Source organism: Ictidomys tridecemlineatus, unplaced genomic scaffold, assembly GCF_052094955.1.
Source record: "Ictidomys tridecemlineatus isolate mIctTri1 unplaced genomic scaffold, mIctTri1.hap1 Scaffold_95, whole genome shotgun sequence".
Classification (NCBI taxonomy): Eukaryota; Metazoa; Chordata; class Mammalia; order Rodentia; family Sciuridae; genus Ictidomys; species Ictidomys tridecemlineatus.
Genome location: NW_027526166.1, coordinates 9,926 through 82,014, shown reverse-complemented (window position 1 = coordinate 82,014; position 72,089 = coordinate 9,926). Strand labels below are relative to the sequence as shown.

At 38.6% G+C, this 72,089-nt stretch overlaps 1 long non-coding RNA gene across 1 annotated transcript; it reads right to left on the bottom strand.

Annotated features, from left to right (window-relative positions):
* Positions 1-25,710: 25,710 nt before the first annotated feature.
* Positions 25,711-40,738, bottom strand: LOC144374910 (uncharacterized). Its single transcript, XR_013434154.1, has 4 exons — positions 40,666-40,738; positions 30,197-30,260; positions 29,823-29,929; positions 25,711-25,722 (listed from the first exon to the last, which is right to left on the bottom strand). It is a non-coding gene; the product is annotated as an uncharacterized LOC144374910 (long non-coding RNA).
* Between the last annotated feature and the right edge of the window lie 31,351 nt (positions 40,739-72,089).

The following is a 72,089-nucleotide window of genomic DNA, read 5'->3' as shown; positions in this document are numbered from 1 at the left end:
ATGATCATTTTTTTTTCTTTCAGTTTTTGGAAATCAAGAAGAGAAACCTCTGACCTTTTTCTCTTTTGTGGCCCAAATTGCACAGAGAACAGGCAGAATTAATAAAAGGCACTGTTCCACTGGCAATAGTACTTTTGTGAGTTTCTAAATAATGAATGCTTAATAGCCAGGTAGCCCAGAGGAGGGTCCTGGATGAAGAGGCATAAATAACAAAGCGTCTCAATGGCAATGTGGCCGAGCACCCTCCTGCCCTTCTTTTCTCCTTCATCTGTTGTGGGATTCGGGAGGAAAGACAGCTTGTGCCTTCAGGGCAGGGGGAATGTGAGCGCAGCGACCTTTATGAGTGCTCTGATTTTAATGAAGCTCCAGGTTGGAACTGCGGTAGGCACCAGTCAGGAAATTCTCAGCCCTGGCTCTTGCTGCGGGAAAGCAGCTGGCTCCTGATTACTTGTGGGTGGTTAGTTACCCGACTGCTTTTTTACCATTTATCCAGTTGGGCAAGAAACCAGGGGAGAGTGGACTATAAGTAAATTGTCCTCTGCCTCTGCCTCCCATATATTGGTGAGATTCAAGCCCAGGAGAGAAAGATTGATGTTTGAATTTGCCCAGGATTGTTAAAGAGAAATAAAAAAGCAAATTTTGTGTATTAATTTCTGGCATCTTAATTGTGACGGTTTCATCTTCTGCTGACTGGTGTAGACAAATGAGGTGGCCAAGTGTGATGTCCATTTTCACATGAGGTTTGAGGTAGTCTGAAGATACACCTTGGCGTGTGCCTATGGATTGTGAAAACTTGGGTCATGTTCTGCATATTCACATCATCCATGCCATTGATGTCTAAGTTATAATGCTCTCTGCCTTTACAGGATTCTTTTTCCTGATCTTTTTCTCTTTTCATTCCTTTTTTGCTACCCTTTACAAATGAACAGTGTCTCCTCTACATTTAGACTGTCATGGGGGGAAGGGAAAGGAGGGGCTCACTGCTGAGGAGGACAAGCCCGTATTTGGAGCAGTTCATATTTGTTGACTTTTCATAAAACAGTCGTCCCTGAACCTCACGTTATTGGCCATAACTAAACATGAGTCATGATAAATGTGTCTGAGCAAAGTTAGAATTTGTTGTCTGTGGTGAAAATATGAGGGCAAAATCAAACTCCCATCTTGTTCCCCTTACCAAAGCCAGTAAAAATAGTTTCTCATTGTGGTCTCTGAGATTAAAAGAAAAGACAGCTCTCAGTGGTTTATTACACTAGGTTCTGAAGGCTCACAGACATCCAACAGTTAACACCTAGTTGGATTGTGATGGGTTAAGTTTAAGTGAATCAGGCCCAGAAGGATTGGATTTCCTTTCCAATACACATACGTTTTAAATGAAGGGGGGAAGGTGCATGGGGCACAATACATTTATTTGCCAAACCCCAAACATTCAAAAAATAATTCAAGATGTCTCAGTAAATCCAGCCAGCTGCCCCATCTTCCCTCTCTCTGGAAATAATTGTCCTCATATGCATTCTGATAGGTGCATGGAGAGTGGTGGCTGATCCTCTGGTGTCCAAGTTTTAGATCTTCTAGTCTATGGTACATATTACTCTGAATTCCCAGATGGTCTGTTGATAGGATTTTAGTAGCTTTTCCCCAAAGTATGATGCAAAGATTTCTCAATCCACCCAACCTCGCCCAGTGTCTGCTGAAATACACACGAGGTGAAGATTTTTATGGAAAATGTATGTCTACCAGGAATGTATGTCTCAAATATTTAGGTCAAAAGAATTTATATTTTCTCCAGTTTCCATGTGGTAACATATTAATGACTATTTGTTGAATTTGGGTGAGACCAAAAAATGGTGGAAACATGGATTAATTTTTTTTCTGGAATCTAAGTAAGTTAGAATATGGAGGCTAAAAACAGAGGAAGAGAGGAGAACAAGAATGTTAAATCAGGAAGTTGCAGGAGGGGGTAGGAAGAAATGGGAGCAATGGGCTATAGAGTTAGAGGGAAGATATAATCCTAAGAAAATTTGACTGAGTCCACACATCTTGTGGACCACCAAATGTGAGCAAATGGTTGCACTAACCTCATTTATTTTGGCCAATTTAGGTGGTGAAAAGTAAGGGTGGGAATGTATTGTTCCGTTTGTCTTAGGGTATACATGGTGTATTACAAAACCATGCTGATCACATATGAATCTGCTATGGTCATTCTCTACCCCCCTCGCCACCCACAGTGTGGACAGGTTTTAGGTATGGAGAGGAGATGGAGTGAAGATTAGAGAAGATATAATTCTGATATACTATATAGTTCTGACATCTTTCAAGATATAGTTCTGCTACTGAGTAGATTGAGGAGTCATTGCTGGAATTAGAGAAGGAGATAAGGGGAGACTGGCATAAATGGTGTCTTAAAGAACAACAAAACCACAGATGTAGTTTGGAGTTGTATGCATATTGGTGCTCATTTAAAAACTGCTGTTGACCAAATTATAGTGTTATATTGTGTGCTTGTACATAAATGAAACGACAGATCCCATCATTGTGTACAACCACAACGTATCAATAAAAAATGTGGGGGAAAAAACCTGCTATCATTTTAATATTATAAATAGGTGAAGCTGTCCTATATCTCTAGTTCACTTTCTAAGAAAAAGAGTGTCCATAGACACCCTTTCTATGATTTGTGTAGTGCTGATAAAACCACAGAAAGTGAATTTTTATTTGACATAGTATTTGTACATATTTATGGGGTACAGTAAAATAATTTGATACATGCATATAATAGTCAATGATCAAACTAGAATAATTAACATTTTTGTCTTCTCAGACATTTATCATTTCTATGTGTTGGGAAACTTCAGACTCTTATTTTATAGTTACTTTGAAGTATATCATAAATTATGATGGACTACAGCTACCCTATTGAGTCTCTAAACACAAAACAGTTCCCCCTGTCTGTATTTTCAGGAATCATTTTTCTATGCTTTTTCTCACCTTCTCCTCCTCTTTATAATCCTAATGACCACTCCTCTACCCTGTCCTTCTATGAGGTCAACTTGATTAACTTTCACAATGATTGATAACATGTGGCACTCGTCTTTGTGTGCCTGGCTTATTTCATGTAACATAATGTCTTCCATCCATGTTGCTGCAGATAACAGGATTTCATCTCTTTTTATGACTGAATAATATTCCTTTGTGTATGTATGCATCACATTTATTCATTCATCTGCTTATAGACACCTTAGGTAATATCATATCAGGTATTACAATAACTAAGAGAGTGCAGGCCTCTCTTGGATACAACAATTGCATTTCCCTTGGATATGCACCCAGGGATGGCATTGCTAGATCATGTGATAGCTCTAATTTTAATTTTTTGAGAGAGTTCCATACTATTTTCCATAATAATTGTATTCATTGTAGACAATCTAGTTTATTCTCTAGGCTCTAGACAAGATAGTATTTGAACTACTGTGAATATTTGCTTCTGTTTAACATACACACACACACACACACACACACACACACACGCACATACACATACACCTTCCTGATATTCCCCATCGTACATAATGTTAGATGGCCCTTCTAAGTTCTACTTCAGAATTGCTTCACTTACTGGTGTTTGTACATCTGGTCAACTCTGCCTTTGTTTAGATGGATTACCGAATGTTGCAGGAGAATTGAGAAGTCCTAGTCCAATCTCTTTGTTGTGTAGAAGATGAGGCTGCGACTGAGTTTCAGAGAGATTTAGAATTCCGGGGTCCTAATCCCAGTTCAACCTCCAACAATTTTCCTTGGATAGAATAATAAAAAGCTGTTGTACAGAATCAGAGAGTCCTAGGAAGTTAGATCAGAGCACCATTTGGGATTCCTCAGGGGCAAGAAGCCTTTCTCAATCAAAACATGAAAAAAATAAAGCCCCAGACAGTGATGTGACTATTTTCTCAAGTCTCCCAAGGGTATCAGCTGTGTAGTACCATTCTAGATGCACAGAAATTACTCATTCACATACAGTAGACATTTTAGGTATCGTGACTCACTCTCTAGAACAGGGGTTTTTAAACTTTTCGCGTGCATATTTCCAGCTTTGTGGCCACCTGGTCTCTGTTGCAACTACCACTCCACTTTGTGTATGTATGCATACACAGGGAAGCAGCCACCCCCAGAAGTACGATGAGGGGGTCAGGGGAGAGTCTGTCCACATTGCAAATAGCCATTTTTGACTTTTCAATCTTCGTGTTTAACCAGAAGTACACCAGCAGCTCCGCAAAGGTAGGAACTGTGTCCTGGTTTGCTCCCCCTTGTCATGCCCAAGACCCTGGAGAGTGTTAGGCATGCATCCATCCATTCATTCAGCTCCTGATTTTCTCATTCATTTGCCTAACAAATATTGTATAGCCTTCCCTGGACAGACTTTTGCTGGGCGTTGGGAATCCACTGGTTGGTAAAAAACTGACAAAGGCCCTGCCCTTGTGGAACTGAATATATGTAAGGTAAGAGAAGAGATTTTAAGAATTAAAGAAATGTGAAAGTATAATGTGGTAGATGCTGCTAAGTAGCAGGAGAGGGAACCATCATAGACACAGGAACAGGAGTTGTGGATTTGTTAAAAGATCTCAGGGAAGATTCACTAAGGAAATGATGATTCTACAGAGCCTAGAAAGAGAAGAGAGTAGGGGTAATGGGAAACAGCGTTCCCAGCAAAGGGGGCAGCATGTGCAAAGGTCATGTGGCATAAGAAAACATGAAATAAGTCAGTGTAGCTAAAGCATTGAGAGGACATGAAATAAAGAACCAGATGAAGTTGGAAAAATGGGATGGGGACAAAATGGTTAAAACCTTGTAGAACCAGGTTAATATTTTGCATTGATCCTAAGAGTCTTGGGAATCAGAATAGGGAGATATAATAATTCAGACTGACATCAATGTTAGATCTCCAATTGGAGAGAAGATGGAGTGAGGGTTAGCCAGGGTATATGGCACAGGAAGAGACAGAACAGGACAGGACAGCCGGAAGGGGCCAGAAAGTTTTGGTAAATTGTACTCATGGCCTGCTTCTTTCCTCTCAGAGTTTCCAGTTGGTTGGATAAATAGGACAAAAAAAAACACTTAAAAATAATAATAATACAACTCAAACTAAGGAGCTGAGCATGACCACCGACTGAAGGGCCCAGAGGACATGAGTAAATCAGGAGCCCCCCCTGGGGTCCCAGGTTGCCTGAGAGCACTTTGCAAGCACCACGCTGACAAACCCACTTGGGCAGCTGCAGGTGACCAGGTACCCGGGTACCTGGCCTCGTGGTGGAATGCATCTTCAGGACCCCACACAGCTCCAGAGTGCATAAGAGCATTGCACATGCCCTGTACACACCTGGGCCTGGGCTTGACGACCTCTCAGTATTGGTGTTATGGAGAAAAGTGGGATAGGATGAGGCAGGAGCTCAGCCTAGGCAGGGAGAAAGGGAGACACATGTGCAAGAGGCTGTGTGGCACTGTGGAGAGACAATCAGGAGGCCTTGGAGATCTTTCATCTTGTCTTTGTCTCCTATTTTGCTGACTGATCTAAGATGTGTTGCTAAACTTCTTTCAGCTTCAGCTTACCCATTTATTAAAATGGGGGGGAATAATAACAATGTGTGTGTGTGTGTGTGTGTGTGTGTAAGAGACAGAGGGAGAGAATCAAATGAGAAATGCACTTGAAAGTGTGTGTATTTTGGACAGTAAAGCAGTAATATATATTGAATTTTTCAGAGGCCCTCCCACAGAGCACTACTGAATAGCACTCAGTGGAGTTCTAAAGCTATATATGTTTTTGAAAGTCCTGGGGTGATTCTGATATGTTGCCAGTCTTGGAAATTATACATCTAAGTCTCCAGAAAAGAAATGAATTTGAAAGTTTTGGCGAGAAGCTGGAGAAAGGTGGTTGGGGACTGTCCTGAGGGTTTAGAGATGAAAGTAATGAGGGGCAGGTTTCCAATCACCTCTATCCTTTCCCTCCTGCGGATGCTCAAGGGGCACCTTCAGGCTAAAGTTCCCACCATTTAATGCTTATTAATTGGAATCCTGGTTTCTGATCTCTCTTTCCCCACATATCCCTTTGCTGCAGATCTCGCTCTCTGGGAAACAGACTTCAGTGGCAAGAGCAAGTTTCCCTTGGAGGGAGCTCAAGAGCAACATCTAGGGGGATGGAGGGATGCAGTGCAGGGCAGGAGAAAGTGAACCACAGAGCAGTTACCACCAAAGCCTCAGCCAACCCCAGCTGGAGATGTGTGCGGTCCTGAGGATGCGCTCCACCTCAAGGCCAGGGGACCAGGCACTGGGGGCCGTGATGGGACCTCAGGTGAAGAATTCTGGAAATCACCTGGGTCCTCTCAGGAAGCAGCACTCAGCAGCTGGGGAGACTGGTCCTGAAAGTGGTGATCAGACTGCTGACTGCTGTCCTTTTCCGATTGACTAACTCACCTGCACTTCCCCCTCCAACCTGGATAAGCAAAGCCTTCAGGCCTCTCTCAGTAGTATCTCTCCATCCTTCGAGGTGCATGTCATGGGCAATTTAAAATGTTTGCTGTCTACTTCTTCCTCTTTTCTTCTGCTGATAATATACGTTTCCTCATCAGTTATCCTGTCTGTTTAAGTTCCCCTGGAATGAATTACAGTAGATGGGGTAGAGAGGGAAAATGGGAGGGGAGGGGAAGGGGGATAGTAGGGGATAGGGAAGGTAGCAGAATACAACAGTCACTAATATGGCAGTACGTAAAAATGTGGATGTGTAACCGATGTGATTCTGCAATCTTTGTAATGTTTTGAAAAACCAATAAAAAAAATGTTAAGCCATGAAAAAAAAAAAAGTTCCCCTGGAGCAGGCTGGAGCCCTTCAGTGGACAGATGTACAGGCATTTTCTGTTCTGCTGGTTTGGACTGGATGCTGCTGCTTCCCTAACTTGGGGGGTCTGCCTTGGGAACTTGTGGGCTCACCATACATGCCTGGATCGTGTGGTGTTGGAAGCCACTCTGGCTTCTCCAGGAAGCTGCCATTTACCATGCTCTTCCTTCTTGGTTCACATATTCACTTGTTCCCTAGAGCACTCTGGAAGGTTCTGAACTTTGAATGGTTATAAACGACTTCCTTAGAAAGAAACATGGGGGGGGGCGGGATAAAAGTGAGATCTGACCAATGGATTGGGGATAGGTTGGTTGCCATATCCCCTCTTTCTGGTCTTAAATGTGTTTCTTCCAGTACAAATGAGGCTCAAGAGTGGAAGATTGCCATTGGCTTTTGAAAAGGAGATGAACAGAAAGACAGAAAGACGAGCAGCAAGTGAGTGCTCTTGAAGAAGTATGTCTGTTCCCTGTTATTTCAGAAAAGCCCTCAAGGAAGCAATATGAAAATGAATTCTACTAGGTCTTTACCAGGGTGGCTATAAAGTCAATCATCTAGTAAGACACTTTTTAAAGAAAAATGGACACTATTAATAATTATGCTGGATGATAGACATAAACTGATCATCCCTGTCCCATATAAATAGGAGTTCTCTCACCTCTGATCCACGTCTAGCACTCACCTGATGATTTTGAGGGGTGTCTCTTATGGTCAACATAAAGAATTAACACCAGGAATTCACCCTTTGCTACCAAAACTTCAAAGCTTGGATCTAGGTATTCAACATTTACATTCCTCCAGTGTGAGGTAAAGGCAGGATCCTTCTTGGTTCTGGCACAGAATCCTAAGTACTCATGTAAGTAAAGCTGGTGTAAGTATCTGGAGGAGAGATGGCAAACTCACTTTGCCTTTAGTGGTCAGGCCTCCTTACCCATGTCGATCAACACAGTCTTTATTAGTAAGTGGAGGCAGGAGGAGAAGATCAGTTCACGGGCTGCATTTGGTTGGGTTCTGCCTGTGCTCAGCAGACCCAAGTCTTACTGAAGGATGTGTCCAATTTCTGCTCCAAGGTCATGCCTGAAGAAGAGAAGTTGAGCATGGCTAGCATCTCATGACTTCTCCCTAATTTGCTTCATTCTAATCTGTTCTCAGAATATTAAAAAATAATAATAAGGGAGTATCCAGAGGCCAAGAATCTCACATCCTGCTTCCACCAGCCTCCCTAATCCCTGCTTTTCTGCTAGAACTGGCTCAGAAACTGCTGGACTCAACACCCCCCAGTAACCAGGGCCAGGGATGACCCAAACAATCTGGGACAGGCTTTTGGAAGCAAGAAAGAGACTGATCTTCGAAAACAGAATGCACTTAGAGCAATTCTTGGAAGGTCAAAGGAGGTTGAAGCTGCAGTCAGCATCATTTTATCCCTGGTGGAATTAATGACCTTTCTCACTGATGATTCTCTCATGATGGATGTGAACATCTGTCTCATAGTGGGGAAAAATATTGAAAAAACATCTAAAGTAAAAATTTGAACTAGAAGCAAATGATCATCAGTAGTACACTATTTTGTGTGTGTGTGTGTGGTTAATGCCATGTGTTCATCAATTAATTAATTATCCAAGTGTCAATTTTTAAGTCCCAACATGTATTCCTGCTTTCCTAGAGTTTCTAGTTGGGTGAGGTGGGGTATAAAAGGGGTATGCAGAAAATTAAATGGAAAAATACATAAAGTAAGATGTATGCTTTATTGAAGTACAAAATATTATGGGGGTCACCTAATCATGGACTCCCAACCTCAGTCAAGAAGTCAAGGGAAGTTTCTCAGAGAAAGTGATATACAAACTGATACTGATAGGATCAATCCTTGAGAAACTGAACTTGGAAAAGGAGAATGCTCATGGCTTGGGGGCAAGAATATGTCTCATTTGATGAACCATAAACTATGAAATAAAGCAATGTCCCATCTCAGGGGCAGGAGAAAGGGAAGAGTTGGCTGGGGATGGGGACGCTTCCATGTCCTCTTTCCTTTCTTATAACATAGACTATTTGACTGAAAAGGGAATTTTTAGTCATCTTTCCTCCTAGAAATGAGGAAACCCAAGAACAGAGGAGGAAGTTGACCGGTTAAAACTTACACTTTTTCAAATGGGGAGAATGTGCCAAGTTGAATTCTGTTACTTGCTCTATGACCAGTTTTCTTGTCATGGTCTGGCTATTTTGTTGTTGTTAGAATACCTGAAATTATAAAATCATTAGAAGTAGCATTCTTTGACTAGAGGTTTGTTAAAAACGAGGGACATGAGCTTATTGGAAATGAGGCTGAAAGATCTAATGCCTTTTATCTGCCACCTTTTGATTTTTTCCATAGGATTTTTGGCTCAGCGAGTAATTTGAAGGCCTTTAGGTTCTAAGTAAATACATCTTTTGCTGTTTTCATGACTATTAGCACTAGCACTGTGGCCAAGCTACTCCATGCTCAAAACAGAGGAAGTGTGTGTGTGTGTGTGTGTGTGTGTGAGAGAGAGAGAGAGAGAGAGAGAGAGAGAGAGAGAGAGAGAGAGAAATAAGGAGGAGGAGGAGGGGAAGGGAGGGGAAAAAGGAGAAGAAGAAAGGGAAGAGAGGAAAAGGAAGTAGAAGGAGGAGGATGGAGGAGGAGAGAAAGGAGGAGAGTTGTGCGATGAGGAGGGGAGAGGACAGGAGAAGAGGACTGTGTTTCTACTATTTGAATAAAGCCCAGGAAAGACCTTGTTGAGGAAGGTAGAGCTCAACCACTATTGCGACCTATTAGACTGTAGGGCTAGGTAAAGGAAATTGTGGTGTTTTAAACTTTCACTGATTAGTTTCGCACACTGTGCTTTATAAATAAACTCTGATAAATAAACTTTATAAATAAACTCTCCCTTTGTCACATGCACAAAAACTTCCATCAGAGAATGGTGCCTTCCCTTCTCTTGATCTGAATTCAGTTCCACATGCCTCCTAATCTGGCTCGGTGACTGCAGTCTTCAGTCTGTTTTTCTGCGAACCACTCTATCCAAAATCAGGTTGGCACACCTGTGAGCATTTGGCCTCGAACCATATCCAGACCAGTGCCCTATAGGTGACATTCAGAGTGCCCGGCCCATCCTAAGTCCCTCTTCCTCTGTAAGGTGGGGTTGATCTTCCTGGCTGCTCATCTGCTTCCTCAAATGTGCAAAAGTCACCAGAGGGCTAGGGATGTGGCTCAAGCGGTAGCGAGCTCGCCTGGCGTGCGTGCGGCCCGGGTTCGATCCTCAGCACCACATACCAACAAAGATGTTGTGTCCACCGAGAACTAAAAAATAAATATATATATATAAAAAAGTCACCAGAGCCAACTGCTGCCCAAGATGGGAAGTGTTAATATTAATAATGATAAAACCTACCGAAACGTCTGGAAAGAGAAGCCCCTGCTCATGATGTGATGTTTTCTAAGCAAATGGGGAGGGAAAAAAGGGAGGAGAAAGAGAAGAGACACCAAGAACAATATCCGACTCGGTGCTGCCAGCCCATTCCAGGTCCTGGGAAACAGGACGCTGTATCCAGGCTGGCTTCTGGGAAAGAAAGTGGATCCATGTGTTTGCCTGGAGATACAGTAAGGAAGCATGTGCTTGCCATTGCAGTGCTGAGACCCATGCTGGATCAACAGGGCTTCCTGAGCAGCTGTGTTATCTGGTGAATGGGGAGCTAATTAAGGTGGAAAGTCTCTCATTGAGAATCTGGTGACTTCATGTGGAAACCATAACTTAAGGTCAATGAACCAAGGACTCTTGGAGATGAGATTCACAAGCTGAATTGGAGGCTCCTTCCACAGGTCTGCAGGTTGAACCTCTGCTGTGTAAAAGTGGCTTCAGATTTCACACATGGCCAGGAAATGATCAGACCAGAGAAGAAAAAAAGAAAACACCCACCGTAATGTGTACCATGCAAAACTCCAAAATGCCTGTGGTCTCACAGGAAGTGCCAGAAACTGCCCGACAAAGACCCTCCCTTAAAAGATGCATTCATCTTACTCAGATGGTAATCTTAATTTCAGTTGGGTCAGCTGATCTGATAAAGGTTATCTTTTCCCTCCAAACAGGAGTGAAGTTACCTTCTCTTTGTTAGGTGACTATTTTCAATATTCAGACCTAAAACAGGAAAGATAGTTTCTACACCTTCAATAATCCACTGTGGGCTTTCCTAATCCTTACTACCATGTAATTGTTTCATTAAATTGTTTGGAAAAAATAAACAAAAGGAGAGAACACATTAACAAGTTGCTACTTGTAATTCAAGGGTGTGAAGTTAAAGAATGACATCTGTTTCCTCACCATCAGGACAAACTTGGCCACTCACCTGCTCTGTGGGCAAGTCAGGTAACATCTTAGTTTCCCTGTATATAAGGATAAAACTGACTCTACCACTTTAAGAACCAAATGTAAATAATGTAAAAATGATTTGAAAAGTATAAAATGTGCTTGCAAATGGTAAGCTAGAGTTAAGATTTAAGGAGGGCAAAGACTGGCTCAGTGTTGATTGAAAATTAAATTAAAATATCTACTTTTTAGACATTTAAAAAATAATAAAGGAATCTCCTGCAATTATTTCTTGACTAGGAAAGAAAATGTACTGTACTCACATTCCATTTTGCAGACTCTTTGAAAATTGCAAAAAGAAGTTAAATTTCAGTTGTGCGATAAACATCTTGACTCTGTCTGGAAGGGGAAATGTCTTTTTCCATTAAGCAATCCCAATTTCAAGGGCTTCATCTGAGCCATAAACCATCATTCTCTACTTGGAAGGCAGAGGAGCAAATTCTGACACAGGATGGAAATTCAAGAGGTTGGCAACTCACAAAGATTCTTTATTTTCAAAAACTATGGTGAGAGTTGGATTGGCAAATGACAATCATGTGCGTATGTGTGTGTATTTGTGTGTTTTTCCATTTCAGTATAAAGTAAATAATATGGATATGAAAGCAGTAAGTGATTTTTAGATTTCTAACATAGTTCAAGAAAAGCATGGCTGATTTTGGAGGAGGAAACACCACAGAAAATTTAAAGGAAAATAAAATGAGAATTTTTTAGTGTTGGTTTAGTTACTGGCATTAAAGACTGTAGATTTTGTTGGCTGTCTTTCCAGAATTTCCCCCCTTTCCTTCTTCCTAAGAGAACCCCACTGTGGATAGGGAATTATACCATTCTCCACAAAGCCATCTGTTTCACATCACAAGCATGGTGATCCCAGGGTCTTGCCAGCAACTGCTTTGGAGTGGGCATGTGCCCCTACTTTTGGCAAGACGCAGATATATAAAGGAAGTTTTCTGGGAGGTTTGTGGAAATAATTCCTTCACTTGCTTCAAGATGCAGCCTCTATTTCTGTGGGGAGGTGTCATGGCTGAAATGAGGCAGCCTTCTTGTGACCTTGAGAGGTGTTACCCTAAGGATGGCAGATCAGAAAACTGAAAAGACTCTTCTGGATAAAAGTAAAGAGGCCCTAATGTTATTATGGAGTGGTTGAAGAGCCAATTCTGAAATTGCCATCCTTCTCAGTTCCTTTTTGGTTGATACATAAATGTCCCAGAAGCTGACTTGATTTGTATTGGGGACTTCCCTAGGTGGCAGCCAGTGCCATCCTTACTGATTCGTTATCCATTTATGGTTGACACTGGTGCTGACAATCAAGCATTGAAAGGACATGAGTGAATGTGAGACAGATGGGCTGAATTGGTGTCACTTAAATAAACAATAACAAATCAGATGAACGAATTGTCAAAGATCTTAAAGGCATTGTCTGCCCTGGGCATCATACTAAGTGCTTTGAGTTAAAGACCCAATTTCTCTTGCCAAGGAGCCTAAGATCTAGTATGTTCACAATTTCAAGTATATGACATTGCATTCTCACAAGCAATAAAGTCTACGTATACTTCTCTAAGTCAGAACTTTTCCCACTGAAGAATCTCTGCCTCTTTATGTGACAAATTGCTTATTTGCAATGATATACTTGCTTGCATATCTTTATTTCTCTTAACCCATTTAAGGTAAAAAAATGGGTGTGTTAGAGTTCTACTTCTGGGCTCAATTAAGACCTGCTAAGTAGATTTTTGTTTTCCATAAAACACCTGATGTTAGGCATCCTACCACCAAATGTAGTGGATATAAAACTTGAAAAGACAATTCCTGTCTTCAAATGGCCTACAATTGAAGAGTAAAGAAAGTTACCATCTAAGTGAATTCATACCATATCAACATCATGACTGGGAAACCTGTATGGAGCCGATGGTGAGCCAATCATTGATGTTCTCAGACAAGGATCTTGGAGTGACATGGAATTTGAGCTGCACCTTGAAAAGCATCTAGGTCATCAATGAGCAGGAAGGTGAACGAGGTGAAAGTACCTCCCAAGGGGAGAAGAGTATCACCTCAGGGTGACAGAAGGGCCCTGAAATCTTGTTCACACTGATGGGCTGATCACGTGTCCAACATCTCAGAACAGGGAGGAGACGGCTGAAGTATTTGGATGACTGTACCATTTTGCATTTGATTATTAAAGGGAAAAACATTCAAAATTGCAGCTGCTTAAGAGAAAAGAAAACAGCAATGTGTGTTGAATGTGAGTTTTTATTAATTAATAGTATTGTTTCCAAAAATGCAAAGACATGCCTACGTCACATTTCTCTCCAAAAGTACAGGATATCTTTCTGTTCAAAAGTGATCCTAACATTCCGTATTGGTTTTCTATTGCTACCATAACAAATGACCACACATTTTTTGGTTTGAAACAACAGAAAATTATTTTTTCTTGCAGTTTGGAGTTCAGAAGTCCAGCACAGGTCTCGCTGGACTCATTGTTTGCTGGAAACTCTATGGATGGAGAATCTATTTCCTGCTCTTTCTGGTTGCTGTTGGAATTCTCTTCTTTGGGTTTAAAGAACCAGGGTCCTTGTTTTCTCATTGGCTATAAATGGAGACCCCTTCTCAGCTTTTAGAGACCATCACGCCCCTGAGGTCACAGCCCCCTTCCTCCATCCTCAAGGCAGCAGGATAAACTGGGTCCTCTTCCAATCACATTTCTCTCTCTCTCTGTCACCAGGAAAGGGCTTTTGCTTTTAAGGACCCATGTGATTATATTGTGCCTATCTATAATCTGGAATAATCACCCCCTCTCAAGGTCTTAAGGCAATGTTTCTACAGGTTCCATAGTTTGGGAGATGGACATCTTTGGGGGAGGTGATATTCTGCCTCCTGCCCACTTTCTTCTCATCTGAACTGTTCTGCTCAGTGCTGAGTGTCACTGTCTTAGCTGGACATTGATAAATCGGGGCAGATCCCTGTCAAAGTGACCACAGTGGTTCAAAAATTCAAAACTGCATCACTCCTTTAGTAAGAGCTAAGTAGAAACTGAAAGTATTTCTCCTGGATATTTGGGAATAAGGAGAAGCATAAGACCTGTTTCAAATCATCTGAAAGCCTGTCATACAAAATGGATTTATTCTGTGCAGCACAGATTGCAGTGCAGAATGAATAAAAAATAAGGGCAGTGGGGTGGGTTTTAGCTTCATATAGAAACATAATCCTTGGTCCCAAAAGTGGCCCCAATGGACCGTGTCTCTTGATATGCATGTCCTCATGCAGCCCCCTCCCACATTGAACTTGGATTGGCTTATGACTTGCTTTATCCAGTGAGACACAACTGAGGTAATGACATAAAACTTCCAAGTCCAGCCACCGAGAAGCCCCAACAGCTTCCATATTGACACTGTGTTAGAAGTCCATCACTGCTGCTGTGGAAAGTTGCAGAACAAGGCCAGCAGGGCCATCCAGTTGAGCCCACTGCAAATCACCAGCTCCCAGCATCAAGAGCTAAATGAATCGTTCTTATTGGGGAGATTTGTGATGTAGCAAAAGCTAACTGATGTGCCTGCTCAGCTGATTTGTGTATTTGAACACATATCCAGGCACATTCGGAGTTTCTCATCATACAAACTGGAGTTTGTTTTCCCTTACTTTTGACTGAAAAAAAAATTGGCTTTTGCAAATCATTTCAACTTCCTGCCAGCATTGTGCTTGATTTAAATGTGTTATTTATAGTCACATGTGTACGGATATTTCCTTTTCCTAACCTGATGATTTCCTTGATAACTCATATGTGTAGAACACTCTTAGTCATTTTACTGTCATAATCTGTCTACCTTTTAAAAATTAAAGTGTATTTATACTGAACTATAGGTCAGTAATTAAAAACAGATGTGTTACAGAGTAGGCCTGAAACAAGTAAAAATACAGAAGATAATGAAGGAGAAGAAAAACGTCCCAAGGTTTTGATGGACATCATGTAGTGGTGAAGGACACAGCACTGAACTTGACAGCAGAGATAGACGCACTACCCCAGTGAGTACAGAAAGTTGGAATGAACACTGGCTATCAGACTAAGCAAACACAGACTTACCCATATTTGTATTTTCTGTGGCAATTCACCGAGCCTAGCCTGAACTTTCTCTAAATAAACTGCTTGAAACTATAAGCAACAACACTTAAAAAAAGGTGCAATCTTGCATTAAAGATTTCAAAGTTTTTGACATCTAAAAAGGGAAAAGACATACAGACAAAATAATGTCAATGATGATTTTTGACATAGTACTTATATACTAGGCCTCGTGTGGAGTGCTTTACACATGTCACATCTTTTAAAGCTGATAACAATCCTGTATGTTAGATACTATGTTTTCCTTATTTTACAGATGGGTAAATCACCACTGAAGCAACTTTTTATTGTTATTTTTAATCGACAAATAATATTGTATGTAATTATGGTATATATATACAACATGATGTTTTGATGCATGTGTACACTGTAGTATGATAAACTAAGTTTTTATATCCATCACCTCACATCTTTATTATTTTTTATGGTGAGACTCCTTGTCTAATTAAACTTTTTGAGGGGCTTTCTAAAGACGAGTCTCAGAATCAATTTGCCCAGAAAAGCTTAAAACAATAAGAAAAATATGGTGGCATTCTGCACTGTGAATTGTCAAAAACTACATGAGAGGGGGAAGAACCATCTAAGTTTTTCAAAAGTGCCATTATCAAATGACACTATTAAATATTTTTAAAAGACATGTTGAAAGAACAGTGCGAGGGAACAGGTCTTAGCCTGCATGTTTGATGAATGCATGGATTCTAGTTATTTCACTATTACATCGAGTTCTCCTATCTTGTTTATTTATAATGAACATATGTGTTAACAAGTGAAAAGAAATATGTGTGGGAAAGTGTGGAGAAAACTATAACAAGAAGGAGTCAATTCTTAGTCTTTAAGCACACGGTCATTTAGTCTTCAAAAACATCCCCTAAGATCTCAGATGGGTGCTGTGCCAGGTATACTTCATGTAGTCAAGGATTGTTCCAGATGCAGTCAAACCCTCTATTTGAGTTTTTCATTACAGGCATCCTGCATAATATGTGCTATAATTTTTACTAAGACATGAAATTAGCTCTGAGAGGTAAGTGCCATGTGAAGTTTTTGCAGGTACAAAGAGATGGAATAAGCCTTCTAGTTCACATCTTCCTGACTTTGCAAATGTCACTGTGTTTTTCTACCTGAAAGCTAATAGGAGGTTCCACTGGTCATGAAAGGAAAACAAAAGTGGGTATCATGTTACTCTCAGAACTCCATAACCTTGATGGACCTTGAACCATGAACAGTTGATGCTCTGTAGCTTCTAAGAACAGGCATAGATTCAGGCAGCATCATGTTGCTGCTCTGCACTAGTTTCATGAGCATCAGAATGAGGTGTTGCAGAAACAACTAGGACTTCAGATATAAAGGAGTAGGTTTGATGAGAGAGAAAACCTTTTCCAAATAGCTTAGTCAATTTATATTGCCACCAGCAAAAGACAATCTTATGGAAAGATACATGCAAAATATCCTCACTCAGAGACAGTCAAAATTATATTTTATGTGCTTCAACAATTCTTTTTTATTCTGTTTTTCAATAAGTCACCTGAGATCATTGGATCTCATCAGCTCATGAGACACAACTCTCATCTTTGACTAAGATTTTAGTCAAGAGTCCTGCAATATCTCACAGGTGTCCACAATCTTGTCTGTCAGGTACTGTGAACAAAAGGAGCTCAATATATTATCTGCTTCCAGCCCCTTATAGATGTCTAATGTCCATGAAGATGATGGTAATCATGGTTGCTACTGTTGCCTACCAGTGGAGATGAGGTGATCAAGCCAAGTATAGTTTTACTGACATTCCCCAAACCATCATCTTTAAAAATTTCTGATCAAGGTTCAGTTCCCTAAAGTAGAAACGTGATCTTTCTTCAGTTTTGGCTGACTGATCTCTCTGTAGGATGCAGGCCCAATGACTTGGAGGTCAGTCAAAGGGAGAAAAAGACAATATGGTGCCTTACCCATGGCCCTGTGTAGCGACAAAATAAACCATGTGGGTTAGGCCCACAGCCCCAGAATGATTTGTTCTGCAGTGATTATGAACTATCTCATCTTCTGTCTCTTTCTTCCTCCTCCTTTTTTCTTTGCTTCCTTCCTTTCTTTTTTCCTTTTTAAAACAAAGAGTCTTCTTATGATGCCCAGGCTATCTCTGAACTGCTGCCTTCAAGCAATGCACCTGTCTCAGCCCCCCAATAGCTGGGACTACAGGTGTGTACCACTGTGCCCTGCTGAGTTTCTGTCTCTCATGCTCTTAGTTTCACCTTAAATACTAAGATCCTAACTGCTTAGAGTGTATAGTATAGACTAGCAGCTCCAACATGATTCTGGAGCTTGTTGGAAATTCCGACCTCACAGGAGACCTTTGAATCAGAATCTATAGGCGCTTCCTATGCACCTTAAAATTTCACAAATGCTATCTTGGACCCTTTTTTTTCCAAGTCTTTTCCCTGCAGCTTTGGGGGAAAGGATGTATTTAAAAATTGGACTCCAGACAAACTCTCTTTCCATTTATTTCCACCTATAAACTATCTATTCATCCTAGTTCAATTAATGCACCTATATTTAAGTTGATTGATGTATCATTTTCTTTGCAAGCAGCAGAGGAAAACAGCTCTGGAGACACCCTGCAACTCTGAATGAGCCATGTGGCCTTAGACAAAGGTATTTATTTAATCTCTTCAAGCTTCATTTTTAGAAGGGACAGAAGCAGAGATAATATGAAAACTTGGGCACTGAAATTTTCTCATTCTTCTGATTCAAAGACAAAACTCTAATAATGGGCTTTAATCATTTCATAAATGAAAGTACCACTTGAGTGAGGGCCCAGCTAGCAATCAAGGAATCCTTGATGGACACCAGACCCCCGCTACCCTTTGGATGTTTAATCCTCTGCCGACTGTATCAACAGCGAAATGTCCTCAGGCATTGGTAAGCCCCTACAGAAGACCCCAAGTAAGAAAACTAGAAGTGCCACCTCAAAGAGCTGGACATGATGTCTCTCTCTGTCTCTTTTACTTACTATTTTGATTGTCTCATCACTGGGACATGGAATAGAAAGTGCTGCCTCCTTCAGAAGACATTGGTTTTATAACTGGAGATTCTGGATCCTCAAAGCTTGCTTCAGGATCTCATTTTGCCCTTCTGGATACCACACACTCCTAGTGGAAGGAAGCAGGAGTGAGGAGGAGGTGAGGTTCCAGGGAATCACAGGCCTAAGCTTAGGACACTAGGACAGCCAGTCCTGCTTCCCACAGGTTGAACTTCGGTGTCATGTTATGTTTTCCATCCTTTATCTTCGTAGGTTTTTAATAGACTGAGCATCTGAAACTTAACATTTATATTTAATCAGCTAATGCTTCCAACTCTTCCTGGAGGCTGAGAATGGCCATTAACATTGATTTAGTGGATGCTAAACATATTGCAATAAAAGGGGAAAATGGTTTGACAGTAAGTTTAAGCAAAGCAGGAGAGAAGCACGTATGCACACAGGTACTTCTGCTCACGTGTGTGCATGTCACACAGGAAGCACACATGCACACACACACAGACCTGTCTGCCAACAGATAGCCCTGACTTTGGGAGGTAGTATTTACTGCTACTCCCATGATTCTCCTCTCTTTGCCTCCAGAGGCTCCCTCCCTCTTTCACTAACCTTCCTGCAGGTGTTACTGTAGGAACTCAGAACAAGTGCAAATAACTCCAGAGATAATGAATTTTCTAGGAAAATTCATGGGAGTTCAGGCCTCCTTCTGTGATGGTTCATTTGGGTCTCTATAATAAAGAAAAATGTTTAATAAAGCCACAATTAGGATTAGATGACTCTCAAATGCAGAAAGGGATGCTAGATAGCATATTTTGAGCAGTTATTCTGTGTTTTCATGTTCTAGCTCCTTTAGTCACAACCACCTTCAGAGGAGGATGCTGTTATCCTTATTTTATGATTAAAGTGGGGCTCAGTCTTTTATATACAGCAAAATAAATTCAAATGAAAGGTTTGACATGAAGAGCCTCAGGCCATCTCCTCATTATAGATATTACTTTATGAGCACATCCAAACACAGAGTCTCTGATTCCAAAGAAGCATTTATAGATTAGTCTTTACGGACCGCATTTGAAAGGGAACTTGAGGGAGTTCTCTTTGGCATCCAAGAGAAGATCATATCAATGAAGGCTGTGCCTCTTTCCCTTCTCAAAGGGATTTTAGTATGCCTTTTGGAATGACACAATATTCTTTCATACACGTAAATACCAGAAAGGAGTCAAATGCGTATCACCCAACTTGGCAGTTTGTTCTTTCTGCTATTAATTAACAGATGTGTCTTTTTATGTCATGTAATAAAGAATCTGGGGACAGGACCCAGATCTCTACTACCTATGTTAGGATTCATCCTATATTCTAGTTTCATAAGGATGAACCAAGTTGATGAAAACAAAGGAAAAAAAATACTTAGGCCATAAATACAAGTTTTATTGTTGAGGGATAGTAAGGAAATCACAATCCTTTACCCATTGACTGTGGAAGCTGTGTGATAAGTTAGGGAAGGGAACAGCCGCAAATGTGCTGTAATGGAAGGAAGGAAGGGAGTGAGAAAGAGAGAAAGAGGAAGGGAGGGAGAGAGAGGGGAAGGGAGGGAGGTAAAGAAAGAGAGAGTGATGAAAGGAAGGAAGGATCGTGAATATATGAGGAAAGAAGAGTGAAAACCTTGGATGTGAGTCCCATAGTCCCGGCACACAGTGGTCACTTCCCCTCTTAAGGACCCAGTGTTCACATGAAAGAAAAGGCCACCATGGGGGCAGGGGTGAGCTATAAGATCTTCTCCTGCTCTAAAATCTTGTGTTCTATAGCTGTGCAACAAGAGGCAGTTAAAAACTGGGCTCTTTTCCCAGAAGAGCCTTTGGGTATTTGGCTCATTAAAGAGATTAGCTGTCCATTTGTAGGGATGTCTCTCCAATGAGGTAGGGACAGAATGACCCAAGAGTTTTAGTTTTGATTCAATTTATGAAGCGCACATCCAATTTCCTGGCAAGTTTAGTCAAACACATCTCCTATGTTTCAGCAATCCAGGCATTAGACCAGGACAGAAAAAATTCCTCTTACTAATGTGTGACAAATCCGTATGGAGAAAAACACTGTTTCTTCTCTCCCATATGGCACAGCTGAGGATAGTTGGCTGTTCTGGCCTTGAAATGGTTCCACGGACCAGGTGGGTGGTTTATTTCACAGGCTGGTGAAAATTCAGTGTGTCTCTTTCGTGAAGATGGGAACGGGTGAGAATTCTTCTGTTATAGCCTGGGGCTGTCAGCAAAGTCTAAGACACAGTTCATTGGTTTTTCTGCCAGGATGAAAGGGAAGGGAACCAACTACCTTCAGGAGGAAGGAAGGGCAATTTCAAACCCACTTAGGTCCTGCTTCAGAACTTCCCTTGAAGCCCAAGATCTTTGAAGTTTTGGTCTTGTAAGGATAGAGCAGATTTTTCCATGGAAAACCCTTAAACCACTTCACATTCCCATCTCAATGCAGAGAAGGACAAGGCCTTTGGTGGACAGGCAAGGCAAGGGGAAGTAGTTTCTTAAACCCTCTTCAAACTATAGTTTCAAAGGATCGAGACTCAGTGGCTTCTAATTTGAAATGAGTCTTAGTCCTTTTTAAGACATAGTGGATTATCTGTGTCCCCCTCTAAGGGTTAATGGTACAGGTTGACAAGCACAGAGACTATTGCACTGATTAAATAAAAAAAAATCCCAAATGAATAGAAGCAACAAAATCCCAACTCATCTACACCTCTGAAATCATCCCACCTCTTTAAGAAGTGGGGAATTACAAAGAAAGAAAGATAATTCATCTCCTCTGCTCTCAGTTTAAGTTGATGTAAACTATAGAAGGATAATGATTTTCATTATACTTGGAGCATCAAAATGAAACTCTTATTTTTTAGTCATCATCTTCTCAAATTGTTTCCAACTCTTCTTTTTCTTCTTTGCAGTGCTATGAGTGAGATACACTTTTAATACATATGTACTTTATTGATCTACTCATCACAAGGTCTTAAGACCACAATTAAGCAAATAGGCATAAAATTTTCCAGTGTGAAATTTGATGTCATATGCAATTAGGCACAAATATAAGAGGTTTGCTACAATCAAAAAGTAGCTAAGCGATGGAATTTCAGGTTTGAAAGAAAATGCCAAAGGTCTTATTGCAATTTAGAAAATCAGAAACTGGTAAGTTATAAAGATGGGCTTGGATGAACACATACATATACACACACACACATTTCGTTCCCTAGAAATGGCAGCGGTAGACATAAAGTTGTGCATGCATTGGAAAGGCTCCGTGTTGGACATTAGAGAGGATTTTCTAACTATGGGTAACTATTTAATAGACCAAATGAATAGAAGCAACATAATCCTTTGACTAAAGGTAGCTATATTCTTTCTTGGATGTATTTGTGGACTCCGATAAAAAAGAAATTTGCATTTTTAGAATTTATAAAGATCATTTAGTCCAACGAAAGAATCCCTTCTAACGTTTCTATATAAAAAATTAACACATCCTTGCTTGACCATCAAAGAACTGGAAGTTCATCTCCAGTCATATTCCAATGTCAAATAATTACAATGATTATTCAAAATTCCCTTATCATACTAAACTAACATCTATAAAATTAATTTGTGCTTCATTGGAGCAGTGTCAGATACCTAATTTGTTCACGTGATCAACTTTTGAAATTTTGAGTTTGCTTATTATATCATCATATTTCTTTTGCTTTCAAATTAAATATATCAAATTATTTGAAACCATGTCATGGTAGAAATTGTAGAAGGAGTGTGTAAGTCTAAGAGTGAGTGGACAAACTGGAAACTCCACCAAATTGGTGAAGAGGTTTCAATCAACATTTATTTGTCACATACCATATATTCACAGTTTGCTAAGTTCTGAAGTTCCCTATTATACTACAACCTTGAACTAAACTCCACATTCCAAAGAATTATCCTTTGCTCAGAGAAGGAGGGATCTACCATCAGTTATTGTGCTTTGTGGGGCAGGATAGTATTACTAATGGAAAGAAAGAAGAAGACATGAGTAAACTCACAATAGCCTTCATAAGAAGGCTGATGATTCCATAAATAGCCCCAATTCTACAAAGGAGATCAAGATTCTTAGTTTGGAGGCCACAAGAGGGCACTAGACTACTATATGGACCTAGCTCAACTTGGCACAAAGCAGGGGTCAGTACTGGCAATAATACACTGATTGCGATAATATCAAAGATAGAACCATGATAGTTGTAAATTGAGCCAATGCATTAAAAGGAAGATTTCTAAGTGAAGAATTAACATATCCAATTACATAGTGTAATATGAGAACAAGTCAACTACATTCATAAAATTCGAAGACTAACAAGGATAAGAAAGAAATCACTACACACAATCCAGTGTAAACTGTGCTATTCCAGCTAGATCATCTGCTCTCAGATCTAGAGCAAAGATCAGAAGAAATGTTCTTCCACATGGAACTGCTATGTAAATAAGAAATAGCTAACACTTGTGAGTATTTGTGTTGTGCCACATACTATCCTACTCCTCTCATCTAATCCTCACAACAATAGTTTAGTTCTATTTTTCAGAGGTGAAAAGTGAGGCATAGAAAAACAAATTATCCATAATCACACAGCAGTTTGGCTACAGAGTCCATGCTTTTAACCATCATGTCTCATTTTAATATTTTTATTTTAATTGTCCCTAAAGCCTTAAAAGGAACTGCAGGAGAACCTCCCCATCTCAAGCTTCTGCAAAGTTCCTTTTGCCATGTAAACATAACAGTCACAGGTTCCCAGGATTAGAATATAGACATTTTTGTGAGGCCACTATTTGTGCCTCATACTTTTAAATATGGAAAACTCTAAATTGCTACAGCTGTCCAAACCAAGTTTTCAATAACATCCCAGGGATGTTATTGAGCTGTCACTAAGAACTCCCAAGTAAGGGATTGATTAAAAAATACTAACATTTGAACTTTGTACACTGAGCAGTGCACATTCACAGGAATGGACAGAGACTGAGTAGCCCAGATAGCAATATGATAGGTCTTTAACACTCATATAGCAGTGAGCAGCAGGACTGTGTTCATTTGGTTAATTCCACTTTCAGTTTTTACTGCAAGACAAAGGAAGCCGTTGGTAGCTGGTGAGCCCCAAGTTGTACTGAACACAGAAAGCACGTCTTTTTCTGACTTATCTGCCCCCAACCACCTCTTATGCACCAACCAGAGTAAGCATGCTCTCACTGGTGTCAAAAAGAGTTGGATGGAATTACTGAATTCAGTGTGATTTTCTGTGAGAGGAAGATTCTAAGCCTAAACCTAAAGACAACTCTGATAAAATAATGACAATGATTTGGAAGGTTTGGAACCATTTTACCACACTACTGTAATAGGGGATACCAAAAAGTCCATCTTGTTGATGGAAACTGTTTATTAACAGGTGGTACTTGGGTAAAAACTCAAGTTGCTCTATTTCATTGTGCTTCATCTGTGGAAAACAATTTATGAAGGTAGCTATGGATCCCCCAAATGGCTGTTTGTTAAACATAGACAAGTTTGCTTAAGAATGTTTTAAAAACTGTGTAAAAACATCTGACCTAGCCAAGAATGTTACAGCCACTGCCACTGTGGAGAGGAAAGGGAATTGTGCAAGTAAGGCCTCTGCCTCTGCTGGGCACCCAACAGCACTGACACAGACCGAGCAATGAAACACCACTGTACCTGCAACAGGTACAGAAAAACAATGGGAGAACATCTGAAGCCCCTCACCTCCCCCCCCGCCCATAACTTCTTTGTCCAAGAGGGTGCTGAGAAAAATGAAGGTCTAAGTATCAAGTAGGATGGCCTCACATTCAATAGTCTCTGTGTAGCCATAGAGATCATGGAGAATCAGACAATGAAAGGACCACCAACCCGAGGATGAGTCTGGAGTGACATGGATATGAAGGTCAGTGGGATCCTTAAGGCCCTGTCCTCACATGCAGAAGAGGAAGTCATTCTTTTCTTTCAACTTTTTATTTTTGCTTTTTAAAAATTTCTATTGTTTATATCTCATATCATACCATAAGGACAATTTCTAGTCCAAAATTGGAAATGGCATGACAGTCTTTGTTCCAAAATAGTACATTATTGTCTAGGTAAGAACATTAAAAGAGGAAAATTACCAAAGATTATATTTTTTTAAAACACTGATTTGAATTTGCTTTTTACATGATATTGTACAAATGTTTGTCACAGGCATTTACTTCAATAAGAGGTGAGTCAGTCTTCATTTTGCCTTGGTGCTTGGTGAATTAAATGTCATGAATAAGGAGTACAAAATTTGTTGTCCATACTTTTAGGACAGAGATGGACCTGATATCTAAAATGTAAACTAAGCATTATCATATGTGTGTGATTCTATATTTATGTCTTCTTTGTTTTAGATTTATCATACTTGCAATTAAATTCAGATGTTTGATACTACCAATTCAAAGTCTGTCACACACATTTTTTAAGTGCACATTTCTTTGTAATTTTAAAATCCAATAAAAAGGATATATATAAAATAATATTTTCTATTATTTTGGGATAATTTTAACATAATTTAAAATAATGGTATTGTCAAATCATTATTTGGTCATAACATTTTGTAAATGGCACAAAACATGAAATGGGTCTTAAAAATCTAGCAAGAGAATAATTTTGCAATTTGTACTGCACATCTGCAATTTGTACACGCATACAAATTGTGTGAAAATATGAAAACACATGCACAATTTCTTTTGGTTGGTAACTGATTAGTAGTTGAGGAACTGCTCCAACCTTTCAAGATAAAGAGTAAAATCATAAGAAGTTTATTCACTTTGAAATTATATTAAAAGTTTGATAAAAATCTTAGGGGTCATTAGCATTCAAACAATAATATTTCTAGGTCCGTCAAAAATTATACTTTATTAAAGTTGTTTGTATATAGGTTATATGAGTATATTCTTGTTTTTATTTTCTTTATTGACTGGTACTAGAAATATGTATTTTTCTGTGTTCAGAAATATGTGATTTGGATAATGGCTGAATTCTTAAGTGTCACCATCATATCTGGAAAAAAATAATAAATACTCTCACAAAACCTAAGATGAATCAGTGGGTATATGCTTCATACACAGATGCCATTTAGCATGCAAGGAAGAGTTACTACAGGTGTTGGGTTAAAAATTTGAGTGGCCAGAGGACTTTCAAAAAAAAGCAGGCCTGGGGCTGGGGATGTGGCTCAAGCGCTAGCGCGCTCGCCTGGCATGCCTGCGGCCCGGGTTCGATCCTCAGCACCACATACAAACAAAGATGTTGTGTCCGCCAATAACTGAAAAATAAATATTAAAATTCTCTCTCTCTCCTCTCTCACTCTCTCTTTTAAAAAAAAGAAAGAAAAAGCAGGCCAGATGTTGCTAAGAGCCTTGATGAAGAGCCTACTCAATAGACATTTCCTATGAACCAATTTCTGCAAAGCTCTGGAGAAAACCTTTTGACTTCAAGTGACAAGATTCATGGATTAAAAAACAAAACAAACAAAACAAAACAAACTGAGCCAGATATAGTGCTGCATGCCTGTAATCCCAACAACTTGGCAAGTTAAGGCAAGAGAGGCCAGCGTGGGCAACTTAGCAAAACCCTGTTTCAAAATAAAAAAATAAATCAAAGAGCTGGGGATGTAGCTAGGTGGTAGAGCATCCCTGACTTCAATCCCCAGTACTACAAACAAACATGTAGAAACAAATTATAAAAAAGAAATCTTTCAAAACTGCTTGAGAGTAATAGAATATTAACAAGCCTTAAAACTATTGAAAAACAGCTAGGAGAACTACCAGATAACATTGAATGGTATTTTTCTTTCCTTTCAATATAAGTACATGACTGGATGAGGGACTCTGGCTCTGACTGTTTGGCTCAGTCTGAGAATTTGAGACTTTGAGAGAAAGGATGTGCTCGGAGAGCCAGAGTCTATCTGCACACTTTGGTGGTATTTACTGTTTAACCCTAAATATATTCTGAAATTCTGTGAAATAAGGATGCCCTAATATTCATGGAACAGCAATGAATATTTTGTTGCAGTTTTCAACTTCCTATATGCATGGGTAAGAAAAAACCTGCACTTTAGCTGAAAATGAAATACATATTTGCTTAATCTCAATTTCAACTCAGAATTGAATATTTATGCAAGAAAGAAACAAGTACAGGTTTGATATTAAAGAAGTAAGATTCACTCTTCATTTTGAGTTTCAAAAAAACATTTTTGTACATATCTAAGACTATATAAAAGATGAATAACCAATACAAATCTAGAATAATGTTGAGATTGCTAGGCTTATGATTAGGTCACTCAGAAACGTTTTTTTAAATTTTGTCTAAAATTGTGACATGGCTATTTGTGCATGTGGTACTATGAAATGAATGTAGGGCTTCACACAGGTGAGGCAAGCACCCTACCACTGAGCTACATCCCTAGTTCTTTCTATTTTGAGACAAAGTCTCTCTAAGTTGCCCCCACTGGCCTCAAACTTGCAATCCTCCTGCCTCAATTTCTCAAGTAGCTAGGATTATAAGCATATAATCCTGGCCAGCTATTTTTTTAAAATTTTTATTACTTTGGTTTATCATTTAGAAGCTTTAATATTCAACATGATAAATAAATTTTCAGGTAATAAATAATAGGTTATAAATTTTTATCCTCTATTTAAATGAAATCTACTGAGATTACCTTAAGAAAATTAAACTACTATTTGGACTTAAGCCAGTTAGTGTTTAAAGCAGTACAAAAAAGTTACTGTCTTATGAGAATTGAAGGCTTTGAAAATGATAATAATGTCAAAGAAAGGTTCAACAATTTTTTATTCTTTTCAAGAAAGGTTGGATAAAAATCCATTTTTGATTTTAAATGGGAATAAACTACTCTTGATCATACCATATTCATATATTATACTTTATCTCATTAGCTTAACAGTAGTAGTGTTTACCATGTGTGTTTGTCAAAACTTATAAAGCTGTACATTAAAAAAGATGCCTTTTATATATGTAAGGGACACCTTAATAAATCTTTTTTTAAAAAGATCACAATAAGCTAGATGTTATAGCACAAGCCTGGAATCCAGGTGACTTGGGAGGCTGAGGCAGGAGGATCCCAAGTTTAAGACTAATCTCAGCAACTAAGTGAGGCCCTCAGCAACTAAGTGAAATCCTGTCTCAAAATAAAAAATAAAAAGGGCTGAGAATGTGGCTCACTGGTAAAGTACCCCTGTGTTAAATCCTCAGTACCAAAAAAAAAAAAAAGTACAACAAACTTACAATTATATAAATTACATAAAATAAAGGTAATAAAAATGTTATAATTCTTAGAAGCACCCTGCCATGATAATGTAGACACAACAGCCTTATCACGAATGAAATCTGGGATGTCCACAGTATAACAATTTTTTTCCCATTCTACAATTAAGTTAAAGGTCAAATTGTCCTTCAATGACATTTTCAATTTTATAATGACACAGGCCCTGGAAAATATGATCAAAAATCAAATATAGCCAATTGAACTATATGTACTCTTTCTTACTTTGAGGAAAATAATTCATGGAATAGAAAGGTTTAGTTAGCTTTCTGTATCTATGAAATAAAATACCAAAATGCTATGTCAGAATAAAAAAATCTAATTACTTTGGGCTTAATCTTTCATAGCAAATAGACTTAATTTACAGAGTTTCTTTTCAACTCAGCAACCTGAACCCCATAAAGACCTGTCCATTTCATGACTTACATCATCTGCTTTAAGGATCTTGTTTGCTACAGAAGTATAACTAGTGAACAAATAACCAAACCCAGAAATTTATAGAACTGGAATCTATTTCAATTACAGCATGTGGTTTGAAAAGGAAATAAAAAATGCAGAAAAATTTTAGAAAATTTATTTACCTCATCATCTCAGCAATCTTGAATTTCCTACAAATATAACAAGTAAAATATAGCTCTTTATTCATAAAGACAAGCAGATTGGAAATAATTACCTTGTACCAAAGAAACACTAACAATAACATTTTATAGTGATTGTAATTTTTCTAATAATCTTATGGTGTAGGACTGTTAGCATCATTTATAGGTGATAATGAAAATACAGTAGCCACCACTACCCCAGCAAATGAAAAGTATAATGCCAAATGATTTGTATGTGGTGCCTAATTTTCATTGTAACCCTATGAATTAGACATTGTCAACATCTCCTTTTATAAAGAATTAAGTACAGTCACTTAACTACTGATTGGCAGATGTTAGACTCAAAAGCGCAGGTATGTTATTGGTCTAAGCCTATACTGTTTATATTTCAAACGTCTTCTACCAAAGAGTATTTAAATTACTGGAATATGACTTTAATAATGAAGTTTTCTGGATGATATGTATATTATATTTAATTATACCATAAAGCATAGAGTCTTTTAAAAAAATGCATCACAATAGTATAGTGCTATTTCTACACTTCCAAAAATGAACTAATTCATCAGAAGTAAAAACTGTGCACTGTAAAAGAACAGAAGAAAGTATAGAAGTAGAAGAGGCAAATAATTTACTCAGGGTGCTTGACTAGGGTATTTTACAACCTTGTCAAGATCTTCCAAAAATAAAAAGGACTTGTTATGTATTCTTTATTTCCCTGTTAAGGGCAACTGTTTAGTATCTATTCCTCCAGGTCCAGGTTTCACAATCATATATGATTATTTAAAGAACAGCTAGATATATAAAGAAAAAAATTAACATAGCAAACAGTTACTCTAGAAAGCCTACTTACAATGTTGGTCTATGGCTAGCATCTGGGAACCTGGATTTCAGCAGGATTCCCATCATGCCCTGTTAAGAAGATCACTGTGCCTAAACCGTCCATGCAAACAATATGGTTTGTGCTGAACACTTGCTTTCTTCCTGGAGTCTGTAGTTTTGGTTCATGCTAACCCCAATAAGTGTCTTGTGCACTGAATCTCTACAGTGCTTCCCCAATAGACAATATTTTTTCATTTCACAGGTGTGAAAGAATGTTGAGAGAATCAAATACATATTTGACTCTGCTGGGAGAGGACTCTTAGAAGTTTGGTTTCCTCTGGAATTTGCCTGTGTGCCTTTACCCTTTGCTGATTTTGTTCTTGTGTTTTCTTGTTGTAATGACTCAGAATACAACTGTGAGTACAGCTATATGCTGAGTCCTGTGGGTCTTCCTAGCCAATCACTAAACATGGGATGTTTTGAGGATCCCTGACACAAATAGTAAGATACTTTCACAATAAACCGATAGCTACCGCTAACAGAATGGCCATGATAATTTGCTTAAGATTGGCAAACCTGGAGATGTTTTACCCGCCACTAACAAGTACAAAAGTAAGTTCCAAACACCTGACCTTGAATTATATAATGTACATTTTTTGTACCCACCAGGCACTCTAGCAGGAAAAGAATTAGGAGACCCTGCTCCAGCACCACCTTCTTCTTCATCTTCTTCAAATTCCAAATGCTCTTCCTCACCAGGGGCTAAAATTCTCCTATATAAAAAAGGACAGAAAAGTTAGTGAGCTACTCCACTTAATACACCAGCTAACCCTCATAGCCACTAACTTCCCAGATAAGATGCTGATTATTAGGTTGATGTTGATATAAATGTCAATGTCAATCATCTCATTGCTACCAATGGTAACAGTCATATCACCAATACCAAATTTGATAGGGAAAAAAATACAGAAATATTTGAAAAATAGGCATAAAGTAGATAATAAAATCAGAAGACAAAATATGGATGCTTATTTATTTACCTTAATGGGCTAGGCTGAACATCAAATGGAAATTCTTTATTATATGTGAGAATATTTTTTAGGACTAGAATAAAGACATAGACAAACATTAGTCTTATATCTTAGTCTTACATGTTATGTAAGTCTTATATATTAGTTAGTCTTATATTTTATATCTTAAATTGATACTTTTAATCGTATTTTATAGTGTATTAAGCACACATTAATATATGTATTTTAAATTCCGAGCTTCACTATCATTTTAAGACTCTGCAATTGACTACTGAGTGTCTTAGCAAAATAAAAATGTCCATAGTGGACTGCAGGTACCAGTATTTTCAGAGTACTGTAAGATCTCCAAGGAAAGTCTCAGAGCCCTCATAGAAAATGAACCATAAAATAGTTCTCCAATGTACAAGGTCCTAGGTGATATGGGGTACCAGTGAAAGAGAATACCACTTCTCCTGAAGTATTTTAATTAAAAGATTGATACTGAAGATGACTAATTAAAGAGAAATAGATAATCACATCTTATTCTTTATCCTAAATAGATTTCCCTCAATACTTATCACACTGGTAAAGTTTGTAGCAACAAGGTTATAATTCCAATATTCCTTTTATGATGAAATTTAGTGTATATGTGTGCACACATATATACATGCATATGTATATATGTGTTTGTTTATATATATATATATATATATATATATATATATATATATATATATATATATATATTTACACGTGTGTACACACACATACACATACACACACACACACACAGCAGACTTTCTCCTCAGGGAAGTCATCAAACAACATAATGCTATCACCTCTTGTGTCCTGGTTGATTACTTTCTGGCATGTAAGCCTACAGGCAGATGTTCTACAATTCTATCTGTATCTGGAAAAGTATTTTATGAAATTTATTGTTTCATTTCCCAATTTATGGGTTCCTAGTGACTACCTGCAATTATTTCAAGGTGAATATTTAGCATTATTAATTGGGCAACACATGGTTTTTACTCTAATTACTCAGACTTTAATTTTGGAGTCTTGCAGATTTCAGTTAAAAGGAGTATGGCATATTGGGTTCCTAAATAAGGAAATTCAAAAAGAACAGGTTGTAATTACATAACTTATTCCAATAGGAGTCAATCATACAGTGAGAAAGAAGTTGGAAACTTGTACCCAGATTCTCATTACTCACTCTTATTCTCTCTCCCTTTAGCTCTTCTTCATTCTTTATCTCTTTCTTCTTCTCAACAAATGCATACCGAGTACTCACAATGTTCCAATCACTGTTTTAGGTGCTAAAGATAAACAGTAATCAAGAACTCATATTTGGACCTTAGACCTTACTAAGGAAAAGTATACAATAAATATGCCAACAAATAAACAAGATAATGTAAGATGTGATTAGTGGTATGAAGGATACAAGCAGGATGCTGTGTAAAAGCAGAGAGAACCTGGTAGAGTAGCTAAGGTAGACAGGGTGCCTTTCAAAACTAAACTGTAAGAAGACATTTGAGCCAAGACCTGAGATGAGAGGAATCATCCATAAGTGGCTCTAGCATAAGGCTTCCCAGGTATTAAAGAACAGGCTGGAGCAACAACAAAGGTTCCAAGTAGGAAACAGTTTGCCTTATTCAAGGCACAGAAAGGACTGTGGGAACTTAAGTCTGACAAGCAAAGGGGAAGCAGCAGGAGATCAAAGTAGAAGGTTTAAACCAAAACCCAGCCCTACAATTACAACAATAACTTGAACATTTACATAAATACTCTAATCTCCCCAGTTCTAAAATGAGAATGCTACTTCCTTTACAGGCTATTGAGAGAATTACAGCCTAAATAAATGTATACAAAATGGCAAGGGAAAATCTAAAATGGACATTCACTCTCTCCATGACCTTTTTGATCTAGTTGACTAGAATCCTAATATTTCTTATCTCACTAAGAATTACTGTTTATTTTTTAATACAAGAACATCTTTTCTATACTTCTGCATGATCATTGTTACTAAACTATTAAATCAACTCAATATTAATAAGTAATATTAATAAATATTGATCAATTACACAACAATGGAATAGATACCAAGAATGGGGAGCAGGTAACAAAAAGATCATGTCTTACTCATACCAGAAACAAACCCACAGAAATGATCATATTGTAATAAGAGTTTAATGAAATGAGCAAAAAAATCAACCATTAAAAATGTATATAACAATAATCTTTAAAAGCTGATCCTGTTATGGTGGCATGTGTCTGTAATCCCAGGTACCAAAAGCCTGAGTCAGGAGGACTAGAATTTCATCTGCCTAAGCAATGTAGGGAGACCCTGTCTCAAAATAAAAATAAAACAATAAAAGGGCTGGGGTTGTAGTTCAGTGGTAGAGTGCTTGCCTTGCACATGTGGCAATGGGTTCAATCCTTAGCACTACATGAAATGAATAAATAAAATAAAGGTATTGTGTCCATCTACAACTAAAAATGTTTTAAAAAATAAAAATAAAAAGGACTGGAAATATAGCTCAGTGGTAGAGCACCCCTGGGTTCAATCCCTAGTACGTCAAAAACAAACAAAAAAGTTGAAAAATATCTTGGTTATTAAGAATATCTTGGCTGAGTGTGGTAGTGCACACCTGTAATCCCAGAGGCTTAGGAGGATTAAGAATTCAAAGCCAGCCTCAGCAAAAGTGAGGCATAAGCAACTCAGTGAGACCCTGTCTCTAAATAAAATACAAAATAAGGCTGGGGATGTGGCTCAGTGGTTATCTTGCATTTGTATTGTAACAGAATAATTAAATAGTATTTTCATTTCTTTGGTATCAAAGCTCTGAAGAGGAAGTATTTGCTTTAGAATAATAGCTTTGTTATATTATTTTTACAAGTTAAAGTACTATGAAACATTTAATTTATGTGAATAGCTTTAGAACAAATTTAAATAGCTTTAAAACAAATTCTGTTTTACTTTCTATAACTGTATTATAGGTTTACATTTTCAACAACTATGGAATAACAGATTCTATTGTTCTTTTAAAATAGCTTAAACTTTACATAGAGTTTTCTTTCTACCAATACTAGCAATGATGTCTTAGGAGGATCTCAAGAGGAGCTTGAATTTTACAAAAGACATTATCATAAGTATGAAGCATGTCATGGGTTGGAGATTCATTGGCTGATTTGGTAGGACTTACACACTTTGGATCACTACATGGTAGACATCTGATGCTACTCCACCATGGAAAATTCAGCACTCCAAGCCTTTCTCTTGGAGCACAGACCTACCAACCTCCTGAAGCTAACCCTCAAAAGATGACACACAGGCAAATATCAAAATGCATTTTGCTTTTGGTGACTGACGTGTTTCATTTTTGTGGTAGGAAAATGGGCAGCTGCCTCAATTTTGAAATGTTATTTTTTAAATTATAGGAAAAGATTCCTTCAAAACATTCAAATCTATTTAACTCAACACAATCTTGCCAAGTTCATACTACACTTAAAGCATTCAATAGGCTCTGGGGTGGGGGAAGAGTTCATTCAAATCTCTTTGAGGACTAAAACAAATACAAGTGAAAATAACACATGTGAGAATCTGACAATGGATAGTTAAAATGATTCTATACAGGAGAGGAGGCAGAGTTTATTTATGCCTCTATAGAGACAGCAGAGAAAGCTTTCAGGGAGAGGTGGGATTTCTGTGAAGCCTTGAAGGGTGGCTTAACAGAAGGGAATTTTGCAGGGTGGTGGTGGGGAGATATGCTTGAGTAAGCAGCAGTACATTACTGCAATTAACATAAGAAAAATGGCTCAGACTTTCACAATCATAGTTTTAGTATTTTCAGCAGAATTTAAAAGATTTCAAAATGTTCAAGTAAAGAATACATCAGCCTAATAAACCAGCCAAGAGCTAGTGATGTAGCTCACTGGTAGAGCATTTGCCTTATATGGGAAATGCCCTGGGTTCGATCCCCAGAACCACACACACGCATTAAATTTTCAAAAAAAACTTTTTTTAAAAGAAAGGAAACCAGTTAAGTTCAACATATTAAAAGTTAGAATTCACTATTTTCCTTAGAAGAGGCTTAACATTTTAAAAAGAAAGCTTGAATAAGTATACTTAATCTGAAATATTACTAAATACCAATTTGTAGAAAATATTTAATTCCAACTCAATAATTAACTCACAACAAGTGCCCTGCTTGGATAAATTCCAAATTACAGAGTCTACCCTACTGAAATACAGAATACTCACTTATGTTTCTTTGAGAAGCAACAGCAAATTAAAATCATCTAAAAAGATAACTATCAAGAAGGGAAAAGTACAAATGAAAAACATTATATAAAGTATAATAAAGTGAATCTCCAAAATACTCTTTCCATTTCTATTCCAAATCTTTTTTAAAAAGCCAAAAAATTAATAGATTTTAACCTGATCTTCGACTAATACATGGGTCAATAATTTCTTAGGAATTTGAACTGGAGAGCTGTACTTAGGAATGATGTAGTACAGCACCACTACAGGTATTACTAACAGCATAGTGAAAGAACCAATCCAGGTGACCCTAAAACTCATTGCTGGGATTTACAAGCTAGTGTCAGTGTTGTCCTTAGCAGAATTTTACTGAGAGGATTCGAGTGCTTAGCATATAGATGCTATTCTAAAAAAAAAAAAAGGCAATTAATGAAAGATCTTGTGAGGCAATAGAAGTACTTGAGTATGCTCAGAGGAAGAGAAGAGATAATAAATATATGAAATAAACATCCACAGTCTTTACGGCCACTCTGTGTATCTATAAGATTCTTAAATTTTGTTTGGAAACAAACAACTAATAGGAAATAGTGACTGAATAAGAAGCCAAAATCCTAATAATTTTTATCATAAAAAACTGAGGGCTGGTGACATAGTTTATGGTAAAGAACTTGTCTAACATGCCCAAAGCCCTTGGTTCAATCCCCAGCATCATCATCATCTCTCTCTGTCTCTCTCTCTCTCTCTCTCTCTCTCTCTCTCTCTCTCTCTCTCTCTCACACACACACACACACACACACACACACAAACACACACACTCACACACAAACATAATTTTCAGTAGAACCACCGTATAAACAACTGTTGCAATCTTTTATTTAAAGCCATCAATGTGTTTTTCTCAAAATAATCTTATATGTAGTCAGTCATAAAAGATCATATATCATATGAGTCCATTTAAATAAAATGTCTACAATAGGACAATTTATAGACAGAAATCAAACTAATGGTTTCCTAGGGCTGGGAATTGGAAGGGATTTTAGGGGGATGGCAAGAAGTGAATGACTGCTCATGGGAATAGAGTTTCTTCTTGTGGTGATGAAAATGTCCTAAAATTGATTGTGGTGATGTCTGCATAATTCTTCCAATTTACTAAAAAAATTGAATGATATGTTAAATTGGTGAATTGTGCTTTATATAAATTATATCTCAATCTTATACAAAGTATTTATTAATGCTTTTGAAAAATAAAGTTTTAGGTACAAAAAACCCCTAAAATTTGTGAGAAATATCACATTGATTAGTATCCTTATATACATTGGATATAGGCATAAGAACTATTTCTGAATATAAGTTGTGTCTCTTATAACATCTCCAACTCTTATGATCTAGGGCTGGAGATGTAGCTCAGTGGTAAAACGCTTGCCTAGCATGTGTGAGGTCATGGGTTTGATCCTCAGAACCACAAAGAAAACAAAACTTTATGATCTGGATTACATAAAGAAACCAAAACTATTAAAATTACAGAGTTCATCAGAATTCTTGCCATATTCAGAAGGATGGTGTCCTGAAGAAATGAAATATGATCATCTAAAACTGTGGAAAAGCCACCAGAATCACAACAAATCTTCTATGCATTCCTTTGTTGTTGTCTGTTGTTGTTGTTAACTTCTCTTTTCCAACCCAAACAACAGAAAATCAGATCCCCTTCAGTATACTCTGAGAATCCTTTTTCTATCCTGGATCTGCAATACAATCACATTTCAGCTATCTCAATAATATATGTCTTTGTTAGAATTGCTATAATGAATTAGATATTGGCAGTTTGTGGAATTTATAGGAACATTCTATTTAGTTCTTTTTTGGCAGGGGGTACTGGGATTAAACTCAGGGGCACTTGACCACTGAGCCACATCCCCAGCCCTATTTTGTATTTTATTTAGAGACAGGGTCTCACTTAGTTGCTTAGTGCCTTGCTTTGCTACGGTTGGCTTTGAATTTGATATCCTTCTGCCTCAGCCTCCCGAGCGGCTGTGATTACAGGCATGCGCCACTGTGCAAGGCTCTCTTTAGTTCTTAAATTAATATTTTATCTCTTACTCAAAACATGTTTACATTAAAAGGATTGCACTAGTGTGAACTGAGATACACTGACAAATGTTCTGAGATTTAGGCCCTGCTCAGTTACTGGAGATTGAAGTGAAACAGGACAAACAAATCATTTCATTTCTTTCCTCAATAGAGAATGTGATCACAAGTCTGAGACTCCTTTCTGTTTGAAAATGCTTTGATTTTATGATTCCCCACTTAAAAATCTTACTTAGTTGTATAAATAAAATCTACTATTCCCTAGTCACATAAATGCACTGAGATGTGCAATCTTATCTCAATAAAAAAAGAGTACAGGAGCTGGGTTATAGTTCAGTTGGCAGAGCATTTGCCTTGCATGTGTGAGGTACTGGATTCGATCCTCAACACCACATAAAAACAAATAAATAAAATAAAGGTATTGTATCTGTCTACAACTAAAAAAGGTTTTTTAAAAAGGCTACTTTAACTTACATTCATTCAGTTATTCACACTGTGCCTTTGCCCATACTGCAGACAGTTCTAAGAGAGCAATCATTTGAAACAGCAGAAAGGCTTTATTTGGGAATATCCTAACCAACAAGATAACTGAAGGAATTGTTTCCTTTTTAAAATTTTGAAGAAGGGAAAAAAATGGAGTCAACAAAAAAACACTTTGTAATGCATTCCCAACATTCAGACTGTAGTTTTCAATAACATGTAATGTGAATGGGCATTAATGACTGTAACCTTATATTCTCTACTGGACTCTACTGAAAATGTTTATCAAAATAATTATAATCTTATTAAAGCCATTAAGACAAATTAAAGGTTAATTTGGATATTTAGATGAAGTACAACATATATATTCTATAATAAAGATTAAATCCAAATGGTAATTAAAAATACAAATATTGTAGGAATTTTAAAAGCACCAAAAAATAAGAGAAATAAATCCAATTACTTTCTGTGCTAAACAATCTTAATATTCACAACAGATAAAACTCTCTTCCTAAAAAAATATCACTAAAAAATATAAAACAAAACTTACTTGGTTCTAGCTTCTTCAGGTCCTCCAGTTTAAATTCTTCCTGGGACTGTGTGGACTAAATTTAAAATATGCATATTATATCTTTTCATTACAAAGATTTCACTGCACCCTATGTCTTTTAAATGGCAAGAATAAAATATTTAAAATAAATATATTTCTTGTTTTAAAGGTAGAAAATGAAAAGTTCCAAACTGATTTTTGGAATATTCAAGCTAATAGAAACAGAAAAAATTAGAATCATATCTTTTATTTCTACCGTTTACAAAGTATGAACTAAATCATTTAAGTGTGAGTTCAACTGATCAATTCCAATTGTTATAAAACCCTTCTGAGATAATATTGCTTTGGGCATGAATGTCTAATATCTTATCAGAACAATTTAGAATAATTCATTTAAAAAATCCATTTATCTGTAAAGCTGCACTTTGCAATTCCAAGCATGTTGCAATTTTGCCTATGGTTTTCTGTAGGAAAAAAAATGCTATAAATCCCAAGATAATTTTAACTGTCAGTTACTAAAATCAAGAATTTTTATTTATAAGAGATCTATAGGGACTGGGATTTTAGCTCAGTGGTTGAACACTTGCCTCACATGTGTGAGGCACTGGGCTCGATCCTCAGTACCACATAAAAAAAATAAATAAAACAAAGATATAGTGTCCATCTACAATTTAAAAAATTTACAAAAGAGATCTATACTTCTTTAAATAAATTATTATTCCTTTTCTAGCACCTTGCAGGTTTTAGAGAAGAGAATCAGAAGACAAAGGGCTGAGAAGTGGGAGAGAGATGAGTATATATTCTCTTCTAAACTAATATGCCACAACCAATTCTAAATCAAGTTTGGTTTGGTGATAGGTCTAGATATGATTTAATTATATATAATTTAATTATATATTATTTTAATTATATATAATTTAATTATATATAATTTAATTAGATATGGTCTGCAGTTACACCTGGCAGCCAGAAATGCCTCCTGGGCAGGTATTGTAAATAATATGTTCCTCAGAAATCAGGCTTCCAGGAAAGGAGGAGGTACAGACCACTTCACAGGTAGAGGTCACTGGAGTTTTAGGAAGGAAAGACCTTTTAAAGTCACTTAAGAGTTCTCTAATCTCTCATTTCTTATATAAGGAAAACCAGGCCCAGAGCCAAAGCCAGGATGCAAGACTTAAGTCTTCTGACTCTAGGTCTCAGCTCTCTCCCCTAGGTCCTGCAGCCTCCTGGATCTTTTGGAGTACAAGATCTGGGGGTCTTTATAACCAAAGACAAGCTGGACAGCTATAAATTAAAGAATCAATAGAATTCTCAACAACAACTCTAGTCTCAGAATAATAAAGAAAATGAAGAAAAAGTTAATTTTTTCCTCATCACTTAACAAGGTTCATTTTTTGATATTAACCTGTTTGTTTTGTAATTTTAAAATGTTTTAGGAGGTCAAAAGACTTTAATCTCAGGCCATGTGGCTCACAGGTTCTACTCCTGAGCAACAAATGCTGGAGAAATCTAACTAATTGAAGGCAAATAGGTGACTAAAATATGGGATCATTAAAACTTTTTTACATTTTTTATTGTCTTCATATTCATAACATACTTCATTAACTATTAATTTATGTACCTGGATATCTAAGATTCTATTCATCAAGATTTAGATATTTTAAGTCTTAATTCAATGATGCCAGCTGATCACTTCCTAATCAGTTCCTAGATAGATTTCACAAATCTTACAGAAGTGGGATAGTGTATAGTCTTTGTTCCTTTCCTTAAGCATATCAGCTATTTCCTTTGTGATAATTATTTTCCAGGACTAACATCCTAAGTCTCTTAAATCTATTGTGGATATTAGCACTTACTAAGGAAAGACGAAAAACACCCTTTCAAATTGTAGTAACATAATTTTTTAAGTAGATTTTAAATATTTTAAAAATACAAATATATTTGGGCAAGAAATACGGCTAACCCTCTGGGGGCTTTTTCTCCCCAAACTCCTGGAACTAAGAATCAATAAACACAGGCCTATGGATTAAAAACTTGCTTAAGTTTAATTAAAAAGTTATGCAAAAAATTACTCCCATTTCCCCTTGTGCAAAAAAAGAAAAGTATTAATAAGACTGAATTAGGTCACCAGGGTTTTCACACTGCCTTTTCTTAAGAGATGAGGAAAAGGGGGATAGTAGAGGATAGGAAAGGTAGCAGAATACAACAGTTACTAATAGGGCATTATGTAAAATTGTGGCTGTGTAACCAATGTGATTCTGCAATCTGTATTTGGGGTAAAAATGGGAGTTCATAACCCACTTGAATCTAATGTATGAAATATGAAATGTCAAGAGCTTTGTAATGTTTTGAACAACCAATAATAAATAAATAAATAAATAAAAATAAAATAAAATTTATTCAAAAACAAGAGATGAAGAAAAGACTAACACATACTTTTCACTATCTACAAGATTAAAAATTGACTTAACACTACTTACTCTGAGCCAGGAGAAAATGGGTGTTGTTTCTTCCCATTTCTTCTCTTCTTTTAGAATAAGTTACTTTAAAGTATCCCCTTTTACATAATCTCTATCAGGGAATCAACTTGACATACAAAAATTTTAATTCAAGGAAGAAAGAACAGTAGTGAAACATTTTGCAATCTTATATGTTTATTTAGCTGACAGGTCTGTATGCCAAGTTCTTGACTTGACGTAATTTTTTTTCCATTTGTTTTTTGGTTTGGGGGGTTTTGTGTGTTTTCTTTTTTGCTTTGAGAGGTGATACATAAAGAGTTATGAAAATTCAGAGTTAAGCATTGAGGTGGAATGCACTTATTCCCAATCCTTCTGTTTTTCCAAGTGACTCGGAACAAACTCCAGTCTTTGGGTTACCCATGCTTTTCAACTAAAGTGTGGATGACTTCCGTTAGAGTTAAATAAGGCCTAAATAGTTAAGAAATTCATTAAGTGATAAGTTATATATCAGTATAAATGTTCACTTAATGTTAGGCAAAGCATGATCAATCTGATTTTTTTTTTACTTAAATATAACAGTTTTTTGTTTATTTTTCTGCTTAATGGACTCAAGAGCAATTTCATTTGGAATTGAATATATCTAGATATTATTTGATGGTACCTTTTGCTCTTCTGTGAATTCAGAATTGTTGTGTTGAGCTTGGGCCTCTTTTTGTAGATGTCTTGCTAATCTGTAAGAAAACATTTTTTTTTAAGGACTGAAAGCAAACTATCTCAACTGCAACAAAGTAAAACAAATTAAATCTCTTAAAAACAATAAAGTACATAATACTTCGTTCTGTTTTTGAAGTAATTCCACATTTTCAAGGCAAATCTACATTACCCTGAGAATCAAACTTTTACAAAAAAAAGTTTGTACAAAATAATGATGCAATAAGATACTTTTCATACCATTTCACTGGGACAAATTTCAGAATCTTAAAGCTGAAAAGAATCTCAAAAAGCACATAATTCAACTTTCTTTATTATGCACTAATTTTTTCTATAAACAACCAATAAATAGTTTTCTAGATTCTACTTTAACACTTCCAGTGAGCACCGATAAGAGTATCAACCATAGATACGTTATCATTCTATCATAATTAATTTCCCAATAAGATTTGCCCAAATCCAAATTACAGCCATGACAATAACTCCATCAAAATGTGCTTTTGAAACATTTTTAATGGAAAATAAAGAAAAGCCGTCCACCAATCAAAAACAGAAAATACTGCTTGCCCAGTTATCATCATATCTAAAAATGGCAGGTAGGCCTTGAGTGAGTTTTCCAGGATGAATTTATGATGCTAGTCCAAGCTCAACAGTGAAGATCCAAAGCTATTTCTGAGACAGTAAAAGGCAAAAATTTACTCTTATGAAGAAAGAGGGGGAAAAAAGACCAATTTTAGACACAGTATTTGATTAGACATGTTTCTAAACAAGATATAAAAATGGCCAATAAACACATGAAAAGATATTCAGTATCATTAGACATCAGGGAAATGCATATCAGAATCATAAAATAATTACTTAGCACCCATGCAGATGGATATAATTAAAAAAAAAAGAGATGAAGAAAATAATAGGCGTAGGGAGAGTACGGAAAAAACTGGAACCCTCATGCATTGCTGATGGGAATGTAAATTGGTGCCAGCCGTTGTGGAAAAGTTTAATATAGTTAAATACAGAGGAACTGTATGCTGCATCAACTCCTAGATGGATATATCCAAAAAACTAAAAATAAATGTTCGCACAAAGCACATGTACACAAATGTTTATAGCAGCATTATTTGTAATAATCAAAAAGTCATACAACCAAATTGTCCATCAATTAATGGATGAACAAAACGTGGTACATATATTCAGTAGAATATTATTCGGTCATAAAGAGGAATGAAACTCAGATAATATGCTAGCTACAGTATGAATGAACTTCAAAAAGATTATGCTATATAAAAGAAGTCAGATGTAAATGGTCATGTTATATGATTCCATTTACATGAAATGTCCAGGAAAGGTAAATTCATAGAGAAAGAAAGCAGATGAGTGGTTGCCAGGATATGGAGAAATTTAGAATGATTGACACCAGGTATGAATTTTCTTCTGGGAGTAGGAGAAATTTTTAGGAATTACAATAGTGATGGTTATAACACACTGTGAATACATTAAAGACCACTTCACTGTACACATTAAAATAGTGAGTTTTATGGTATATGCTAAAAAAATGCAAGAAAAAAGCTAGCAAAAGATTTTGAAAATAAGATTGCTATTTTGGTTGAGGTATAGGAGTAGGAATGGCAGCAAGTGCTAGCTAGAAAAAGGCAATTAAAAAAGAGAGTTCATCACAGTTCCAAAAAACAAGTACTAGATAAGAGTTCTACTCTATGCAATCATATCCTTAAAGATCAAGTAGTATTCTCAATGGTCTCTATCCTCTTTATGAAAAGTCTGCATCCTTTATCATTAAGCAATAAATTCTTACAAGAAATCTTAACATTTGCTAAGATAGCTCCACCATGTTACTTAGTCAAATTTTCATCCATTTACTTACTTGCTTCCAAAGCTGGAAACCACACAATATATTTTCCTAAAATGTCATTCACTTACTCACAGTCTCACAGTTTTATGAATTCTTATGCAGGATAAGGTACAAATAAATATGGCCCATTTTCCTTTTTCTGGATTTGCTTTCTTTTTTTTAAACTCTTGCTGACCTATGTGGACTCTTAAAGGAATTCATGGTCTATACACCCTTAGCAATGTCAACTATACATCCCTGAGTTCAGGGAAGTTATAGTGTAATAGTTTCTTTATTTGAATATTTCTACATATAATTTGCTTAGTGTGGCTATCAACCTAAGCAGGATTCTTTTTTTTCTTTAAATAGTTTTGTTTTGTTATTTTTTTAGTTGTAGTTGGAACCAATACCTTTTATTTTATGTATTTATTTTATGTGGTGCTGAGGATGGAACCCAGTGCCTTGCACATGCTAGGCAAGTACTCTACCAATAAGCCCAAGCTCCAGCCCCAGCCCCTAAGCAGGATTCTTGTCAGGAAAAAAAAGCATAGCTTTCAACTCCTGTTTAAATACTAATAATCAGGGCTGGGGTTGTGGCTCAGTGGTAGAGTGCTCGCCTAGCATGCACAAGGCACTGGGTTCGATCCTCAGCACCACATAAATGTAAAGAACACCTACAACTCAATAGGTAAGAGATAATTCAATTTAAAAAATAGGTAAAAGATTTGAACAGACATTTCACAAACAAGATTTACAGAGGGAAAAATAAGCATATGAAAAGACATTCAACATTATTAGACATTAGAAAAATGTAAATTAAACCTATAGTTAAGTATACTGATAATAGCTACAATCAAAAAAATAATAATAAATGCTGCTATACAGAGAAACAGAAAACCCCTTCATACTGCTGGTAGAGATATAAAATGGTACACCGAATTTGGAAAATTTGACAGCTACTGTAAAAAGTTACAAACTGAACATACGACTCAGCAATTCTACTTATAGGTATTTATTCAAGAGAAATGAAGAATGTGTCCACATAAAATATTGACATAAATGTTCAATGCAGTTTTATTGATAATAACCAAAATTCAAATGTCAACCAACTAATGAGTGAATAGGCACATAAAACATGAGACAGCCATACAATGTAATACTGTAAATTCACCAATAAAAAGGAATAAAATCATAATACATGCTAACCCTAACCCTAACCCTAACCCCCAACACTAACCCAAAACCCTAAACCCTAACCCTAACCCAACCCTAACCCTAACACCAACCCCTAACCCTAAACTCTAAACCCTACCCTCACCCTAATCCTAACCCTAAACCCCAAACCCTAACCCCAACCCCAACCCTAAACCTTAACCCCCTAACCCTAACCCCCTAACCCTAACCACCCTAACCCCAACCCCAACTCTAACCCTAACCCTAACAACCCTAACCCTAACAACCCTCACCCTAACAACCCTAACCCTAACCCTAACAACCCTAACCCTAACTACCCTAACCCTAACCCTAACAACCCTAACCCTAACTACCCTAACCCTAACCCTAACCCTAACCCAACCTAACCCTAACCCTAAATGCCTATTCTGTCTCTAGAAGCAGGTTTCTGCTCTCAAGGTTCTTGAGACAAGATTTACTTATATAATTAACCAGAGAAGAAAATAAGGCTATGTATAATGAAATGCTGAATTAGCTAAATGAACACAAATGAAGTAAATTCAGAGTTAGGACAGGATCCAGGCTTGAAAAAAATTGGCTATTTGCAGAGATAGAATGTGGATAAATAGGTACCTTAAGATAAACAATAAAGCTGGGCCTGGTGGTATACACCTGTAATCCTAGTAGCTTGGGAGGCTGAATCAGGAGGATCATGAGTTCAAAGTCAGCCTCAGCAAAAGCAAGGTGCTAAGCAACTCAGTGAGACCCTATCTCTAAATAAAATATAAAAAAGGATGGGGATGTGGCTTAGTGGTTGAGTGCCCCTGAGTTCAATCCCTGGTACCATCTCCCCCACAAAAAAAAAAGATAAATAAGAAAGTTTTCAAACCCTGCTCTACAGGAATCCTCAGGATCTTGTGAAGGGCAGGGCTACTATGTAAAAGTGGAGAAAGGACACTGCCCCTGCTCCTACCCTGGACTTCAATCAAAAAAGCTCTACTTTTTCTTGAAGTCTGATACTGGGGCTGGGGATGTGGTTCAGTGGCAGCAAGCAAGCCCTGGGTTCATCCCCTGCACCACCAAAAATAAAATAAACAAATAAATAAATAGCGTGACAAGCTCCTTAATTTACAAATGCATTTTTTTTAAAATCCATAGAGAAATGTCTCAAAGCTATGCAACTAATTAATGATACAGAACCCAGGTCTGAGGAGGGGCTTGAGGGGTCCTCTGGGCAGGGGCATTGAAGTCACACTTCTGTCCCCCTCTGGACTGCCATAGCCTTAATAACTGGCTTTTTCAAAGGGTCTTTGATGACAAGAGCCCTCTGCTACCCACACCCCCACAGGAGTCTTTCTTTTCCCTTCACCAGATTGGAAACTACAATGGTAGGTGCGATGGCTGGAGAAGGTGCTCAGAACCCAGAATAAGATTAGCTCACAGTCACTGACATCTCAGGGGCCCTGCAGACACAGAGGGGTGGTCCTGTGCATATGTATACAGGTCCTGTGTTGTTGACCGGTGACTGTTGGCCGGTGACGAGTCCTTGCTTCCCTGATGTTGAAGAATAACACCAAAGAAGCACGCCGAGGCAAGGTCAGAGTAGAAATTAGAAGTTTATTAAAGGACAGCAGAAAAGACTTCTCCCAGAGGAAGAAGGGGACTGAAGAGGTGGAATCTGTGGAAGTGCGGTTGTCTCCCCTTTTTATAGTTTTGGTGATGGAATGTAGGTTGGAGGGCCCAAGGGGTGGGACACAGGTGGGCCAAAGAAGTAATCTGATAAGGAAGGACTTCATTATCACTTCTTTGGGATGGACTTTGGCATAGGGCCTTTTTGGGACTTCATTAACATTCCATGAATTGTCCTGTGTTTTCCCTGAGTCATTCCCAGCATGGCCTCCATTTTGGATTTCACTCGATATTAGACCCAATTTACCTAACTACACTGACTACCTAACTTTAAATCTGGCTTCAGCATCACGCTATGATCCACTGAGTGACTGCAGCAGGCGGGAACACAGGCCATGCCCCTGGGGATCTAGCTGGAGGCCATGCAACCGCAGCTGCTTAATGGCCCAGTGTTCTTGTCCTCATCTTCCTTCGGCTGCCCCCACAGGTCACCTGCTCTTAGTGCCTGCCTGGGACATTCTAGTCCCCATCCCCTGGCAGATGGGCTTGGAGTGGTTGTCACAGCTGAACTGATGAGCTTCTCCCCTTTTCAAGGTGATGTCCCCTCTAGGCCCTCTATCTACCTGCACCTGGGGGGACATGGGGCTCTAGTAGCTCAGAGTTTTTCAGAGACATGCTCCTCCCAGCTGTGGCCATGCAGGCCAGTGTGTGTGATGCACAATGACAGACGCAGGGGTACATGAGCTCAGGCTTCATTCCTCCCCGCCACCTCGGTGTCTGTAGGAGACACGTTCTGGATCCCTCAGAAAGCCAAATGTGTGGCTGCTCAAGTTCCTTATGTAAAGTGGCCATGTATTTGCACAGGACCTGTGTAAATCCTCCCGTGGGCTTCAAACCATCAGATTAGTTATAATACTACGATGCATGTGCTACATAAATCGTTGTTTAGGGAAAGTCAAAAAGTCAAAAAAAGTCAAAAAAGAAAGTCAAAAGTGCATTTTGGTTTTGTTTTGTCTCTGCCAAGGATTGAGTGTGAGGAGGCAGAACCTGCCAGCAGGCGGACCAGCTGTGGCAGTGGCTATGCACAACCTGTGCTCCAGGTGGGTGACCAGTGTTACTATGGTTCCTAGTACCTACCGGAGTCGGATGAAATAATTTGTGGAAGGAGAAGGGGCAGAGATGACTTGGTGATGGAAGGTGTTCCCAGAGGGCTGTCACAGTATTTCCAGAGCCAAGGGTACTGGGGTATTTCTTTCCAAAATGAGAAAAGTTTTCTCAAATAAAAGCTGGAGTAGATGAGAGATTTTAGAGGGCATGACCAACTTTCCTCCCTTGGTGACAGCTGCTTGGCCAGCATCCCACCTGCTGAGAAAACATGGTGCCCCGTGGGCCTGCCCCCATGCATTTAGAATGAAGGCAAAGGTGTTCTCAGTCCCACGTGGTTTAATGAAATTCAGGTGTCACTAGTTTGTTATAAATTAAAGATTAGTTTATGTTTTTCATTTGGCTCAAAAAACAAGGTGACAGCCAGTGGATTAATGTGATAGATGTTCAGAAAATCACATTAGCCCAACTCCTGTAGCCCAAGGGAGGGTGGTTAATAAGGAAATGGGTGTGAGTAGACAGGAGAGGTCTCAGCAGGCATCATCTGCTGGCTCCCTTATGCCAAGGCAGGTGTGGGGCAGGCTCGTGAAACTCAAGGAGAGCCTGGTGGCACAGGGCTGGGTCAGCAGCCCAGGCTGGGACTGGAGGGCCCAAAGAGCAGGGATCAGCAATGTACTTCCCACATTTCCCTCTCGAGGGGGCCTCAGAGCCGGGGAAGCAGGGGCTGGTGGAGAACAGGCCAGACAGGTGCCCCTGGGGTGGTTCTGCTACTATCCGGGGATGGCAGCTGGGGGGCATGGCCACACGGCACAGTTCTGCCTGAATTAGGAGGATCTGAAAATTTGGTCTATGAGGATTCCTGAATTTTAGATTTTTAATTTTTTTTAAGTAGTAGACAGAAACAATACCTTTATTTTATTTATTTAATTTTATGTGGTGCTGAGGATCCAACCCAGTGCCTCCCATTTGCCAGGCGAGTGCTCTACCACTGAGCCTCAGCCCCAGCCCCCAACTTTAGATTTTGATAGCTAATCCTGAAAGGGTAAAGTTTCTAAACTGCAAAGCATGGGTTAATTCCTGAGGCAGTTAGGACAAGGCTCCACTGGCCATTTAGTTGAATTATGGCCTGGAGTCCTGTGCAATCCCTCACGTAGATATTCAGGGTCCAAACCAATTAATTTAAATGTAACCCCCTCCTTAGGAAAGACCTATCACTCCAGCCAGCCATGTTCCCGCCAATAAATGTACTAATCAAGTCTAAGAATTATTGTTTGATTTTCCCGAGGTGTAAGGTGATTTGTTAAAGGAGACTGTGATGTATGCAAAGCCTCCCCCCAGTCCTCCCCAAAAGGTGTACTTAACCATTGTTCAACTCCTGCTCTGGGCTTTGGGCTGCTCTTGCTTCTTGAGTGGGCCTAGAGTCTCAGCGTGCTGAATTGGATCCTAAATTAAAAAATCCCCTTGTGTGTTTTTCATGAAGCCAGTCACTTGTGGTCTCTTTCTCCGACGCTCCGCCGGACCCTTACAATCCAAAACATTCCCTGGCCTAGAACCTTCCAAATGATTGACACACTTGATCAAGGAGATCTTAAATTACAGTCATCTCTTAATGGCCCCCTTACAGGACCCCCCTGTCTCCAGTCCAGTGGTGCCATCTGAGAATGGAGGTGGGTGTTGTCAGACCTTCCTGGCAGGAATCCCATAATTAAGGAGGAGAGTGCTGCCCAGGGCAAGGCAGGCTGGGGTTGCTGCCCTCAGCCTCGGGGGCAAGGTGTACCCACTGAGCGTCCCTGGCCTGCTGTGAGGTGTGGCTTCCTCCCTGGAGGAGGCTGGAGGGGGAGAAGAGCTGAGAGGAGCGATGGTCAGCCCTGAATCAAAGGGTCCTGAGCTGTTCACACACCAGGACCATAGCAGACTGCCATGGGGGCCCAGCAGGGCTGCCCAGCAGGTGCTGGGGTTGCTGCCCTTGTTGTCCTGGCCCCGCAGTAGAACCGCTGGCTCACTACAGCACATGTCTTCCCCATGAACCACCCAGCCTCACAATGCTCCCCACCCCAGGGTGACTTTGAGGCCTGCTGTGGCTCCACTCCCAGGACACCTTGTCCTTGAGGTTTCTCTGGACCTGATGGCTCACTTACCCGTGCTGGATCCTGTGCAGGAGTTAATAGAGCAGGCCTGGGGCTGCCACCCTCAGAAAGAGGCTTCCATGACACGTGGGACTTGGTTCTCTAGAGTGTGGCACCCCTTCTGTGCAGGATGGTGTAGTACACACTACTGCTGTCACTGACAATGTGGTTCATCCTGAGCACCTGCTTCCAGAGGTGCCCGAGTGACCCACGTCCAGGACAGCCCTGGACCTTGAGCCTCTGAAGCGCAGCCTGACACGCAACTTGAACACGAGTGGTCACAGCTCCTTGCTGGAGGAATGAGGCTCATCCTGTGGGACCCTGCTGGGAGGGGACTCTGGAAAGGTCCTTCAGGTTTGCTCTGGACCTTGCTGATGTGGGCTGAGTTTTCTGTGTGTGCTTCTATGGTCACTCAGGCGGTTGGAAGCACCCAGATTCTTGCCCCTGTAGGCACAGGTGGAGGCTGCAGAGCCTCTGACAGCCCATGCCTGTCTCAGGGTGTCACTGTGGGGCCTTGGGAACAAATTGCAGGTCATCCTGAGCTGCAGCACGGCCAGCTTCTTCAAGGACCAGGCTTATTCCACCCACGCTCTAGATCCCTTGTTAGCAAGGGAACAGGCACCCAAATCTCTGGCCCCAGGGGACTCAAGGACACAGGTGGCAAGGACACAGAGTCTGCTTGAGCCCTGCCTCTAGGGTAGAGCAACATAAATTTCCTGCTGCTGACATTCACTTGCTCAGGTGAGTATGACAGAGAACAGGCAGGGGAGAAGAGGCAGAGACCAGGACCAGTGCAGAGCTGCCTAGTGATGACAGCAGGCCACCCTCACATCCTGACCCCGGAGCAGAACAGCTGGCTCATTACATCGTATGTTGTTCCTTTGGAAGGAATGATTTTCATGTTTTATAAAATACACTGTAGGGCTGGGCACCTCGGACCACAGTTTCCCACAGACTTTGGAGAACACCCACAGCAAGAGCTAAAGCCTTTGGCCTATGGTCCTAGTGACCCCAGGTGTCCTGCAGATTCAGTCAGGATGCCTTGGTGGCTGCTGCAGTCTGGCTGGGCACAAATCACGAGCCACTCAAGAAGGAACAAACTTTATTTCTGTTCTCCCTCGAATGCCACGCACATGGCCTTCTCCCGGGACACACCACATACCAACTGGAAATCCCTCCTCCGGCACTTCTCCAACCAATGAGAACTCCCCAGGAATCCCCAAGAGAACTCTCAAGTAGCCAGCACCTGAGGCGGACAGCAGGGGTCTAATATACAATTGTATACACAGCTTAACATAACCATCCCTGGCTTCACCTCTCAACCACTCCATTCTGGCAAAAATGCCATGCGTCATTCCAACTCAGCTATGGCTCTCAGCAGGTGGCCCTGTGCTCCTTGGTATGCAGCCATCTGCAGTTTCATACATTTAATTTAGTTGACTTGTTTTCTTGACTTAAATATTTACTCATGGTTTGTCCCATGAAAGGATGCATTTGATGTGCTAATTATACTTCCCCCTCAACCTACAATTAGAATATGGCGAGCAATTAAAAAGGAGGCTTGGAAGCGAATACAACAAGGTGTTCTCAGTTGTAGAAACTCGGCGAGGGCCATAAGCACATTCACCCTGCTGTTACTTAAGTTCTTATTTCATGTTCACAAGAAAACGATGTGAATTGAGAAGCAAAGCACATGCCCACACCTCCCCAGGAATTCTCTCTGCTCTCCAGTGCACTCGCACACTGGAGTAGCAATGACTGGCCTGCCTCCCTGTTCTTCTCCATCTCCACGGAAGCCAAGCAGTGTTCTGGGGCTGCATTCCCAAGCTCCCTGAGGGCTCTGATGGTCCCCAGCATGTCCACCTGCCTGATTGCAGCTGAGTGGCTCCCCGCCTGCTGCCTGCCCCCCAGAGCCCCAGTTTCCTCATCTGTCAGAGGGAAGGGAGGCCTGCACATGCCCCCGGCTCCTTTCCCAGGACAGCAAAACAAAGGGAGGCAAACAGGCTTGTCAGACCTTGAAGCGCGGTGAAAGTTGGGGTGTTCTGAGACCTACTGATTCCCCTGTCCCAGTTCTTCCAGGACTGTGCAGCGATGGTCTATTGGTTGCCATGGCAACCAACTCCAGGGAGCAGAGGAAATCTCCACCTCCTCCTGTACCACTGGCCCTGAAGTTGAACAGACATCGAGCCTCGCCCATGAGTGGACCCTGCTCGTGCTAAATGACTAGGTCATCACTGTGGTCAGAAAGGCTCATACTGTGCTCATACCTAGCACAGCCACATGATGACCAGTGACCAACACCATCTGGAGATGTAAGATGCTGCCCTCAGCCACACACATGCTGCCCTTGTTCAGAGGGCGGCTTAGGTGTTTTTCCAAAGGACTCAGCAATGGGAGCAGCTCATCCTGCAGGTGCCTGAGGCCTCAGAAAAGAAAAATCAGCCCAATGAAACCAAATCAGGATTCAAGTCCAAATGATGGACCCATCATCATTCAGCAGGAAGCCAGTACCTCTGCACCCTTCCCTCTTTCCCAGCTCCTGACCCTCACTGGTCTGCTTTCTTCCCCTCTGGATTCACATATGCTGGACATTTCACACAGGCAGAGTCAGAAATAGGGGCTCACAAGGCAGTGCTGGTCACCATGGACTAAACCTTCCCAAGGTCCCTCAGCCAAAGAATGGCTAAGGAAAGGGTAGTCGTCCACATTCCGGGGTGTCCTCCAGCCCTGGAAAGGAAGGAAATTCAGACCCGTGCTATGGAATGGGCAAACCTGGGAACACCCAGCTAGCTTAAGAAGCCAGATCCGAAGGGTAGATATTTCCATGATTTTTTTCACAGTTAGTTTTCCACAGAACATTCTATTAATTGAAAAAAAATCAAAAAAATTAAAAAGTAGGTGTCTTAAAAGTCGTAATAATATTTTTAAATTCAAATACTTCACTTATACCCCAAACAGATGTTATTATAACTGCTTTCTTGACCTCTTGAATCATCAAAATCAATTTTGTTAAAGCTTTGGTCACTGAGACATCCATGGAGCACACATGCAGAGGCATATACAGTGCCTTCGGTCTCGGGCTTCAGTACGACCCACAGGGAACCTCACCTTGTCCTTATTTGACATTTTGACATTTTGTCCATCATGGATTTTTTTCCTGCATTTATTATAATGACCTGGAGCTTGATTGCTAGTGTCTGTGACACCCCTTCATTACTGTGTCTCAAGGAAAGCCCAAGTTTTCTTGCCAATCCCAGCATCTGCTGTTCCCCAGCTGCTGCTGATGAGATGCACTGATCATGAGGCTCAGGGAGAAGCTGCCCAGGGCTGATGCTGGGCCAGGCCTATTCAAGGTCCATTTACTCCTCACCATGGTACCTAGCAGGAAGAGCGCAGGCATATCATGTTGAAGATGCAGCAGTTTTAGTCTTAGAGAAGCAAAGTCACTTGCTAAGTGGTAGGAAAACTGGACTTTAAACACAGCTTTTAGTTTCACGCAGAATCCACCCTCCTCTACCCCACTGTCCTGCTGTCCCCACAGCTTTGAATGCAGAGGGATGGTCACCTGGTCCCAGATTGTCTGGGACATTTCTGGCTTTACCACTCAAACATTTTTATCCCAGGGAAGCCCTGAGTCCTGTCAGAGGGGACTGTAGGTCACCTTGTCAACAGGGCACAGGGACAGGGGTTTGCAGACCCAATTCAAGTCCTTGTCTCTGTGGCGAAGTCCCTTCGTGATGGGGCTTTCCTGTCCTCCTGCAAGGATTCTTCCTAGGATAGTCATCCTTTCAACCCCTGTTTGGCCCTGATGCGGATTCATAAAAGAACAAAACAGGCAGGTTAATGTAACTGGAAAAAATAATCCAGCTTAGAGGAGACCGACGCGGGGGTAACAAGTTTAGGATTTTTAGTACGAGGCATGTTACTGCTAAATATGAAAACCGATGTCTGAGAAGGATGGGTTCTCCCCAGAGGTTCCCAGTCCCAGGGGCTGGAAGGGGGAGCAGGGCGAGGAGGCGCTGGGGAGGTAGATGCTGGGCTGGAGCTCAGGCATCCTCTCCCCTGTAGCCAGAAGCCATGCACAGAGGCACGTGCAGAGGCCAGGGCCGTTTAGGAGGAAGATAGGTTTGGTGGCCATTGAAGACACACAAGATTTACAGGGGAACAGAAAGCACTGGTAATGGAGACAAAGCCTGTAAGGCCCAAGCCCTCGAGAGGAGCAGCACAGAATGGAGAGAGTGGGGCCTGAGCCTTCTGTGAGAATGTTCTGGAAGGTCTCTTGTTCCCATGACCCAAGCCTGACAGACCATCAGATGTCCCATGTTCCCAATATCCCTGCCACTGGCTGATCCCTCCAGTGGTTGTGCTGCTGTTGCCCCTGGGTGGGCCCTTGAGTGCCCACGCTTGTGGGGTCTGATCTTCAGAGATGGCGAGTCTCGCCCCTCCCCCTTCCTGAGGTCCAGCCCCACCTTCAGGAATCCCTCAGGAGGGCCCATTGATCTACTATGACACAACTCGTTTTGTTCTTTAAAGCCTAAGTATCAGGCTGCCCCCCCCAGCCCCATACACTCTGGTTCCTAAGCAAGACCTGCTTCAGAATTCCCTGGAAGGCTGTAAAAACAGGGATTGATGTGTTACCTGTTTACCATCCGAGTAGAACGTGCAGTGCCCTCCTCTCCTGGAGGTTGTCAATTGCACTTTGCAGCATGGGGTGGCTTTGACAAGATGGCCTTTTGTCAGGTGTGGCCACACCTGGCAGGTGGAACCTGAGATGATGGTCAATTGGTACCTTGGGGAACATTCACTATGTTGAATGAAGATATTTTTCTTCTCTGTGTTTTTCTCTGGGGAAAAAAAATGGATTCAGACAGCAGCTCCTCCCCTCATTGAACCTGCCACCACCCCCCCTGGTTGCCTGGTGGAAGGGGCTCCTTCTTGGCACCTGTTATTTGGGAGCCCCTGAGACCAGGAGCTGTAAGTGGAAGAACAGAACAGACCAAGGGAGGACTGTCAGAAAGCAACAGCCCAAGTCCCTGGCTGATGAGAGCTAAGCCTGCCTTCTTAAAAGGCAGAGAATCTGAACAAAAGAGCTCTTTACAAAAAAATTTAAATGACTTCACAAATTTGGCAAGAAATTCCAAACTCTGTTCGAATGCCTAAGAAGCCATAGCTGCCCAAGGCCGTCCCTAATTACACTTCTGAAGTGGGCTTGAAACAATCCATTTCCATTATCTTTCTTTCTCAGTGGGTTCTGGGAGGGCCTGGGGAATCAATTGCAAAATTCAACTTCAAGTTTTCTTTGCAAGAAACCTGGTGACACGCGATTTAACTGAATTTCACTTGTTAGATACTAATGGCAGATCTGAGCAGGGGCTTGATAGACTGGGGGTTTTCTTTTTGCAGCTAACAAAAGCCAATTCCTGGGAGGTCACGAGTGTGAAGCATGGTTGGCATTCATCATTAGAGCCCTTTCAGTTAACCTTAAGTAAAACCTGGGTAAAACCACAAAGACCTAGAGTCAGCCTTGCAGTCATCATTGCTGGACACAGGAAAGGGGGAAGTGGCGTCTCCTTGGTGTCCAGGGACAAGAAGCCTCTAAGTCAATTATGAAATTGAGAATCCTGAACTTGGATTTACACAGGCAAGTCAGAGCAAGCCTGCTCCAGCCCTGGAGATTTGCCAAGGTGTGGAAGCTCCTGGAAATCACCTTGGAACCATGACCTGGTCCTAAAAGGTCAAGCTCCAAGGTGCCTTACTGGTTGGAAGTTTGTTAGCATGCTCATAATGCAAACCACTCAAGTCAGTATGGTTCAAGCTTATGGGTCTTAAGTCTTTTATTATAAATATATGTTTCATAGTAAATATATGAAATAAAAATTACTCAAGGACCAACTCTCTAAAGTCCACTGCCAAGGGCAACCAATATCATCACTTAGAAAGTATTCTACAGATTTTCTCTTGATCAGCCAAAAACATTTGGTCCTTAGAGCATATACATTTTAAATTACATAAGCATTTTGTTAATATTTATTATTAAATATGTACCACTTGACTCATTATTTCCAGCTCCATTACTATTCCAAATGGTACACTGAATTATAAATTAGAAAAATCTGCCTCTTTGGTAAGATACTTAGCAGTAATCTGCAAGAAAGTCACATGATACATGTTGAATGTTGCATGGACTATCCATATGAATGATCATCCCCCAGAGTTGTAAAGTGGGAAACCTGCCCAACTGGACTGTGGTCATCTGCCAATGTGGAACCTGTGTCATGGCCCCCGGTGAAAGTCTCAGGCTTAAAGACCTGGGTGGGCTTCCCTGGGTGAAAATGTTTCTTATGGATTGCTGAAGGTCACGGCTAGATGAGAAAACCACTTCCCATGTGACTCCCTGAGGAAGGGCTCTGGAGGTCTTAGCTCGCTCCTCCATGCTTGGTACACCTCTTGCTGTCCCTCCTGTCCACCTGCACCTGCAGGCATGAACCTTAGCCAGGACAGTGACTTTGAGTCCTTCTAGCAAATCATGGTGAATTGGTCTTGTGAGTCCTTCTAATAAATCCCAAGACTTGAAGGTGGTCATGAGACACACTTCATTTGGAAAATGGAATAAATATCCCCCAAGGTAAGACATTTCTCCCAGAATTATCCATTATCACACAGCCACCAGCTGAGCACACTGCAGACTTGCTTAACGTGGTGCTCTGTTGTGACACCACAGGAACCAAAGGGAACAAATCCTGGTGGTGTTACAGCACGGTCCATCCTGACCACACAGGCAAGTGTTGAAACCAGAGGTGACGGACAGCTGCAGCTTAGGTCCTCGGTGGGCATGACGAGCTGGCCCTTACCTCCTCATTTTACAGATGAAGTGATGCAGGCGAGGGAGGAGTCCATGTCCCCATGCAGCCTGATCAGACGCAGCTGGAGGGCCCATGGTACACCAGGCTCCGAGCATCACCTGGAGATAGAAGTACCCATCACCAGGACATCCATGCTGTGTCCAATCCATCAGCAGAAGGACCCCAACCTCCCTTCCCTTGAGTGACCACTGACACCTCTTCATAGATGGGTAGCCATGTGCCTTCCTGTCATGTCCTGTAGTCCTATGGACCCAGTCACCTCTTGGGGGACCTCACTGCTGCCCTGTAGTGGCGCCCCCTTCTCCGCCAATGCATCTTAATTAAGCTTCTACAAAGACCCTCACCATAATTGTTCTTTTTTTTTAAGAGAGAGTGAGAGAGACAGAGAGAGAATTTTTTAAATATTTATGTTTTAGTTTTCGACAGACACAACATCTTTGTTTGTATGCGGTGTTGAGGATCGAACTTGGGCCGCATCCATGCCAGGCCAGCGTGATACCGCTTGAGCCACATCCCCAGCTCACCATAATTGTTCTTGTTAACAAGATGCCAGAAAAGATATCTGTAAAAGAGTTCCGTGTGTTTAGAACGATCTATTTCCCGTTTCTCTGTCTTACAAAAAGCTCAGTTTAACCATGGACTTGATGGTGTTGCTCCCGCTTTTGTGGTAAAACATGTAAAACCTCTGACTGTTCAAAAAAAAAAAATGAGACAAAACTTACTTTCTGAGAATTCAAAGAAAAAAAATTACTCTTATGTAGACTCTGGCAAAAATGTAGACGCATGGTCCAGAGAGTTTTAGGCAAGAGCCCCTCTGACCCGACAGCTTTGGCCATGTCTTTCCTCTCCCGACCTTGGTTTTCTCTGGCTTCCTGATCCTGCGTGATTGCACATCCACGGACCACTTTAAGAACCTGCCACCAGCCGGACACAGCGGGTATGGACATCGATGCTGGGGTAACCACCACGATGGCCTTCTCTCTCCTTCTTTTAATGTGGAAGCACGTCTTTCAGGTGCCAACTCAACTTGGGAAAGAGAGCGGAAGGGAACGTCCCCTCCCACCAAGCCTCACCTGCCTCCTAAACAAATGCTCTGCAGAGCCGGCCCTGCGTAGCTCTGCGCCTGGTGAGGCCCTAGGCTTGCTGTGCAGGAAGGAGGCACACTTAACACTCATTGGTCTGTGCAAGACATTCGGCCAGTCCTCCAGCTAGGTGGTCACTGAATGAACAAGGAAGGAGACCAGGTTCCAGGCTTCCAGCTTTCTGTTCTGCTGAGATGGGAGGGTAAACTCTGGGGACAGTGCCTGAGGACAGAACCTCACCCACCACCAGGGCAGCACCAGAGGACGAGGTCTGGATCCCCGCTCTGTTGACAGCCCCAGGAAAACAAGTCCAGGAGCCTGGGCACCCTGTTTCCTGCTCAGCTCCCACCCCATGGTCTGTAGGACATGATGAGGGCTCTGGGCTCTGTTCTGGGTGGATAGAAGGTATTGGAGAGTCTGGAGCAAAGGAGTGAGGCTGTTTGTATGGCATTTAGGAAGCAGCCCTGTGGCTGCTGTAGGGAAAAAAGGGGAGATGCAAAAGCAACAGCCGGGGACTGCCAAACCCAACCTTGAATTTTTACAAAAGAAAGAAGATCATATGTTAAGATACACTTAATGAATCTAAAAAAAAATTGTATAATCAGTATAAGAATTTAGGATTCTTTTGTAATTTTAGTACTTATGGCATTAGGAATTTTGAAATATAGTCTGTAGTACTTCACTTTCACAGTAATGAAAAAAAGTAAATGTTGTATATAAAATTTAGTATTTGGATGTTTAATTTTTTCTTTTGAAAGTCTGGGGATTTAACCCATAATTTCATGTATTCTAATAACCGTGTGCTTTACCACTGGATTACACCCTCACTCCAACTTAATATTTTTGTCACTTGATTTGAGATAGTTCTCACTTGAAGAAATTAGGAATTAGAACTGTGTAATCATTGAATAATCTTATATTCATTTTTTTATTAGGGATCCTGTTTGCCCTTTTTATAATCATCAATTAAGAAGCAAGCACCTGGCCATCAAAAAAACGAAAGAAATTCAGAAAAACATAGATGGATGGGAAGGCAAAGATATTGGACAGTGCTGCAATGAATTTATAATGGAAGGACCATTGACAAGAACTGGTGCTAAACATGAACGACATATTTTTCTCTTTGATGGCTTAATGATCAGCTGTAAACCTAATCATGGCCAGACCCCGCTTCCAGGTTATAGTAGTGCAGAATATAGATTAAAAGAAAAGTTTGTCATAAGGAAAGTACAAATCTGTGATAAGGAAGATACTTGTGAGTGCAGACATCCTTTTGAATTAGTATCCAAAGACAGCATAATATTTGCTGCTAATTCTGCAGAAGAGAAAAATAATTGGATGGCAACCATTATTTCTCTTCATTATCGTAGTACTCTAGATAGAATGCTAGATTCTGTTTTATTGAAAGAAGAAAATGATCAGCCACTGAGATTACCAAGTCCAGATGTGTATCGTTTTGTGGTAAAAGACTCTGAGGAAAACATTGTTTTTGAAGACAACTTGCAAAGTAGAAGTGGAATCCCCATTATTAAAGGAGGAACTGTGGTGAAATTAATTGAAAGGTTAACATATCATATGTATGCAGGTATGTGAAACTCATTGTGAGTACTTACCCAGGGTCTAATTCCCAAAAGCTTTTAAATGGTGTTCAAAGATAATGTATAAACCCATTTATCCATCATCCAACTTTAATAATTGTCAACTCATGTTTCATCTGTTTCATTACAGATTTAAATACCTACTCCCAGAATTATTTAGAAGATCTCAGGAAAAAAAAATGAATTGCCTCCAGAATATTAAAATACTGCAGAATCAAAAGGGATAAATAGCTAATTAAATATTGTTAACTTGATTAGTTATTAAATAAGTGCTCATAAAATTTGCATATTAATGCAAATTTTAAAAATTTGAAAACAATCCTTATTTATCAAGAAAATACCACAGTTGGCAGGAAGAACCAAACTAAAAAGGAAGGGAAATATGATATTTTGAATTAATTAAACTGAAAAATTGAACATGAAATATGTTTATGCTCTACTTTTTCAGATCCCAATTTTTTTCATACTTTTCTTACTACATATCGTTCGTTTTGTAAACCAGGAATTGCTAAGCTTACTGATTGAACGGTGAGAAAAATGTATATTTTACTTGCATTAATATTTTATGAAAAAAATTAACTGTTCTGTACCTTGCAAAGTGCCTAGTAGCTGGTACCTACTCAAGTAGGTGTTGACATAATTTATTTGGCATTACATTAGATGTATTACCATACTTTTTAAGTAGTGTTTGCTGTTTGTAACATAGTTCTTTTCGGCTATTAGCAATATTCCAAGAGGTAATCTTAAATACCCAATTTAATACAGTTTTTGAAAATATTTTTTAGTTGTAGTTGGACACAATACTATTTTTAAAATATTTTATGTATTTATTTTTACGTGGTGTTGAGGATGGAACCTAGCACCTCACATGTGCTAGGCGAGCGCTCTACTGCTGAGCCACAATCCCAGCCCCTTAAAGACCCAATTTAGAGAGGAAAAAAACAACATTATAGTAAAATTTGTTCTGTTATTTAAGGAAATTTTCCACTTTTTGATTTTAAAACAAATTTGTTATGGAAAATTTCAAACATGTGCAAGAGTAGACAGAAAATATAATGAACCCATTTATCCATTATCTAACTTCAATAATTATCAACACATGTTTTATCTGCTTCCCTACAGATTTAAATATTCTACCCCCAGGATTATTTTGAAGTAGATCTCAGAAAACATATTTCGTCTGTAAATACTTCTATGTGTATCTCTGAAAGTTAAAAATTTTTATTTTAAATAAATCATGTATTATTATTAAGCCTAAAAACAATTCCTTTATTAATATTTAAACATTTTTTGAATTGAAAAATTTTTTTTTAACTGAATGTTTTTACTTAGTGATACTTTAAATGCTTTGTAGTTTAAAAAGAAGAACCTGGCTGGATGCCATGGAATGGGTCTATAATTCTGGTACTTGGGAGACTGAGGCAGAAGGATCATTTCAGACTGCCTGTGCAACATAATGAGATCCAATTTCAAAAAACAAAATGTACTAAAATACATATATACATACACAAATATGTATATGCATATGTATATACACACATGTATATGAATATGTACATATATAATCTGAACTACAAAATGATTTTTGTTTTACGTTTATAAACTTAACTAAAATTTTGTCTTGACCCCTATTTCCATTTTGTTCTATGAAATTAAACTTACAAGACTTAGTATAATATGTTCTGAAAATCTATTGTTCTATTTCTGTGTCCAAAATAAGGAAAGTATATTTGCTAGACTTACATTATAGCTATATTTCCTAACTTACATTATAGCTATATTTCCTCTGGTTAGGCAAGGTTTTTGGTTTTTTAATTTTGATTTTTTACCTTACCCACTTAGGTTATGTTCTTAATTTAAAAGTTCATCTTGGGCTTCCTTTTTGAATTTCATACTCACGTATTTAAGGAAATTGATTAGTCCGCTTTCATTTTATGATATAAATATTAAGGATAGATGGTTAGATAAGTCTTTTCTTTCACATTATGGTACTGTGGAATGAATACAGGGACTCGCAGAAGCTAGCTAGAGCTCTACCACTGAGCTACATGCTCAGTCTCTTTTATTTTATTTGAGACAGTCTCACTGAATTGTTGAGTTTGACTTTGAACTTGCAGTCCTCCTGCCTCAACTCCCTAGTAGTTGAGATTACAGGCATACACTAAATCTCCCAGCTCTTTATGATCTTTAGAGAAGTTATATTCCTGTGGATTCTTTTCTTGGATCTTTTCTTGGATCTTTTCCATGAACCCTTTTTTGGTTGATTAATGCTAATCATAAAAAACTTTTTATAAAGATTTGATATAAAATCTTAGGATCATATAGCTGAAGGCAATTTTTGTACTTGTGTAGTATGGAGTACTGCAGGGAAGGCTTAACAGTAATTGCACTTTCTACAAAGTGATAGGAAAGGGGATTCTTTGGTCAATTTTTTTGTTGTTGTATTTAAAATATCTTTCATTTATTTATGAACAAATTCCTGTCCTTTTGGTTTTGTTCTTAGATTTGAAATTCCAGAGCCAGAACTTACTGAAGCAGACAAATTGGCAATAGAGAAAGGTGAGCAGCCAATCAGTGCAGACCTTAAAAGATTCCGAAAGGAATACGTCCAACCAGTACAACTTAGGTTTGACCTGAATATTACATTTCTTATGTGCCATTTTCAGTATATAGTTAACACAAAATTCTTAGCTCTTAATTAAATATAAATATTATTGTTAATTTTATGACAGTTAAATTTCCAAATTTCTTTCACTGTGAAGCTATTTTAAATAAATATCCTGAAGAAATTTATATAAGTATACCATGTTATTTACATCAGCTCTCTCTGACATGTGATATATTTACAGATCAAAATAAATGTGTGTTATTATAAGTAAAACTTACATATATAAGCTTGCTTACTGTCAGCTTTCCACTTTATTTCCCTTATGTCCCTTTGTAATGGTACTTGGTCCTTGTTTGTTTTTTTATAATTTTTAATATTTATGGAAGTTCTACTGCTTTTTCTACTCTTTATCCTATGTAAAGTTACCTAAGGAATCATTGCAGCAATTTCTATAATAGATTTAATTATAGAGTTGCCAGTTAGGTACTTTCTGTGCTAGATATTACCCTAAGTGCTTTATCTTTTTTAATCTCATCCTCAAAACACAATTTTTTTTATGGTGCAACACAATGATTATTCTAACTTTGTATATGAAGAAATGGAAAGCTTAGTATGATTAAGTAATTTGAACTTGGGTCATGTAAAGGGAGTGACAGGATGGGACCATATATGACCTCTTGAGCCATTGTGTTTTTGTTTCACTAAGCATTAAAATTTGGAAGCTCCTTTAACCTTCTTATAATCCAAATGAAAACTAAAGTATTATCTACCCCTTATCATTGGATATTGAGTTATCATATTAACTATATATGATCTAAATATTTTTTCTAAATATTGTTTCCTTGATTACTGTTAACTAATAAATTATAGCTTTGAGCTGGATTTATTATTTTCCAGGATAATTACCATAAATAAATTCAATTTTAGAGGAATATTGGTGTTCCTAGCTATATGTCTTTTAGCCAAAACTTTTAACATGTCATTCTTTGTATAAGAAAATGAGATTTTTTACCCATTACATTAGCAAGAAAGAAGAATAATTTTTCTCAAGTAACTGTAATGCATTTGCACTAATCTACTCAAATGAGGCATACATTTATGAGGTCCCTATTATAGGGCAGACAGGAAATAAGATCTTAGATCTCAGTCATGTGAATTCTTTAAATGTTTATATCTAAGCATGTTCTCAGTTGTATACTTGTCGACTTATGGTGAATACAAAAATAATAGACTGTCATGATATGGTTCCATAATATTATGATTTTATTGGGGTAAAAATATACATGAAACAGTTATACATTATACTACTTTGAATAGTTCAATGGCTCACAAAAATATACCCCTATAAAACTTCAGGAATAGCTAAGATTAGACTCCAGTAGTTAGGGAAGACATCTTAGAAGAGGTAAAATCTGAAATTGTCCCGAAGGGATGTGTAGAATTTAGATATGCAGAAAGGTGATTGAAGGTATGGAGGGTACCTATAAGTAGTATGAACAAAGGTTAAAAGACAGGATTGAGAATGGTGTGCAGAGGAAATAGGTAAGGAAATTGAACTTAGAGGAATGAAGACATTGTATTGTAAGTTGTAATAGAGGAGATTAACTATATTGGGGTAGAGTTGAAGATGGCTTTGAAATTCAAGCCAGTTTGTTAAACTTTTTCTGTGAGCATTGAAGGAATTTTAGTAAAATGTAAGCTAATATATTTTATTTAGCAATTTATTCTGACATTTTAAAAAAGAGAAAAAATTGAGAGAATTTCATAGTGAACAATGATAAACCAACCAGATGAACTGTTAACATTTTATTTTACTTACTTTTATCACATATATTTATTTTTCATTTTTCACTCAGTTCATTAATCACCTAATCTTTTGAATGTGTTTCAAAATACACTATTTCTTAAATGCTTCAACTTATATATCAATAACACTTCAGTATTTATTATTCATTTGTTCTAAAATGTTCATAACATGAAATACACACATTTTAAGTGTACTTTGGTTAAATTTTAATGTCTTTGTAATTCAAACTACTTTCAAGATACAGAATGATAGACCACAACCCAGAAAGTTCCCTTGTGCTCCTTCTAGTCAATTTTTGTTGCTACTGCCCAAAGGCAGTATTCTGATTTATCCTGCTATTGACTCTTTTACTTGTCTTAGAATTTTGTATAAATTGATTTTTACACTTTTTTGTTTTTGTTTTGAGGAAAAGGAGAGAGAAGTTTTATTGCTTTGCTAGCAAAAAAGAAACACAGGGGACTCCAGTCCCAGAGGCTTTGATTCTGCTGATCAGGGGGAACAAGAGTTTTTAAAGAAGCATTCAAAGGCTACATTCCTTGTTCTCTGTTCAGGAGTTGTAATTCACTTGTTAATTTAGAAGATAATAATTTCTGAGATCTTTTGGTGCCATCCACCAAATGAATTACTTCATTCCTGTTGTGGGTGTGACTCTGACTAGTATGGGAAAGAAAGGTATGGATTCTATAACTTTCATGCCTGACTCAACATGCTTTTGAGGTTCATCCATGTTGCTTGAATCAATGTTTTTTAAAATTTTATTACTAAGATAGTTATTTCCTTATAAGAATACACCACAGTTCATGTATTTTTTCCCATTGAAGGATACCTGGGCATTTTTTCCAGTGTTTGATTATGAGTAAATTTGCTATGAACTTTATCTTAGAAGTCTTATTGTGAATGTGGGTGTGGGTGGGTGTGTGTATTTCTTTTTTTCCTACTTGGGTAAATAACTCAGAGTAGAATAGCTAGGACATAATGTAGATGTGTGTTTTCTTTTAAAAAGAAACTGTCAAAACTTCTTCTGAACATTCTCACCAGCAATATATGAGTATTCCATTGCTGCATATCTTCACCATTGTTTAGTGATGTTATTCTTCATACCTTAGCCATACTGTTGGGTGTATAGTGGTATCTCATTGTGGTTTTAATTTGTTCTTCCCTATTGACTAATGATGTTGAGAACATTTTACTGTCTCTTATTGGCTAGTCATTCTTCATCTTTGAAGAATAGGTTTGACTCATGTTTATCATTTGTTGAGTTATCTTTTTATTACTAAGTTGTATAAGTATATCGAGTAGGACTGGATATAGTCCTTTGTCAGAAAAAGGTTTTGTAAATATTTTCTCCCAGATTGTGGTTTGCCTGTTAGTTTTCTTAATGATACTTTGATGAGATGAAGTTTTTAAGTTTGATGAAGTCTGATTAGACTTTTTTCTTTTATCTGATCGTAATTTTAAAATTACATCAATACTATAGAAACTAGAAAGAAAATATAAGCAGAACTGTTTGAACTTATATAAGTGGAAATTAGAAGCTAACAATTTATGATCTTTTGATATATTTTCTAAGCTCCTGAACTTACCAGACCATAATGACTTAACGTTGTTTTAATATAAATAGCATGATGAAGACTGGTAATTAAATGTACTTGCATAGTCTGAGAGAAATATAGTTGTCTGTGGTAGGGAAATAAAAATCTAACCTGCAAATGGCCATTTGTTGAAGTAATGAAGAAAAGTAATATTATTAGGATGTCTCTGGTAGAGAGCATTTTATATTTGTATAGATAATTAAATACTTGCAAGATCAGGAGTAATCATTTTTGTGATATGCAAAACAAAATCACTCTCTTGACAAAAATATTTTTGTCTTTTAAAATGAAATAAGGTTATAGGCATATTTGTAGGTTACAGGGAAATTTGATGATAGCATTTGAATTTATTTATTTATTTATTTGGGGGGCGGTACTGGGAATTGAACAGAGGGGTGCTTTACCAATGAGCTACATACCCAGCCCTATTTATTTATTTATTTATTTATTTATTTATTTATTTATTATTTTGAGACAGGGTCTCACTCAGTTGCTTAGGGCCTTGCTAAATTGCTTAGTCTAGCCTTGAAGTTCAGTCTTCCTCCTGTAGTCTCCCAAGTCACTAGGATTATAGACATGTGCAACGACACTAGGCTAGCACTTGAATTTAGAACCAAATACAATAAATCTTAGTTAATTTTCCATTTTATATGAAAAATACATTAAAAATTTACAGCTTAAAATACTTTTTCAATTTAAAAACTTAAAATAGCTTTTCTATTATAGAGCATGTATTTTCTATATATGAATAAAAAAAAGACAATTTTCCTTAACATTAATTGGTGATTAAGCACAGAAACCATAATCTTTATACAAATACATATTTTAAAGTATAACTTTTATGTTTATTTTTATTTTTTTGCAGTACTGGGGATTGAACCCAGGGGCACTTTGCCACTGAGCTACATCCTCAGCCCTTTATTTTTTATTTTGAGATAGGGTCTCACTAAGTTGCCCAGTCTGGCTTTGAACTTGCAATCCTCCTGCCTCGGTCTCCCAAGTAGCTGGGATTACAGGTGTTAGCCACCACTCCTGGCTAAAGTATAATTTAAAAATAATGTACAGTTTGGAGATTGATTTTCTTCTTCTTATTGAAGCACTTAAGGTATTCATTAAAAATGGAGACTCTAAGTATTATATTGATTGTTGCATATAAAACTATCGCCATGGCATTAGAAAAATGAAAGAAGTATAATGAAGAAGTATAGAAGTAAAAAATGTATAATTGAAGATTTCACTAAAATGTGATTCTTTTATTTTACCAGGATTTAAATGTATTTCACCATTGGGTTGAACACCATTTTTATGACTTTGAAAGAGATGTGGAATTGCTTAAAAGACTGGAATCCTTCATTTCAAGTGTAAGAGGTATATTATTTAAAATTTTGATTGGCTCTTATGTTGCATTTGAGCTTATTTTCAAAATTGTATGACTAAGAATGTAAATTGCTTTCCATTTTTAAAAAGCTGAAATAACATTTGGAATGATCTTTATAGACTCCAGTAAGCTCACATATATTTAGAACCATATAAAGTCTTAGAACCTTGTCTTCTCATATTTTTATTTGTCTGCGATGCTGAGGATCAAATCAAGGCCCTTGCACGTGCTAGGCAAGTGCTATACCATTGAGTTATACTCTTAACCCCCTTTTAAGTTTTTTTTTTAATTTATTTTTTAGGTGTAAATGAACACAACACAACGCCTTTATTTCTATGTGGTGCTGAGGATCGAACCTGGGTCCCGCCTGTGCTAGGAGAGCGCTCTACCACTGAGCCACAATCCTAGCCCCCCTTTTAAGTTTTTAAGGAGAATATTGCTTTTAAAAATGTCAAAAGTCCTTTTTAATAAATTAAAGCTATTTAATTTTATGTCCCCTCAAGTTTGCCATTTGTTTCCATTAAATAAATAATATATATATAATTTTATGCTTTTTGTTGTTATTGTTTTGGTACTGGGGATTAAACTCAGGGGCAGGGCACTTGACTACTGAGCCTAATTCCCAGCCCTTTGTTTATATTTTATTTAGAAACAGGGTCTCACTGAGTTGCTTAGGGTCTTGCTAAGTTGCTGAGGATTGACTTTGAACTCATGATCCTCCTGCCTCAGCCTCCCCAGCCACTGGGATTATAGGTGTGCATCACCACACCCAGCAATTTTATGCTTTTTTATTCTCCTTAATCTGGTACTTTAATTTTAGATGATTATCAGCTTTTTAAAATAATATTTCCTCTCTTAGAAACATATTCCAGAGGAATACATTTTTTAAAAATATTGGTTTTTTAGTTTTAGGTGGACATATATCTTTATTTTACATTTATGTGGTGCTAAGATCAAATCCAGGACCTGCGATGCTGAGGATCAAACCAAGGCCCTTGCACGTGCTACCTCTGAGCCACAACCCCAGCCCCCAGAGGAATACATTTTTGTGTCTAAAAGATAGGAATTTCCAACTTGAAGTTTCAAACATAGCCTATGTGATAAAATTCCAGGCTATAATATGTGTCATCAAACATATGTTATATTAAGAACATTTGTGTTTTATCTAACAGTATAAGATATTGGTTAAGAATCCTATTAAAGTATTCTTGGCAAGTATTCATGTAAAAACATTGATCTTGCTGGGCACAGTGGCACAAGCCTATAATTCCAGCACCTTGGGAGGTTGAGGCAGGAGGATCAAAAATCAGCCTCAGTAACTTGGCAAGTCTCCAAGTAACTTAAGAAGACCCTGTCTCAAAATAAAATATAAAAAGAGAAGAGCCGGGGATGAAGTTCAGTGGTTAAGTTCTCCTGGGTTCAGTCCCCAATACTAAAACAAACAAAAACATCAATCTCTATGTCTCTGGTTTTCAGAAAATAGGGGGGATAGAGAAACATGGCAGATGATACCACAGGGGTACAGTTGGCAAGACAGACTTGAGAATCACCACAATACAAGCAATTCCATTTCTTCAACAAATAAATTGCAAGCAAAAATGAGACATAAAGGGAGAACCTGTAGTCCTAAGGAAACTTAGGACATATGGACTAAATATAATTAAGTAAATGTTATTTATGTCCTTTTAAAACAAATTAACTATAAGAAAAATATTTAAGAGATAGAAATTTGAATATTAACCAAGTATTTGAAGATTTTAAAATCTCACTTTTTGACAAAGAAATTTAGCAGCTCAATTCAAAATAGCTAAGCTATGGAACTGACCTAGGTGCCCTTCAAAAGATGAATGGATAAAGAAAATGTGGTGTATATACACAATGGAGTATTACTCAGCCATAAAGAAGAATGAAAGTATGGCATTTGCCAGTAAATGGATGGAACTGGAGATCATTATGCTAAGTGAAATAAGCCAAAAAATCAAAGGCCAAATGTTCTCTCTTATATGTGGATGCCAACACACAATAACAGGGATGGAGAATCAAAGTTCATTTGATTAGATAAAGGGGAATGAAGGAGAGGGAGTGGAGATGGGAATAGGAAACAAAGTTGAATGAATCAGACATAACTTTCTTATGTTCATATATGAATGAATACATGACCAGTGTAACTCCACCTCATGTACAACCACAAGAATGGGAAGTTATATTCCATCTAGTATGTCAAAATATATTCTGTTATGTATAACTAAAAACAAATTTTAAAAAAGAAAAAAATGATTCATTTTTATATGTCATAATGACCTAATGATTATTTTAAAAAGACTTAAATATAGACAAAATGATATGATTTTTAAATTTGTTTAAAGAATAACTAGAGATGGGTATAATGGTGTATGCCTATAATACCAGCAACTCAGGAGACTGAGACAGGAGAATCACAAGTTCAAGACTAGCCTTAACAATTTAGTGAGATCCTCAACAACTTAGCAAGACCTTGTCTGAAAATGAAAAACAAAAAAGGACTGGAGATGTAGTGCAGTGAGAAAACATCCATGGGTTCAGTTCTTAGTACCAAAAAAAACAAACAACAGAGTGAAGAAATGGCATGATTTGGGTTAGATGAAGCAAAAATTTGCCATGAGTTGATAATTGTTGAGGTTGAGTGAACGTTAAAAATTATATGAAGATCTACAGTTATGTCTGTCAAGTAAAAGACATTCTAATTATGTGTTTTTTCTAGGGAAAGCTATGAAGAAATGGGTAGAGTCAATTGCTAAGATCATCAAGAGGAAGAAGCAAGCTCAGGCAAATGGAATAAGCCATAATATTACCTTTGAAAGTCCACCTCCACCAATTGAATGGCATATCAGTAAACCAGGGCAGTTTGAAACATTTGATCTTATGACACTTCACCCAATAGAAATTGCTCGTCAGCTAACACTTTTGGAATCTTATCTCTACAGGTAGGTAATTGTTATTTCTTGGTCTATTTTCAAAAACCTTGAGCATACCTCTTACCTATTTTTTAAACATTTTGCTACATATCATGACAGCTTAAAAATATCTCATCTATTTTCCTGGGTTTGGAGGGAAGCTCATAGCAGTTTTAATCACAGTATGTCCTGTACGTAAGTCTTCTAACATGTTGCTATATAGACCTAGATTAAGGATGAGCAATCCTTCACAAGAGGAATGGTAGGAAGACTAATGCAGTACAATAGTAACAACTATTCAACAGTAAGCCCCTTCCATAATTCCTCAAGGGCAGTGGGGAAGGAGGTTGTGAAAAGCTCTGAAAGCTGGTGAGGTCTAGATTCTTAAACTTCCCCACATAGCTCCTGTCACATCTTATAAAAGTCAAGGCAGTTGACCAGGAAAGCTCAGCATCAGAGGTGGGGGCAAATCCCACTGCTATTGGCATAAGGTTCACAAAATTACAGCTATGTTTTTTTAAAGAACACAAATGGAAACCTTTGAAAACTTGATATTTCATATTAATTTCCCACCAGAGAAAAACAAAAAGCACACATATACCAGTTCTCTGTCTATTTTAAAGAAAGCTGATCTTCTGTGTTACCTTAGAATCAGGATGGTCTGATTCAAACAGCTTCCATTTTTATGGAATTAATTCTACATACTGTTTAACATGAATAAACAGGAAAACCACAAGATAAAAACATTTGTCCATCTGTACCTTTTTCAGTGTGAGATACTGTATTTATTAAAAATTGCCTTTTTATTCAATATAACATGATTTTTACAGAAGTTAAGGCTGAGAAACTTGAAATATAGTAGTTCAACAGAAACTTATAACTTTTGGAAAATATTTTGTTTGACCTCAAATGGAACATTACTCATATGAATGAATACATAACAAGATGATAGTACTTTTCAAGTTTTATAAAAAGCTTTTTATTTTAATCAATTTGTCATTCTGTCTCTGATTACATTCTTTTAATCTGAGGAGGTTAAAAGCAAATAGTTTTTAATCTTCTGCAATCATGGGTAGAAGGAGCTTCTCTCAAAGAAGAAAGCAGATATTATTTTTGCTTAATTAATGTGCTTTAAAAATATGTTAAAGCATATGAGCATTTTGCAAAAATAATTTAATAATTACTGTAAATTAATAATTGGCATCAGTTAAACCTTCTCAAGATACATTTCTTATTTGATAGAATTTTTGTAGTGAACTGATTTTATAATCCCTGTTGTTAATTTAATTGGGCTAACTTTAAAGTGAAATCAATGAAGAATATTTTATTACTTTTATTTTTATGTGCATTCATTATTTTCTTCTGGAAGAATTTAGAAATTCCAATTACATAAGTGCCTAGCACTTCAGTCTGTAATTTGTCATTGATAAGAAAAAAGCAGGACTTTTAGATATGTACACAAGTTACATAAAAGAAACCTGGCCCAGTTCCTGAAGTACAGGAGAACCAAGGTGCTGCCATTGGATGCCACACGGGAACCTGTAGAGAGAAATAGCATAATCAAAGTATGCTCAGATGGGAGCAGGGACCATCATGGTAAAGTTCATGGTAGGGGGTTATATCAGGAGCTCATTTATCACACACGAAAGTAAATGAAATAAAGTCCCAGTTGAAGCAAGATTATAGAACTAAACCCAACTTGGGGGTGACTGTCTGGGAAAATCTTTGTTCAACTGTATTTTGCCCCACTGTTGCTGGCCTTTGAAGATGGAGAGGACCATAAGTAGGGATTGGAGAATGGCTGCAAGGAGCCAATAGTGACTGCTGCCCAAATACCCAGAAGGACACGGGAACCTTAGTCTGCAACTGCAAGGAACTGTATTCTGCCAGTCCCAAGAATGGGCCTGGAAGAGGACCTGATGTTCCTGAGGAAAACAGGCCAGTGGGACCTCAGTTGTTCCTGCTGTAACTCCTTGAGCTGGGAACCCAGTTGAGTCCTGCTAGACGTCTGGTGCACAGAAACTGGGAGGTAAGGAGTGGGTCCTTTTTTAGTTTCTAAGTTTGTGATAATAGGTATGGAAGCAACAGAACACTGAAATAAATTCTGATACCAGCCATGCTACCATAACAAAACCTCAAATATGTGCAAAGTGTTTTGGAATCTGCTGGTAAACTAAGCCTGCTGGAATTTTGAGGAGAATAATAATAATTTTAAAAGCCTTGATTGCTTTAAAGACTGCTATAACTATGGACCCTAAAAGGACTGCAAGGGAGTGCTCAGAAGAAAGAAAGCCTCATGTTATTGAAACAGCAGGAAGGGAGACCCTTGTTCCACCATGGCCGGAAGCTTAGGAAAATGGTTCCCTGCAGTCCTTTAGGAGGTAGGACCTGTCATTGGTGAGTTTACAAGTTGGGTTTACTAAGCAAAGTGTTGAAGTGAAAACTGTTTTCTTCTTTATATTTATAGTAAAATTTCAGGGTGGGGAGAGAGAGGGAGAAACTGAGGAAAGAGCTGTCAATGTGGGAAATCCTCATCCTGTACAGATGGCAAAAGGTGCTAAAAATAAGAGATAGCTGCTCTGGAGGTTAGCACAAAGAGCTGAAGGGGTGCAGCAGTACAGGCCTTTACTGCAATCTCAGGAAGATGGAAAGGTCCCAGCACTCAACACCAGGGGTTCAAGTTATGCCTGTAGGTCTTCTCAGTCCTTTCAGAGAGCCACCAGGGAGCTTCTTGGAATGATCCTTCAGCCACCACAGAAGAAGCTGAAAATGGAAAAGGAATGACCTCAGCAAGATGTGAGCACATGTTCTGTCTCATGAAGCATCCACAGGGGCCCACAAGGAACTGGGCTGTCTCATCAGCAGGACAGCGGCCCATGGGAATGGACAGGGACAGACCTCAGGACAGGGAGAGATGCTCAGAACTATCAAGATCTCTGGCAGGAGGGGGCTGGGCAAGCCACGCAGCTACTAACACAAGCTCCCTTCCATGCAGAAGCAAGAAGACACAGTGAAGCTCCCAGAGGGCAGAGATAATCCAGGTGGGATCTTCCCGGGCCTGGGGACTTAACGTAGAGGAATTCCCCCATTGGATTCAATTTTCCCCACGTTTAAAGAAGAATGCCAGTAACTGTCAGTTTTCAATCCCCATGTAACAAATTAGCACAAAGGTAGTGACTTAAAACAGCACAAATTTTTTGGAACCTATTGAGAGCCACAGCCAAAGTCAGAATGATGCCTGGCATATTGCCAGAGGGAATGGTTGAAAGGTGCTGCCAGCTAACCATTGAGATGATGATTTGAGTTAAGCTGTATATAATAGTTGTGGTGCTGGATTGATTGAGTTGTATATGGACTCTGTTGGGGGGGGGGGGGAATAGGGCGGCTCCGGGAATCTGCCTCAGGCACCCAACACTTTGTAGTCACGTTGCAAGGCCCTGCTTTTGGAATTCTTTTCAGAGTTTATTGGAAATTTTTGAATGGTGACATGTCTTGTTCTCTAAAGATTAATTAATTTTCAGCAGTAACTAAATTTCCAAAAAGCAAAGTATGGTATATAAATTTGGGCTCAAAATTAGACAAAGGTTATGAAAGGACTAGAAATCAAGTAGACATAATTTCCCATATGGCTTTTA